This window comes from Alosa alosa, chromosome 1, assembly GCF_017589495.1.
Source record: "Alosa alosa isolate M-15738 ecotype Scorff River chromosome 1, AALO_Geno_1.1, whole genome shotgun sequence".
NCBI classification, from domain to species: Eukaryota; Metazoa; Chordata; class Actinopteri; order Clupeiformes; family Clupeidae; genus Alosa; species Alosa alosa.
Window position 1 is genome coordinate 4,545,396 of NC_063189.1, and position 72,089 is coordinate 4,617,484.

Below are 72,089 nucleotides of genomic sequence, written 5' to 3' on the forward strand. Positions count from 1 at the left end.
TGACAACGCCTGAAACAGCTGTGAAAGGTAAACAAACATGGCGGATGACATCGGTAATGGCTGCTGAATCTGTTTAAAATGTCATTTGTGTGATCTTATTTTGCTTAGATTTGCAGATTACAGATTAGAAATAAACGATTTACTATCTGATTATGCCATTGTTGTAACCATTAATAGCGTCTGGTCTGATATATCTGCCGGCCGTAAAACTAATTTATACCGTTAGCCTGCTAGCTTACGTAATCTAATTTAGTTTAACGTCAGGCCTTTGCTAACGTCATACCGTAGTGTTAACCAAAGATTCTAGAGTGCTACGCTCATTTTTAAAAGATGCATTTAATCCAAAGTCATGTCTAGTGAGACAGCTCTCTATGTAGGGAGGGAGGCAGTAGGCAGCTGTCTCCCGTTTGGAACACACCCAACATGTGGTAAATATTAGATTGAACTACAATAAGTATGGGAATACTAAATACATACTTGATTGTCTTTAAGGATTTTCCAACCAATCCACTCTAGTATTTTTTTTTAATATATTAAAGTATGCCTTTTTAAAATATATATATATATTTTTCACTTTATTAAGTAGTAAGTATTTTTAGAAATCTTAACTTGGTGTGGAATCTTGGATTTGAGTGTACCCACACTCTAAGATCAAATGTGTGTGTATAAGAACATTTTATAAATGAGGCCCCAGTATATTTGCTTATTTAAAACAAAATACAGCAATGAAAAATAGCACCATCACATGAGCATAATTGTTGTGTAATTTATTGAGTACATGCCAGAGAACACACATGTTAACTGCTTCATAACACTGTGTAGATGAATCAGCTTTGTGGCAGAAAAGTGACAAGATGGTGAGTTTTAAAAAAATAGTTCTTATGATAAATATTAAAGGTACACTATGCAGGTTTAGGTATTTTTGCCAATTGTAGAGCTCCCTCTAGAGTTGCAATATATTTATATTTTACACTGCTGTTGTAAATAGCTTTACAACAATTTAGCTGTAAATAGCTAAACTTTTTGTGACTTATCCCCCCTGTACACAATGTAAATGCTTTTATTGTGAAGGTGAAGGATTAACAACAGCCTAAAGAGCTATAGCAGGGCTCCAGAGTGCGACCAATTTGGTCGCATATGCAACCTAATTTTTCAAAAGTGCGGCTAAAAAAAATCGGAGGTCGCCTGTGTCATATTTTTCGACCACATAAAGACCTCGGGATACTTCGGTTTGGCTTTAGGGACCCTCTACTCACTACCACGTAAGTGCAATGTTGTTTGGAACTGTAGAAGAGGTATAAAAATAAGCGTTTTAGCGCGTAAATAATATGCCCTTCTCACTTCCACGCTAATGAGCTTTGACTAAAAACGGTAACATCGAACTTTCTCAAAACACATCCGAATGACATGATTTGGATGTCAACTCAACGTATGTACTCCCAATCATCCGTAAATTGATCTAAAGTGCATTTTACTCCGGATAATTCCTTTAATCATAGTGATGTTCTTATTGAAAATTTAAAAATACTAAAATTAAAAAGTAAATTGCATTGTGGGCCTGTCAAATGATTATTGCAATCATCATTGCAAAATCACATAAAAATCCCCCAGGCTACTTGGAACATCTCTTTAAATTGTGCTCAAATACATTTCTATGGAAGATGCTAGCATGGCGAGCTGGTTTAGCCAAGGCATAAAGATCATGAAGGATGGTATGTAAGACATTGAGCCATGAGATGTGCAGAAGCCCTTAAAAGACGTGCACTGTTAATTTACTCACTGTTATTTTTATTTAATTAATCTTGAGATGTTTTAAGTTTAAATTTCAGCTCAGTGAAGCACTTAAAGCACCAACACTTCATTAAGTTACTTTTCTTGTAGAATTGTAAATCATAAGTCATAAGACAACCTATATAGGACAGTAATTAAGCGAAAAAAGTGAACCTGCTGCGGTGTTAAATGCGATGTGGTTGAAAATTTGGGTGCACCTAACTTTTGTGCTGGTGCACCTAAGAAAAAAAGTTAGGCGCACCAGTGCAACCAGTGCAAAAAGTTAGTCTGGAGCCCTGCAAGGTAATGTTTCATGATTCTCGCAAGTTTTTTCAGGCCACCGTTCTTGAAGTGGCAAGGCTGGTTTTCTCAGTAGTGATTCGCTATGTCTATGCTGTATAGCTATGCTAGGTTAGCGATTCAACTATTACAAGTTCGATTACCATCAAATTGGCTTCGTAAAGGTGAAAATCTTGCATAGTGTACTTTTAAGTAACCCCTCATTTAGATGAAAAAAACCCTCATGATTAGTTCAACAGTACTCCTAAAGGCATATGCCAATCCCACAGCAAATCCCAAACACAACGAATAAAGAAATACATTTCCCACAGTAACCACCACATAGATGATATGCATAGGACGTGTCAGTTACACAAAGTGTATTCAATCAGGTTAACCCTCATGTTATCCTTGGGGTCAATTTGACCCCAAGCAACGCTTTTTTCATAAAATATATGGTTTTTTTTTTTTTTTTTGCTTCATGTTTCATGACTTTTCCTCAATTGAAGGGTACAACAGAGTTAGCATGAAATTTGTACAATAATTTGTTTTCAATGTCCTGTACAAATATTTTGTACATTGATGTTCCTTGGGGTCAGTTTGACCCCAGCTGTATGAAACATAGGATACATGAATATTTGACACATTATGAATATTATTATTTGAATAGTATGAGAACATATTGTTATTATCATTATTACATACACAAGTACATATTACATATAAGTCATTTTGGCAGGACTGTATAAGTCAAAAGGGGAAGCAACAGCAAGCCTTTGGGCTGCTGACACTGGATGGGCAATATTGCCAGACAGGGTTCCAAGGTTCATAAAGGGGTGTGGGGGGGCTGGGATTGTTTTGTAGGGCTTTTGATGGTGATTATTACACTCTTGTTAAGTACCCGTCACAAAAAAACTGGGTAGCAATATTAATTATAATCCTTTTCTGAGGGTTTATTTAGCTGGGGTCAAATTGACCCCAAGGATAAAGAGTGTCGGTAAGATTTGAGGATAACACAAGGGTTAAGTGAAGGCCATAGTTGTGTGATTAGCATACAGATTAACATAATGCATATGAGACTGACGTAAATATAAAGCTAACAAAAACATGATTCACATTACCAGGTAATTGGAGGTTATTGGAAACTGAAATTTCAGCAATATTCAATTTCTTTCAGATTCTACATAGAATGCTGCAAATGCAACACACTATAGCTTTAAAGAGTAAAAAGACAGAATGCTCAATTTATCATCAAACCTTACAGAGGAAGATGTCCCACAAATATTAAAATGTATTACTCACTTTGGACAAAAGCCTAACCATAACCATATCAACATTAAAAATTAATAATGATTTAAATGTCCAACAATATTCTTATATATATATATATATATATATAAACAATAATGATTTAAACAAACAAAAACATTTCTGATAATGATTTCAACATATTAGAATCTCCAGGGAAAATAAAAACCCTATGTAACAACAAACTCTATAATATATAATAATAAACCCTATATAATGACATTAGTTTAATCTACTCTGCTGTGCTTATTTTTGCAAAGCAGTTCCTTCGCCATGTTCACCCAGTTTGGTGAATACATAATCGCACCTATGCCATTTTTCCACCCATTTACACCACTTGTTTGATTTAACAATCATATCGAATATAATTTCCCCAATTCTGACTTAATTCGCCCATAGTTTGAATTTAAATCACATAATTTCTCATGTGTGATTATTCCTGATATATGGTGTCTTCTGATGTGAGACACACATCATTTCCACTATGATATAACGCTTATCCTCCAAGCTGTTTGCTGGTTAGTTTTTGTTGAATGCCTTTTCAAGGCTTTTCAGTGCATCCTCTGGTGTAAGTGTTTTCCAGTCACTTGGAATATCTGCAGGTTTTGCATTATAAGCTTCTGCAAATTTATCATTAAACCTCATCAGCACATACTTCCAGTAGTCTGAGGCCTCAAGACTGGAATCTGCTGCTATCTGCCACTCAAGGTAGAAATGTCGGTAATCCTTATAGGGATGAAACACATTATTTGTTTTCAAATTTTTAAATGACATGTCACTTTTCACCAAAGTTGTGCATATATCGGTAATTAATTTTCGGGTTGTGCTGTCTCGATACTCTCCGAATGCGCTGGGACGATGCAGACTGGAGAAGTGTTCTCTGTGGCCCGCACCTTTTGCCTCACAGGGTGTGTGGCAGAAGGGACAATGGTGTCCACATCCACACAGGGTAGTGAAGAGCAGCTCATGGGGCTTCGTGGGCAACTGATCAATTCTCTCAGTGATGTGCTCGATGCCTGTTTTGTTGTCATACTCCTGAGTTAGGGATTCTTCCATGTCCTTGATGAGGTCTATTAGGTTGGTGGCAAACTGGTCTGGTTTTGCATTGTTGAGGATCATAAAGATCTGCAAAGCATCTTTTTGAAAGATCAGTTTATTTTTCAGAGAATCACAAAATTGTTGTATAAACACACTTAAGTCTTCAGACTTTGAACAGTTGGTGATTGTGTTTTTGATATTCTGTAAAATTTTAGAGAGTAGGTGTTTCTCCAGCACAGTCATGTTTGCTTGTGCGGTGGATTTTTCAATGATTTGTTGCTTAATCCAGTCTTTCACAAATGTTTCATGTGATGATGTATAATCCTTGTACTTCTCAAATGTGTCGCTTTCAAGCAGGTGTTTTAAAAGGGCAAACTGGAAATTAGCCTGTGTGTTGAAGTCAGTTCCTCTATCTCCCTCCTTAATTTCTTTTTCAATTGCCTGCCCAAGCTCTTTAGACACGTAGTCCTGGACTGCTACCTTCACAAATGTCTCTATGAATTCTGTAGCTTTCTTCTTGCAATGATCTTCATCACTGAATGATTCTAATTTCACCTTGATTGTGAGTTTAAACTCTGTCAGACGTTTCTGCGGGTCATTGCGGACATTGAATTCCTTGTGTGCTGTCTGGAAGTTCTCTGCTGTTCGGACACCGACATGATGCTTCAGATAGAGTCCACATTCATCAGTAATTTTGTCTACCGTTTGGTCATCAATATTCTTGAGGATCTTTTTGATGTATGTCTCATTGTAATCTGCGTTGTTTCTGTTCATGGTGTCTATGAAATCTGATATCCGTTCTTCACAGCTGTTGATGATACTGTCACAGACATCTTGTATTTTAGCAATGAACTGTGTTTTATCCATATCTCTAATGGCACCAAACCCTCTCTTTGCCCAACTTTCCCAGTTAGAAAACCAATCAGATTTAACAATGAATTCCTCCTGTTCACTAGACTTCAGGTTGATTGTGCTGAGCATTTTGTCGACATCTCCACTCTTTGAACGTAGATTAGACTTGAGTTGATTGAGCACATCCTGATAAGCATCTCTCTTTGGCAGGCTAACTTTAGACAGCTCTGATGTTATTCCTTCCCACATCTTCTCAAATTCTACGGCCAGTTCATCATCGCATAACTTTTTATTTTGCAGCTCCTTGATGTTCCTCTCTATTGCTTTCACCTGTGCTTCCTTCACTTTATTCAACACCTCCGTTCCCTCTATTATTTCAACAGCCTTCTCTAAGGACTGTGTGATGACGCTTTCTGTCTGTTGTCTGAGAGAATTGGCATCTGACCAGAAATCCTGTTTGTATTTCTTTACCAAACAGACTTTGCGGTCCTTTTTCTCAAAGTATTTTTCAAGGTTTGCAAGGATCTTCTTTTCCTCTTCATCCAACTTATTCAATCCCTCATCTAACATCTCTTTGAGTATGCCACGTAAACCATCTCCCTGGACATTCTGTTCGGTCACTCCAAAATTGGATAATTCCGTTTCCTTAGTTTTAAGCCAGTTGTTCATCACATTCTGAAATGACCACTCCCAGGTGTTGTACTGAGTGCATAAATCTGAATATGCCTCTGCCATCAAACTGTTCCTGAAATTGAAGATAAAGTTCTCAAACTTCACAGCATTCCACAAACCTTCTGTCCACTTCAGGAATTCTGTTGCATCATTGCTCTTGATGTCATCCGACATTTTCACAGAGTTAATCAAACTCCTCTTGAGTTCATACACAGCTTCACTGTAGCCAGTGCTCACTGGGGCCATTGGGGGAGTTCCATGCCAAAGTCCAGGGATGTAGTAGTTGTGTTCATCAGGGTCATATTCCATTATATCAGAGAACTTTGTGTTGGCTTCCCTCTTCTCCATTTTGGCTACCTTTTGAGTCATCTTATCCAGCTGCTTCACCATCTCCCTCTCGTCTCTCATGTTGCTGTCATGAGCAGACATGTCTGACATGTTCTTATGCACAAACACACATCTGGGCTTCTTCCCAACCTCCTTCATCTTAAGAGAGGCATGGACCACAATCTGCAGAATGTCCTTCATCTCTGTGAAGTTCTCCATGGCAACATTAATGATTGTGATGTCACTGAGCCCTATGACCAGTGTTGCTAACTCGTTGTTGTGTTCATAGCTTGCAGGTGATTTCAAGCCCTCTGTGTCGATGACTATGACAAAGTCACAATCCAGCTCAGATCTGAATTCCTCAGAGACTTTAATCAGCAGCATGAAGGCTCCTCTGGTGCATCTTTCACTGCTGACTGCAAACTGCACCCCAAACATGGTGTTGAGGAGGGTGGACTTCCCGGTGCCCTGCACCCCCAGCACAGTCAACACCAGGATCCTACTCTTGGAGTCCACCAGCTGATGGAGCTGAGTCAGGACCGCTGATATCCACTTCATTGGGATGTTTGATGCGTCTCCATCCACCAGCTCAATTGGAAACCCATCCAGCAACATCTGGGCACACAGAGCAGGTAGGTGCTGGTATTTGTTCCGGTCTGGGTTGTTTTCTGGAAGGGAGCGAGCACACTCATAAAGCTGGCCCAGCTCACGGAAGAAGTGCTCAAGACCCAAAGAGCAGTTTGAGATTTGCTCTTTTAAGTGAGCGATCAGCTCCTTGTCCTGTGGTGTGTTTCCACTGCACTCTTTGCACTGCTGTCTCAGTGTGGACAGCTCACGCCTGCAAAGGGTGTCCAGCAGCATCTTCAGCCACTTCAGGAAGTACAGATGTTCTTTTCCTGATTGTGAGATTCCAGCAGTAAATTTGACCATAGCATCTGATATATTGAACTGAAGCTGCTTCTCCCTCAGTGCCTTTTCTTTGCTCTTCAGTTGACTCAGGTAGTGCTCGGTGTCTGTCCCTGCATTTCTCATTCTGCATCTCTCTTTCTCCAACTGGCTGATTTCCTTCCAGATGTCCCCATGCAAAGGTAACTGTTTCTTCTTGAATGTCACAACATCCTCGATAGCTTTAGTGATTCCTTCAGCATGAAGTCTGCCATTCCTGCACTCAGTAGAGTCCTCGTCCACTTGAATGCCTACATCGTGAGCAACACCAACCATGCTCTCCACTTTGAGTTTATAAGGGTTCTTTTCAATGAGGCCCCTCACATGGACACGTAAACTCTTCGCCAAATCGACATCATTCTGCCTGTTCTTGATGATCCTATTTTTGACGTTGATGTTGAGTCGTCTGCACGCGTCCTTGAGTGTCGCCATGTTGAAGTTCTCCCTCTGAGAGTTGGTGAGTAAGAACAGTTCTGCTTTGCTCTCTGTGTTGGTCAGAGTGCTGAGGTCTCCATCCAGGTCATCACTGAAGATGAACACTGCAGCTGAGGTCTGACACAGGAAGGACATCTGGCTCTTAAACAACCTGGCGTCTCCTCTCAGATTGGCAATGGCCATTGGCTGAGTGAACATGTCAATGTTTGGGTTCCCACATGGCAGATACCAGCTGACTTCAACCAGACCATCTGAAACTCTCCTGGGCACATTACCACAGTCCATGTCACGGTGGACAAACGTGTCATTGTGCTGATGAGGATTACTGATCAACTTGTTCAGAATCTGAGATTTGGGCAAACTGCTCTTTCCTAGTCTAATAAAAGACACCATGGGGATGTCCATTTCTACAACCATGCCCTCTACAAATGCCTTGTCTCCTGAATGAGGTTTGTACTTTTTCACCAGGTCCCTCATGGCCCACAACATCAGAGTGCACTGCTGTGTGTCACAGTTTGGAAGCAACAGTGGAACAGCAAACTGGCACATGGACATTTTGGAGACCATTTCCTGCTGGAGGAAAGGATCTGAACAATAGAATAGAGCTGTGATCAAATCTAGAGGATTCATGGCAATATAGTTACCAGTAGGTTCAGCAGAATTAAGGTTCTTCGCATGTTCTGAATGAGCATCTGCATAATTTATATTTCTGGCATTTAAATTGGACTTCATGAGCCTCTTCAAGAAGTTCCATGGCAGCTGCTCCAGACTCTGTGCTGGCTCATCAGACACTGTGTTCCTGTTGATCTCCAGGACGGAGCTGAGTGTGAGCTTCCCTCCATGAAGGTCTCTCAGGCCCAGAGCAGACAGCAGTTCAGGAAGTCCATTACCTGTGGGGGGGGATATTGTATTGCTGTCATCTCTTTCTGGAAAACTGTGGTTAGACTATTTATTGACATTTACATGTATTCATTTAGTAGACACTTTCATCCTAAGGGACTTGCAGCGAGGAATAACATTCAAGCTATAGAGAAGACCTTAGCTAGGAATTACTACATCGTCAATACTATTACTAGAGAATAAGAGAGTAGACCTTATTTAGTACTTATTATCAAATTGGGCTTTACGATGATGGACAGGTGAACAACAGTGCCTTGTCTATCACGTCATCTGAGCACGCTTAGGTTAATTTTGTTTGCGACAAAAACGCACAAAGGAGATAGATGGCTTCTAAGACCCCATATGGAAAAATGCATATTATTTCCATAAGGTTTCATCATCGAAAACGATTATTTCTGAAAACTTTGGCCAAAGTTGATGTGTGGGAAAACTCTGGTTTCACTTTCAAAAGCATGTTTCAATTGTGACATGTTGTTCTCTCGTTTGTTTGTAATATCTGACTGGCCACCTGTTTGCTTGAGGGGTTTGCGACACCAGTCCCCAGCTGTTTATAACATGTTTGTAGCATCGGTGTTCAACAGAGTTATTTTTAAAAACGAAAGAGGGGAAATATCCATTTTTTATAACAGCCTACCCTACTACGTATTTAGTTGTCTTAGATTTTGCCATCGGGTTGTAGGAGATATTGACAGCACAATAACTTTTACAAAAGACCAGAAAACAACGTTAAGGCATTTGTGGAGAAGAAGGATGGTTCGTGTGTTCTTCCTACAGCTCACGGTAAGCTATTTCGTTGCTTTGATTAGTTAAGGTCTATCCAATTGAGTGCAGAGGAATTCCCCCCCTGTATCGGTTGAAACACGCCCCATAATTACGTCCCAATGGAACAATATCAGACTCATATTCTGACTAGAATATGAGTATCACGCGTCAGGCTACAGTAATAATCGAATAACTGTAAAAATTCTAGATCCTAATTTGCCTTTTTTTCATAAATGGACCACAACTAGAAGTCACGTGACTTTACCCTTTGACTATTCACCATAGCATGGTTTATTTATTAGCCTTGTTAGCCTTGACACTTATAGGGCCTTCATGCCACATCGGATATTCAGAAATTCTGACATCCGATAGAGGAAAAATGACTTGAACGCAAAGTCGAACCGGATTTTTTGCTCGGAGACTCGTGTGGAAGTCTTGTGCCTCAAGGTATCCGACTTGACGTCACTATGATATTCTGCAACCACTGCGGCCTCCCTTGTAACAACAAAAGAGGTGAATTTCACTCTCATTACAAATAGGCAAGGTAATTTATCATTACATTTTTCACTAATTTATCATTCAATTAAGATAGAAACACTCACCCGAGACATTTCCGCTTGCTAAACCATAGTAAACTGTTTTAATAACTTATTTATAAATTTCCTGTATTTGTTTTCCGAGCCGATCTCATGAACACCCATTTCTCTGTCTTACCCCTTCCCCTATCTCGAAACCGAGTGGCAAGACATAGGGTTGAAAATATTCCCCTTGGAAATGAGACACCACTAGCCAACCATAAGGGAGAGCAGGATGATTGAAACACTTGAATTAAACGTAATATACAGAGAGATCGTACCACACTGAAAGCTAATATTTTGTCACTAGCAACCTACATCTGTCTTCTGCCAAATAGCCTTAATCTTCTACCATTGCATTTTCAGCTCTCAATAAAACTGTTCAGGAATTATATCAACAAAAGTGGAACGTGCCTATGTCCGTTCGTATATCCTAGTCCGGATGAATGAAACCAGGATGGGGGACAAAATAGACATGCAGTTTGCTATGTACACATCCCACAACTTTTTCGATATTTTACAACATATCCAAATGATCGTTACTTGACATCAGCTCTTTGTGTGAGTAGAAGCACAGCACAAGTTACCCTAATATAAAGGAAATCACCACCACACTGTTTATATCATTCTCCATCATTACACAAATGTTAAACCAGTCAAGCAAATTGCCCTTTTGATCAGTTGGAGCTGAAGTGCCCAAATCGGTGACGTCACATGCAACTGTAGTTCTTTATCACAATTCCACTAACTTACCGATGTGGGCCGAGATGTAGTTTTAAAAAAGGGGGAAAAAGAGCTATGGAGAATCCATTTCATTTCGCTAAGCTTTAGGAATGCAACCAGTAGGGGGCGATGAGGTTACTTTACTATAGTCATATTCATTGAGGAAGTGTTTCATCTCCTCTGTAACTTTGTAGAGGTAAAGATGAGACATGAGAATGGGCCTAAGTAAACCTTGATAACTTTGAAATTATTGGTCAAATTAAAAACAGCAGAATAACATCTTTAACCATCAAAATACTTACATAGTGGTGTGTCGCATATCAACCATGTGAACCATGACATCAACAAAGTCCACCAATATATCACCCATGACTTGGCAGCTATGGAAGTTGTCTCTATTGGGAGAAGAAATATTAGTCAAGTGAGAGTTGATTTTTTTTTCATTTTGATAGGAAAATTCTCTTTAAAATGATATGGTAAAACCCAGATAAGACCATGGAAAAAATATGGCTTCATTTTACAGTACAGTGTCTGCTTTCATATTGAGTAAGTTCTAAAAACATCAGCAAAAAGGACCCAGTATTTAAAAAGATGCAATTGTTCCTGCAGATGTTACCAGGTAGGTAAATGGAATAAAGCCATTATGAATGGGTGTGAACAACTATTACCAGAACAAGTGATTTACTGGAAAGTTATATCATAATTTATCACTAAAACATTATTAAACCTGGGCTCTTGCCAACATAAGCCTGTGATAACTAAAATTGTACCTAGAATTGATGGGTAAGACAGAAGGTGTTTCTAAGAAATGTTTGTTTACTTTCACTTGTTTACTTTGCATGTGTGTGCATGTATATTTATGTGTGTGTTTACGTGTGTGTGTGTGTGTGTGTGTGTGTGCCTGCATAGTGTACATATAAATGTACACATATATTAATTAATTGTACGGTCCCCCATGAACAGAATTCCACGAAACTTGGCATGCATTCAGAGGGTGCCAGAATGATCCTACATCTCTAATTTTGTGCAGTTTTGACCCTGTCAGCCAGATATACTGTACCTCCGATTACAACATCTCATTTTTGCTTTTTAATTTTTAACTAAGTGGCGCTATACATCAAATGAGTGGTTATGGGATGGGTTGACATGGCCTCTTGAGACAAACATACTAAAAAAAATGATGGTCCTCCTATGCCCTACAGTTCTCAATTAACTATTTTGGCCGCTAGATGGCAAAAACAAGAGTTCTGTCCCTAGCTAGTCACTTGTTACCCAATCCTCTTGTTATTCAATTAACCTGTTCCTCATTGTCTCTGGTCACATGTCTCATTTCCTCATTGTGTCAGTGTATTTAAACCCTGCTCTTTGTCTGTGTCTTTGCTAAGTCTTCGTGAAACCCTGTGTGTCTCAAGCTCTAAGCCTTTGTGGAAATTTGTGGAAGTTTTTGCCCTGTGGATTCTTTACCTCTGTGTTGACTCAGACTGTTTAAGGTATCTCTTTTGGATTCTCCTATTGGATTTGTTGTTTTTGGATTTAACTTTTTGGACTGTTTTTGACTTTTTCGGATCTTCTGAGCTTTTGTGTCTAAAACCTGAAATAAACTCAGTTAATCTTACTTTGTCTGCTCTGCACTTGAGTCATTAGTCTCAGTGGCCTAGTGGGTTAAAAGTCAGTTTGCCACTCCGACGGCCCGGGTTCTAGACCCGACCGTGACAGAAGATTTAGCCATGACAGACTCAACGTTCCTCAAGTCCCTCTTGATGTCCCTCTCTCTGTCACCGCCTTAGATGGCCAACCTCTTGGTCCAGGGGTGGTGACTTCTGTTACATCCTCTGTGCGTCTCATGATTGAGAATCACCAAGAAGAGATAGCGTTGCATCTAATAAGCTCCCCTGAATTCCCAGTGGTCTTAGGTTTCCCTTGGTTAAACCGCCACAATCCTCACATAGATTGGAGTCGAGGTGTTATCCTTGAATGGGGTCCTACGTGTCACGCTACATGCCTCTTTGCAAGCCCTTCCTTTCAGTCTATAGATCCCTCCGAGTTATCCCATGTCCCCGCTGAGTATCTGGACTTGAAAGAGGTGTTCAGCAAGAAAAGAGCATCTACTCTTCCACTCCATAGGCCTTATGACTGCGCCATTGAACTCCTGCCTGGCACCGCCCTCCACGCGGCCTTATCTTCTCTCTTTCATTACCTGAGCGTAAAGCAATGGATGCCTACATCAAGGATGCCCTGGCCTCTGGTTTTATTCGCCCCTCTACTTCTTCTAGGGGCAGGGTTCTTCTTTGTGGGTAAAAAAGATGGAGGTGTATGCCCATGTATTGACTACCGGGGTCTCAACAAGATCACCGTTCGTAATCGCTACCCTCTGCCTCTGATGTCTACTGCTTTTGACCTACTTCAGGGAGCCACCATCTTCTCAAAACTGGATCTGCGCAATGTGTATCATCTTGTCAGAATCTGCCAAGGAGACGAATGGAAGACTGAGTTTGACACCCCATCTGGTCATTATGAGTACCAAGTGATGCCCTTTGGACTAACCAACGCCCCTGCAGTCTTCCAGGCCCTCATCAATAATGTTTTTTAGGGACATGATTAAGCAATTTGTGTTTGTGTACCTGGACGATATTTTAATATTCTCCCTAATAAGTCCCTACACGAGCATCACCATCATGTGCGTCAGGTTCTCCAGAGGTTGCTCAAGAATTCTCTCTTTGTTAAACCAGAGAAGTGTGAATTCCACACCACTGAGGTCTCCTTCCTTGGATTCATCATCAGGGAAGGCAGTGTTGAAATGGATCCTAAGAAGACACGAACAGTGAGTAACTGGGCTACTCCTAGGTCTGTCAAGGAGATCCAAATATTTCTGGGGTTTGCAAATTTCTATCACAAATTTGTCCGAAATTTCAGTTCTGTGGCTGCTCCCATTACCAGGCTGACTAAGAAAAACAATGTGCCATTTTTTTGGACTCAGGAGGCAGATAAGGCATTCAAGGAGCTGAAGCAAAGCTTTTCCTCTGCCCCCATTCTGACGCTGCCCGATCCAACATTGCCATTCATTGTTGAGGTGGACGCATCAGATGTTGGGATAGGTGCTGTCCTGTCTCAACGCTCATCGGATGGAAAGCTGCATCCTTGTGCTTTCATTTCCCACCGTTTGACTGATACCGAGACCAGGTATGATGTTGGAGATAGAGAGCTATTGGCAGTTAAGCGTGCCCTAGAAGAATGGAGACACTGGCTAGAGGGGGCCCAGCATCCATTCTTGGTATGGACCGACCACAAGAACCTAGAATACCTCCAACAAGCCAAACGCCTGAACCCCCGTCAAGCCTGGTGGGCACTGTTCTTCACTCGTTTTGATTTCACGCTCTCATACCCCCCCTGAACCAAGGTGGGGTCGGGGTTTCCATGTTCCATATGTGTTGTGCATGCGCATTACTTGAAAAGAACTAGCTCCAGTTATGTATGAACAGTGAAGGTAACGATCTCTTAAACATGTGAAAAACGTGAACTTGAAGAAGTGAAAATTGAACAATATGAACTATGAATATTGAACAACTTGAAGCTACATCTATAAGTGTGAACATGCTTAACAAAAGATGGGAACAAACATGGGAACTAAACGTACATTACGAATATAATCAGTGGCCCTGTGCTTGTTTCCCTGCAACAAGAAGGTTCCATCTGGGGGTGATGAAAAACAGTGACCCTCAGTGTGTTTGAAATGTCCAGTCGATTGCGCAATTTGGTCTTAGTTGCAGTCATTGCCGAAAACCCGGCCTCGCATAGATACATGGAGGGAAATTGTAGCAACGTTTTCAGCGCTTTTACGGCTATCTCGGGATATTCTGCTTTGGTTTTGATCCAAAAACCCGCCAGAGAAGTTTCCTTATACACACTCTTAAGACCACCGTCATTTGCAATTTCGATCAACTGCTCTTCCTCCTGCACTGACAAGTTAGGACTATTCAATATTGACAAATGGGTTGCGGACCCACTCATTGGTTTGCCGTGGATCTTTGGAGGATGGGAAGTAACGCTCAAACTCATTTGAAAGCACAACAAGGTGATCGCGCACCAGCTGCGAGAGAAAGGGCCCTGCCTCAGTCTCTCCCAAAACCCCCACTACTGTTTGGAACATATCAAATACACCCTGGTCCACTCGTCGTCCCCACAAATCAAGCTTGGCTTTAAATTCAGCGACTTTATCTGCCAGTTTAAAGACAGTCGTCATTCTCCCCTGGAGTGACAGGTTGAGGTCATTAAGCAACCCGAATATGTCACACAGGTAAGCGAGTTTTGACACCCAGTCCTCATCACTAAAATGTGCAGCTAACGGTGACTTTTTTTCTGTAAGAAATCTCTGCAGCGGCTCTCGCAACTCAAACACTCTGGCCAGTGACCTGCTAAAGATGCTTGTTTTTTGTTGCTCATTCTAGTTTAGCTAACTTCGTGTGACACTACCGTTCGCTATAAAGGTGAAGTGAGCTAACCTGAGGCTGCGCAGCGCTGAAGGCAATATGTAGTTGAAGGCGGGACAGACAAACGTAAGAAAATAGACCTTGCAAAATGCAAACATGCGTGCAATCAAACAACTGCATATAGGCCTATGTCATGTAAAAACGTGACATTATTGCAAATTAAATTTAATTTAGTTTGCATGCATTTTTTTTAAACTCATGTGGTAGACTACGGCCCGGTTAGGAACCGGGCCGCGGCCCAGTGGTTGGGGACCGCTGGCCTAGTGGGTTTGTCAGGTGAGTCAGTTTGCCACTCCGACGGCCCAGGTTCTAGACCCGACCGTGACACTCGAGATATTCACAGAAAACTGTGTCCGGCCTACCCTCCTTTCGGGGGGTATGGTCCAGAAGGGGGGCGACGGATCAACAGGAAAAACAATTTGTTCCGTGTCATCCTTGCGGGGCTACATGCCCACCAAGTTTCGTGCAGCCTGGTCTTTCAGTGTCCTGGGAATCGTTGAAGAAAAAAAACTCTGACTAAACCTGTATGTGTGCTGCACCGCGGCCATAATAATCAGCTGTGAAAGTTTTGTGGGGACATCTATTAGTTAAGATTTTTAGGCTATTCACCGGTAAGTGTATAATAGACATATACAGGGTGATAGCACACAAAAAGCTACTACCAATGCAATGCTATCACTTATTTTCTAACTCTAGGGTGGTATACGTTGCCAAAAATCACTATTAACGTATACCCCTCAGATCACTATTAACGTATTGTAGCGTCGGTGGATGTACGTGTCTAACGTTGAATGAGTGTCTCCCAGAATGCAGTGCGAGTGAATGATATAAGGTGTAATGTCAATTATAATAGTTGTAGTTACGTTTAGCATGTTGTGTATTTGTTAGCGTGTTAGTCTCTTTGGTTGTACCTCATGTGTTTATCCCCGTGTTGATGTGTGTGGTGAACCCTTGTTGTGTGTTGCATGTGCGGCTGAGACTACCCCTGTGTTGCCCTATGTAGTTGTCTGACTGAGTCTGAGTCTTCCGGTTCCAATAAATGGCCGTCCTGGCCAAAGGTAAATCTTGTCTGAGGGTGAGATCGTTACAGTATACCCCTCAGATCACTATTAACGTATACCCCTCAGATCACTATTAACGTATACCCCTCAGATCACTATTAACGTACCCCTCAGTGGGGTAGCTAGTAGGCTACCCCTCAGATCACTATTAACGTATACCCCTCAGATCACTATTAACGTATACCCCTCAGATGGTACCGACCGACCCCTCTGGCTCAAGGACTATTTTGTGTCTAACAGAATATGCAGTTTAAACACCTCATAAAGACATGCTTTTCAGTTGGGATGAACTTTAGACAATTTTAACCTTTTTTGGAATATTTAAGACCTTATAGCGCAGAACTCAGTTGGATTGAGGCCAAAGTCTTAAGTGAAAACTATCACCTGTCTCTCCATCACCCAACAGTTTTGCTGACCTTGCCAACCCTTTGATAACAACTCAGTAGCCATATAGATGGAACACGTTGATGACATCAACAACTCGAAACACTCGTCTGCACAGGCTGAAATACAGACATTACCACCTCCCCCCCACATACACCTCAATAAACACTCACTAGCGTCTGACCAAATTTCAGAAGACTTATTACATTTTCTATTTTCTTATTTTTCATTTTAATTTATCTGATAAACACAGACTTCATATCTCACCTGTCTTTATCTGATCACTCTGAAGCTCAGTTTTGACTCTAATAGTGAGCTCAGTTCCTGGTTTCAGGCCTGTGATGTGTGCACTGCAGGGCTCAGTAGAAATGGACTCTGGGTCATTCCCTTCACTCTGGTAAGAGACCAGGAAGCTGTCTGGAGTCAGCAGCCAGCTGAGGCTAGGAGATGATGCAGTGATGGAGTTTCCCGTTAGATGCTCTGGGATTGGAATTGCTGAAGAGATAAAAAAGGTTGTTGTAAAATGGAGCCATGTAGTGTATACTATATGATAGAAATAAAAGCTGGTCCCTCAGCCTCCATTTGTGTGCACAGGGCCCTGCAGTATCATGCCCTTTTATGGGGACTGACAGGGTGTTTACCTTTGCTAATTAAGATCAGTTGGCACACCCTGTAAACTTGGGATGGGAAAATGGGATTCAGTATGAGAACAAAATTGCATGATTCTGAGGTTTAAGAACTTTGTGAATTTGCTTAAGAGTTTCTGTAGAACAGACCCCTGGTTTAGCCCTCAAAGAACAATATAGTACCTTAATAATATCAATTTGATAATTGACAAATGTATTACAGCCACTGATTTACATATTGCCTCATTTTTGATAGATAGATAGATAGATAGATAGATAGATAGATAGTGTAGTTATATTTATATCTCGGATTAGCGGATTAGGACTACACTGCTACATATTTTGGCTCCATTTTGTCAATACAGTCTATGCTCTGTGGGTTGTACTGTTTTCAGCCTTTTTCTTCTTTGAGTAAGCAGTATGATGGCATTAAAGCCTAATGATTTAGCCACTCTGATTAACATTGTTTTGATTCCTTGTGCGTCGGTCCAATGTCTCATGAAGCGCATGTTGACTCGAAATGTCACCTGTTGGTGTGTATAAAGATTTCTTTCTTAAGGGAGGAGCAATGTGCCAGTATTCTTAATAATGCCGCATCTCACCTGTTATTACTGATGCCTCCACGCATGTGCTCTGGCAGCCATCTTCTCTGAGGGTGGCAACAGTGAAGTAGTACTTCTCTCCTGGCTGAAGCCCCGTCACCTCCAGACCCAAATCCACCACCACAGCACTCTGCTGTTCTTGGCCTCCGGTCCAGTTGACTCTGTATCTGTAGGGCCTAGCACTGCGGGGTGGGGACCACTCCAATATCAGAGAGTCCGTCTGAACCGAGGAAAACCGTAGCAACCCAGGTGGAGGAACTGATCATAGTTTGCGGAAATACAAAACAATGAAATTTTAAGTACATAAGAAGGCGGATATACACACACACACACACACACACACACACACACACACCTGGAGAATTCTGCAGAAGTGGAGGACGTAAGCATCTTCTTACTCTTGAATGTTCCGAGAAATGTCTTTTAGAAAATGTTTTTCTGTAAGAAATTTGTTGAAACAAAACAGATGTTATTTATTGATGAATATGAGAGGCGTTTAATTCAACAGATTATTATACACACTAAAGCTCATAATTTATTTGGTGAGTCGTGTATCTTAAGTAAGTATGTATAAGTATAAGTATATATACTCTTTTGATCCCGTGAGGGAAATTTGGTCTCTGCATTTATCCCAATACGTGAATTAGTGAAACACACTCAGTAGACAGTGAACACACAGTGAGGTGAAGCACACACTAATTCCGACGCAGTGAGCTGCCTGCTACAACAGTGGCACTCGGGGAGCAGTGAGGGGTTAGGTGCCTTGCTCAAGGGCACTTCAGCCGTGGCCCACTGGTCAGGGGCTCGAACCGGCAATCCTCCGGTTACAAGTCCAGAGTGCTAACCAGTAGGCCACGGCTAAAGTGGCACATACTGTACTTACAGAATTGACAAGACAAAACAGTTTGATTATCTTGCCGTTATTAGGTTAGAATAGGTTAGGTTCACAGGATAGAGATAGCACTGACTTACAGGCGGGGCTTTAGTGATATCGCTACCTGTGGCTAATTGGTCAATGGAACACCTGTCCTTACCTTTGAAAATCGTTTTGGCAGCAATTAGGTTGCAAGGCTCAGCGGGACCCGAGGCGTGTTTGTCTCCTCATGTGGCCGCCAGTTATGGACTATGTTTGTTTTGGATTAACGTCAACCATCAACTAAAATAAAACCTAAACTTTACCAAAAACCAATGCTTGGGCTAGCCGTAGAGTCGGAGGAGCACCGGGTAGGGAGCGTGAGGATGCGACAGGTATGTTGCGTTCATTTCAGTGACTGACGCGAGAGAAGCGGAGTCTGTGTTGCGTTGCGTTAATTTATTTTCATTGGGCATGCCCTGCCATGCCGTCCACATCTCTTCAGCACAGCAACAGCAATGGCAACTCTTCGTTGAACTTTTAAGTGGTGTTCAATGGTGTTGCTAAGTAGGCCGAGTTAGGCCTATAGGCCTAAATCAACATTGAATTAGTTATTGGATGATATTAAAAAGAATCAAAATTATTTGTGGTTGAGCTGGAAATTTCAACTTGGTGATCAAAAAGTTTTGGATTTCATGTGACTTCAGAGCATTGTTACGTTGTGTCAGTGTAAAGTTAGCTAGCCTAGTCTAACCAAATATTTGTCTTACAAATCTAAACCACAGGCTCACGTTAATCTAATGGGCTTTGAGACATCTGTTGTCATGCTGTCAAAATTGCTCAAAAATGACGTTCGAATTTTCCCTCTAAAATAAACACCCTATTCGAATTAGGGCTGTCAAAATAACTGATTAATTTCGATTAATTAATTTGAGAAAAAATAACTGATTAAAAAAAATACCGCAGATTAATCGATTCCGTATGACCTTTGACCCCGAGCCGTTCTAGTTAGTAACCATTACTGTAAAATGAAGGAGTGAGAAGAAAATGTGCTGCCTAGATCATTGATTGGAACATTACTTTTAAAAAACGGCCTGATGGTGTCGACAAAAATAAAGTGTTGATTAAAATAAAGTCCTCTGCAATGTCTGCAGCAAGGAATTTGTATATCACCGGAGTTTGTCAACTCTAAAGTCGCACATCAATGGAAAGAAATAGTGTTGACATTGAGGGAAGTGTTCATTTATTTTCATTGTGTCCCCTAGGTTATATCTGTGGCCTGAAATGCCTTGTATGTGAAAAAAACTTCTTCCCGAAGCCTACAATGCCAGTTCCGACAAAGCCGAAATTACTCCTTTTGAAACAATGAGTGCAGGCCGCGCGTTTGTATGGTTATATTGCTTGACAGGGGGGGATCCCAAGCAGCTTTCAGCCATAAGGCTACTTTGAGAACATTTCCTAATTCACCTGACACTAATATTCAAAATCCTTTCGGCATAGCCTATAAGCAGTTTAATTAAATGTAATGTTAGTTGTAAACAAACAGGCTACTTGGTGAGGCTTGGCCTCACAGATGAGCTCTTAGCTCAGATGGCAAGAAAAATCTTCACGATATAGGCCTATTAACTGACCGCCCGATTCACGTTGGCTGGGGGGCAGGGGGGCCATCAGACATTTGTGCCCAGGGGTCTATGAATTGTTAATCCGGCCCTGCCCCCAACAAATCACACCTTTCCACCTCTGTGACAGCTTAAAAGAAGTCGAGAGGACTCCTAACTCACAGACCTATTCACAAACCGGTTTTTGTGGCATTTCGCCATGTTTTGAAATCCTATATGCTACAGGAGCTTCCAATCGTGAGGAAGCAATTTTGCATTGTAGGCATAACTAACATGCAATAACGCCACCAACAACAACCAAAACTAGGCTACTCATTGTCATCATGTAAATTAAATGTAACGTTATTGTGAATCAAATTAAAATGTTCTCCTCTTTGCAAACGTAGGCATAGGCATAGTAACAGATTCATTTAATAATGTTACAAAGATACTACATCAATCCGTATGTTTCATTAGGCTACTAGGCTATTTGCTTTGCCTTACTCTTGATTCGTTTAGGCTAGGCCTTTTTATTCAGTTATTCATCATCTTCCGTCCTTGTGTAGCGCACGCATTCTCAGACCTGTCACGTTTGGAATCATTCCCGCGTTACAATCATCAGCCAATCAAGGTGGTCACTTCAGTCAAGCTCGTGCATGAGTAATAACGTCATCCATAGCAACGAAGACTCACTCTTAGTTTAGGAGTTGTCATTTTTCCTTACTAAGAGTAGGTCTGAGAGGCTTTGTGAATAACTTAATAAGAGAAACTCCTAGCTAAAATCTTTTATTGCTATTTAGGAGTACTCCTAGTGGTAAGATAAAAGGCTTTGTGAATATGGCCCCTGGTGCCTAACCCAATGCATAGCCCATTTACACAAAATAATGGTCGAATATTACTGATGATCATTATAATTTAAGAACATGCAGTGCGCGTAGGGCACCAAAAACCTCTTGCTCATAAAAAATCATCATACAGCACATTGTGGCGGGTCTGTTATTTAGCCTACTTACTGTAGGCTGCGCAAACCACAGGCCTTTATTTTGAGCAAGCCTGCATTCGAGGCAGGCCTTCTGTTGAAGAATTTTATATAAAGCCTACGCTAACAGTAATCCTCCTGCCCCCGCTACCACAGCTGTGGATAGTGTGGCATGCTCACACCTTATGTCTGTAAGAAGCCTTTCAGAAGAGGTATATCTATAAAGCCTCGGAAACATATAGACGTCGAGCTATATCCTCACTTGAAAGAGCTTGTGTGGACAAATAGGGTGAAGAGTTAAATGGCAATGATATTATTACATACTCGTTAATCTGACTCCATTTGATTAATAATTTGTATCACCAATCAATTACCAAGTAACTAGTTTATCAGCTATGGAGGAGAATGGCATGGCACACTACGAGAATTGAAGTTATCCGATTGGTAGGCAAATGAACCATTTAATAGGCATTAAGTCTTAAAGGTAAATGTAACCAATATCACTTCAGTTGAATGTCCAAGTAAACTCACATGGTCTACTGTAACAAAGTAGCAAATGGTAACAAAGGGAACTTAACCAATTCACAGAGGTAAACTTGACAAGTTAAAGATAACAGATACACCAGATAAAACAATACAAACCCAGAGATAGAGAAAGGGGAGAGAGAGAGAGAGAGAGAGAGAGAGAGAGAGAGAGAGAGAGAGAGAGAGAGAGAAAGAAAGACAAAGGGAGACAGAGAGAGAGAGAGGGGGAAAAGAGAGAGACCCAGAGAAGAGGTCCAAGGTGGAAAAGAAGAGAAGATGGGAAAAGAAGCCCCAAGATGGGAAAGAAGACAGAAGGCAGAAAGCAGAAGAGCCCCGGAGGACCAGAGCCTCCACTTTTATCATTCACTTGGGCCACCCCCGACTCATCAGAGCCTTTGTTGTCTGAGGTGGATGGGTGTGGCCCAGGTGGATATCATAACTTTATGCTGCAGTTTAATTCTTAATCTACAACTATGCACAGATTAATTCAATTGTATCAAAACCATAATCAGACTGTTGCCCACATTACAAGTATTAATTCAAGACCTAACATGAATGTATTATTCACAACACATATTTACAGAGCAATACTGTATGATAATGAGGTTGGCCTATTTCACCAAGACATCAAGAAGGCCCAGGACTGAGTTATCTCTCAGTAGAGGGGTCAGAACAAGGAGCAAATGGTCACTTTATGCATGAGCGGGTGTTGGGGATCTTTGGCCATGGCCAGCTAAGACAATACAGATCAAACACAGGCATCCACACATGTAAATTGACTGCAAAAGGCATTCTTTAGAAATGCATAAGGTTTGGGCAAAAGACGGGCCTTACATGTCTCTTCTTGCAAACTTGACTAGGCCTATAGCGTAACCATTTACGTCTTCATAAAATAACAACTTGCCAGATATGCCTCCATAGCTTTGGGCTTCATTCAGCATTTTGTTCTTTCACTGGAAATGACTCTTCTACATTTGCTGCCTGCTGCATCCTTTCTGTTTTTATTGTTTAGAAAACGTTTGACGTCTTGAGTTAATGCATTAAACATTGTTTGCTGGTAACCCGCCACAAATAGCCTACAGATTCTTGCATGCGTATTCTCTGTTCCCTCCAAAATGTGCCCGTTCTAGGCTGGCCAAGTGCGTAATTCTGCGGCATAAAGCAGATGTATTTGTTTATTGTACAGAAAAAAAATAACCTGGCAAGCAGTCAATTGATTACATTGCAGTTAAGAAGTAGGGCAAATTAATTTACGAAACCAAAACGTGGGTCATAGTTGTCTAAGCCTCTATTGCGTAGCCTGTTAAAAACGTTGCTAGATTTGCGTACTTGTAATGAGGATTTTGTGTTGGCGTAAGTGTTTACTTGTACTTGTCTCTCCCCACACATTTTTTTTTCCATACACAGGTGTGTGAATGTCTTTTGCACCAACTGCGCTGCAACGATTGTAGCAAAAGTGTTGCATGCATGACTCTTGGAAATCGTGATGCGCAGGATAGGATTTGTGTATCTGCAACAAGGATTTGTGAACTCGTAGCCCCTATTTTGTGTTTACAAGGTATAAAAAAAATATGTACGACCTCAAATTTAGTTACAGATTTGTGACTTTAGTGTGCGCATGCAAAATCTGCAGTTAAATGTGCTCGCCACTTTTGCACCAAGTATATCTTCATAAGTTTGACTCCACATATCTCAGTCACAGTGAGAGTTCAGAAAGCGTTTTGCACCAAATATACATCCATAATATTACCTGTGATAGGTGTCAAGAAAGGGAAGAGGTCCTGCCAGTAAGTCCTCTTGATACGGGGGCTCGCCGTCAGCCATTTTTCATCTCCTCACAACTTGTCAGATGAGATTAGAAGTTCCTGTGACATAATAAATAAGTGAAAACCATTCATTGTCAACATTTTAACTAAATGTAACATTTCATTGTACAATTCTAAATTGCTTCTCTTCTTTGTAAATGAGTCTTCATACAGATTCATTTAAGAAATGAAGATACTGCATCAAAATACTGCATCAATCTGTAGTGTATTCCATTACTGAGCTATATTTGCTTTGTCTTTTGTTTATTAATTTATGTATTCATCTCCTGCCCTTGCAGCAGGCCTACTAGAGTAGCATTCTCACCAGCGAAGACCTGTCACTCATTATCGCAGGGGAGGGCTCTGCCATCATTCCCACAACCAATGCTGTGTGAGTAATCACAATAATAATTCAAATAAGGTTCCAGCAGCTTTGGTAGCCTACCTTACCTTACATATGTGTGCAGGGGTGTCCTTCCACCTTCTGACTCAAGAGTAGTGGTGTGGTGCCTTTATATACACAACCGAGTATCATATAGTTCCTGGGGAATTCATATTAGTGTCATGGCATGAGGAGGTGTGGTTTTGATGTTGACAGAGGAGGAGTAAGTGCTGTTCACTCAGTAGTCTGCCGATCTGTACAACATTATCTATAATCAATATAAAGGACAGGATTTAAGTCAGAAGTTTTTCTTTTTGCGTACGTGTACTGAATGTTTGTGAAACTTTAACACTGACTACCCTTGAGCAATTAAAAGAAAACACCTCCCTGCCTCACTCAGCCCTCGGTCTTCAGCAACATGGAAATTGGTTAAAAACAAGAGGTAGCCTAATAAGACCCGCTGTCTAAGGACATTGAATAATGTTATGTTAAAGTTAAGACCCTCATATTTAGGAAACCATTTGATTATTAGCAATAAAAACATAATATCTGAAAAACAATCACTGAGTACTTGTCGGAAAATGCTGTCTGCCATTTTGATAAGAACGTTTGTGTGCTCAGTTGTATGCACAATTTAGAAAATGATGTGCTTGTTTTACTACATAGTGCTCTTGTTTTACTAAATTGGGGTTTCAATTTATTAGATTGTGCGCTCAGTTTAGTAAATTGTGAACCCAGCATGGGCGTAGATTTAGGGTGGGACGCTAAGGACTAGTCCTAATCAAAATTTTAAGATGACAAAATTGTCCCCACCAATATTTTAGCGAACTTATTTGTACTGCTGATCATTCCGACAGCCAGCACGACAATACAAGAAACGTCAGGGTTATCTGACACGCAGGCTACACGCATGGAGAATGCCAATGCACAGGTAGGCTACTTTGCAGTGGCAGTCAAGCGAGCAGGTGTGTCAACGACAACGGTAAGTTACCAGGGCTGTCTGCCAATACATACCCCATAAAAGGCCAAAGTAAAACATTTTGATATTGAATCTGACCGACAGAGCTTTCAATTCGGCAGCCGTGGCCTAGGCTATACTGGTTAGCGCTTCGGACTTGTAACCGGAGGGTTGCCGATTCGAACCCCGACCCCTCATTGCTACCCAAGCGCTGCTGTTGTTGCAGGCAGCTCACTGCAGATTAGTTTGAGGATTAGTGTGTGCTTCACCTCACTGTGTGCTGAGTGTTTCACTAATTCACGGATTGGGATACATGCAGAGATTAAAATATACTTATACTTACAATTAACCACATTATAATCAATAGGCCAAAATCATAATTGTGTATCTGTGCCGAATTTCGTAATTCAAGTCCAGTGTAGAACTGAATAAGAAAATCATAAGGCTGTATATCTTGAACTTCCAGTATGTGAGAAACTTCACTTGCCTTAATATCTCCAACCTCAAGTATGCAGCTAATAAGGAAATATAATTGTTATTTAATTAAACAAGGTGAACTTCTCCCCACTGTGCAATGCAGAAAAGGATGCTACAAGGAAGGGAATTCAAACACACTCAACACCTTACCATCTATTGATGTCCTTGTGGTTCATTGAGATATCTGACATTTTTTCTGTTAATTGGCTTGGATACAAAAGGACATTGTTGCCTTTGTCGGTGTCCTTATGTGAACTTGCACAGGTAACCTTGCTCATCTTTACTTGCGTACGACTTCACACCTGTGCTTCAGGGCAGCCGTGGCCTACTGGTTAGCGCTTCGGACTTGCGACCGGAGGGTTGCCGGTTCAAACCCCGATCAGTAGGCACGGCTGAAGTGCCCTTGAGCAAGGCACCTAACCCCTCACTGCTCCCTGAGCGCCGCTGTTGTTGCAGGCAGCTTACTGCGCCGTGATTAGTGGGTACCTATGCTGAGTGTGTTTCACTAATTCACAGATTGGGATAAATGCAGAGACCAAATTTCCCTCACGGGATCAAAAGAGTATTTATACTTATACTTATACTTCAGACCAGAGCTGATGCTTCAGCAAAGGCCATCACTGAAAAGCTGTGAATGTCGTTGAACACAGCTGTTCTCACATTAGCTGATTGATAAACATTAACCATTGTTGCCTAATTACCAATTATTCATCAAGTAGTAACTTTTTTTTTAGTGTTTTTCACATAGTATTTTGCAGTATTTTTTTAAAATACAAAAATACACACCAATAAAGTATTTTGATACAAAATACAGAGCCATTTCCTTCAACCCAATAAAATAAAAATTACAAAATACTATTTTGTATTTGAAATACATATTACATGTTTCAGAAATCTTGACATGTCTAAGTTTTGGGTTGCAATATACAGGTAGTGGGCTCTCTGTTAATTTTAATGAGTAGGCCTAAGCCTAAAGTTACAGCATTTCTATCACAATTGACCAGACTTTGACCTTTGGTCTGCTTTTAACAAAATTCTGGCTATGATTGTTCCTTGTATTGCATCATGAGCCATCACTGTGCCTATTGCATTCTACTGTTGTTAGCCTTAAGCCTAGCTCAGTCATTATGTTATACCACATCACCCTCCATTAGAAGTGCAATGAGCTGCATTGAGCATAATAAACTGCATTTAGAATTCCAAATTCATATTTCTAGATATTTTGGTGAAAGTAACTCAAAAGTAATACAATAGTAGTGCAATGCCTTACAATTCAGATACATATTATAATGTAACAAATTATTTTGAAATGACAGTAATGAGTAATACATAATACGATTTTGAAGTAACTTGCCCAACACTGATGACAACCATCACTTTCTATGTATGTCTGTGTTTGTGTGTGTGTGTGTGTGTGTGTGTGTGTGTGTGTGTGTGTGTGGAGGGTTAAATTAAATTCTATGATTGCCACTGATGTGAATGATCTCACAAATCACACAAACCAAATCAAGTTTTACAAAAATCGCAAAAGTATCGAAATTGAGATTCTTCACTTAGTATTGGTATTGAAACACTAATGTTGGTATTGTGACAACAGGAGTTGGGGATGTGTCCCCACCAAAGCTGAGACCAAACCTACGCCCTTGGAACCCAGTTTACTAAATCATACAGACATTTTTATAAATTGTGCGCTCATTTTAAAACTAGATGTACCGCATAGTGGTACAAAATATGACCGCCGCTCAGTCCTGTACATCCGTTCCGTGAAAATAAATCACACTTCAATTTGTCTCCATATTTTACTCCATCCCCCACTCTTGAAACTTTTTTGTGTATGCTTGTTTGGCATGCCTGAGTGTGTGTGTGTCTTGGCTGCACAGAGAGTAGCCTACTGGTGCTGAAAAGGTGAATAGATTGTAGAATAGCCAAAGAAGATGTAGCATTGTTATAAAACCTTTAACATCTCTAAACAATCACAAGTAGGGCAGTTCATCACAGTTCATCCATTGCAACTGGATTGATGAAAGGTCACTTACACCTGTAGGCTACATTGTATTTGGGAAAAGCAAAAGGTATCAGCATAATGTTATTTATTTATTTATTTATAAACAAAAACATCTCTGTCAGTTCCGTGCCGTTTTCAACAGCTATCAAAAACAAAGGTCATTTTTGGATGGATGGATTTTTTGTGAATGTTTCTTCTTCTGGATGGATTTTAGTCATCTTTAGTTCATGTAATACTTTATTGTTAATGCACAAATTAAGTAACAGTAGTCTGAAACGTTATTGTTAATGCACAAATTAAGTAGTAGTCTGAAACGAAATGCTGTTTTACATCTAGTGGTGCAAATAACTGACATGTCCAAATGGGCCTTGATGAAATGCGTCACTAGACTGTTCATACACATTTTAACGGGCCAAAGTTGAAGAGCTGTTGTCCGTTATTGTTCGTGCAAATATAGGCTGATTCATGTTCCCTTGCATTGTGTAACTGAGGTCCATGGCTAGTCTGGCTTTCACCAGACCAACCTCAATCTTTTAAGAAATCAAAAAATAAATAGCGGGCAGATCAGGCTGGGTTCACCAAGCCTAGTCCATAGGCACCGATATTGTTCACGCCTGGCTATTCTAAATGCAAAAATGCATCAGGGAGTTATGACAAAACTGTAACTAACACACTAGATCCTAATAGAAAGCTGTTAGCTTCCCTAAGCTACAGGTAGGCTTATAAAGTGGGCCTATTTACAACATAAATTGTCAATAGGCTATGCTGGCGACACAAATAAAATCTCCTTTGGAAACCAATGGCTTACGCCTTACAGTATCAAGCGGACTTAAACTGCCATATCGTGGCGAAAAGTTGTAATAAAATTCACGCAGCTCCATGAGTCAAGGAAAGCGCGAATGAAGTAGCCACTTCTTAATGGGACCCACTAGCCTACACAGTAGCTTAAGGTGTGTTGCTAAAGCAGCCATAATGAAATGAAGGTGTCATTGTTTGGATACTTCACACACACGTGCTTTTTAATTTCACAAACTCAGTCTCAGTCTCACGCATGTAGGCCTATAGGCAAAACTGTATCAGACCGGTGTAACGTTGGTAAATCTTCCATTGCACAGAATGATTTTTGTAGCACATGCAACAAATGACAGTCGAAAGATACAATTACAGTGCTGCTATCAATTTGCTTGGTATAACCGCATTTTCTACACATTTTTCCGTAAAAGTCTAGTGGGGCTACATACCCACCAAATTTCATGTGTCCCGGTGGTTCGGTGTCCCGGGTATCGTTGACCAAAAATTCAGGAAGTAGATGACTAAAAAAAAACTTTCAAAAAAAAAAACCCTATATGATCGCTTATGCTAGCTTTGCTTTGCTAGCGGCGGTCATAATAAGAGCACAATTCAGTAAAACATGCCCATGATTTAGTCACTTGTGCTCACAAATTAGTCAAATGAGCACACAATTTAGTGTATATAGTGCATAATATATTGCAATGACCCCTCCAGGGTTCTGTAGCATGTCATGGTACATAATCTAATAGATTCTTCAGCTACATTAAACTCTTACATGTGTAAACTTCAGATTACATTTCATCCCACAGATTCCATTACAGTACTATTTGGTGTTTGGTGTTTTAAGCCCTCAACATTGTCTTCCAGGCAGCGCTGCATGGACGGCACTAGGGTTAGGGTTAGGTGCCTTGAAGTCGACGGTCGCAGCGCTGCCTTGAAGTCAAAGGTGGGGGCTTAAAACACCATCGAGCGTACTATTTCACGTGTCATAGATGGGGACATTATTAGTCACTATCAACATTGTTCATGCTGTTGTGTTTTTAACATTAAGCAGGAGAGCTACAAACCTCTACCTGTGTGTTTCTTTTTCTAATGTGTGTTTATTTTTTGTGTTTTGTTTTTCTAATGGATTTTAACAGTTGTCAATAGTTGTCTATGTAACCTTGTCCATGTACCGTGTGTGTTGCTTGTATGTATGCCCCCTTTGCTCAAGTATACTGCTAATGAGGAAATAGAATTAAGACAAGGACTGTGGAATGTAGAAGGGGATGCTACAAGGAAGGGAATTCAAACATACCTGAATACTCAAGTTCAAGTAACCACACCAACAGCAGGAAGACTGAAGTCACACACACATGTGCACAAGCACACACACACACACAGGCATGCACACAAACACAAGTCTTCATATTATCTCCCTTACATTACATTTCATGTGTAATAGATGATGGACATTATTTGTGACTATACTTGTGTTTTCAACATCTTAAAAAAAATAACGGAAGGAAAAACTCTGACTAAACCTATATGACCGCTGCTTATAATCCTTTATATGCTGCTTATAACCCTATATGACCGCTGCTTATAACCCTATATGACCGCTGCTTATAATCCTTTATATGCTGCTTATAACCCTATATGACCGCTGCTTATAATCCTTTATATGCTGCTTATAACCCTATATGACCGCTGCTTATAATCCTTTATATGCTGCTTATAAACCTATATGACCGCTGCTTATAATCCTTTCAGCAAAGTTGTGACACTAATTGTTTTTTTTAAAAGGCAGACATCTACACTGCATTTTGACCATTTTTTTTAAAAATGGTTTGAAATCTGACACTATAAAATTTGCATTGAACAAGATGCCAGTGCAGCTTTGCTGTTTGTCTCTGCATCTGGGCCCACCCCTGACATTTTGAAAATATAAGATTGTTCTTCTATAGGTAAAATCTTCTCTTAACGAACAAGACCACTGGAATCTGGAAAAAACACTTTCATGGGGCTTAGTCTTTCCTTGTTCAGATCCAACATTGAAAAAGTCTCTGAATATAACATCTTGGTATCTGGCTAGATGAGAAATGTAATCACCATATAGCTAACCTTGTTAAGAAACTGCATCAAAAAATGGTTTCTGCTACAGAAACAAAACTATCTTCAGGTTCCTCATATTCATTCTGAGCTATCTGTAGTATACGGAATGACTTAGTTATGGGATAAGTATGGTTATGGTTATTGATACGGTCATGTGATTTAGCAGATACTTGTCCAAGTACCCACAAAGGGCCCAATAACCCAATGATTGAAGATCATGCAAAATCAATTTATATTCCTTAGACAGGATGTTGTAGTAATGAGGGCAATTTTAAAAAATAAGGTTACTCATGTATGCGCATGGTTTGGGCATTGACAGGCCATTTCTTATTGACATTATTACGCACTGTACTTATGCAAGAAGTATGTTGTATTCGGGTGGGTGGTTACTTGTTTTGTGTGCATGTGTGTGTGTGTGACTTCAGTCTTCTTGCTGTTGGTGTGACTGACAGGTATGTTTGAATTCCCTTCCTTGTAGCATCCCCTTCTACATTCCACAGCCCTCGTCTTAATTCTATTTCCTCATTAGCAGTATACTTGAGCAAAGGGGGCATAAATACAAGCAACACACACGGTACATGGACAAGGTTACATAGACAGCTATTGACAACTGTTAAAATACATTAAAAACAAAACAACATTAGAAAAATAAACACACAGGTACAAAGAAGTTAAAACTAGAGGTGAGTAATGGGAAGGGAAGTGCTAGGAAAGTGCTATACAGCATGAAAGATGTTGATAGCATAAGTGTAGTGCGTAACAATGTAAATTAACAACATGTTGATAGCATAAGTGTAGTGCGTAATAATGTCGATTAACAACATGTTGATAGCATAAGTGTAGTGCGTAATAATGTCAATTAACAACATGTTGATAGCATAAGTGTAGTGCATAATAATGTCAATTAACAACATATTGATAGCATAAGTATAGTGCGTAATAATGTCAATTAACAACATGTTGATAGCATAAGTATAGTGCGTAATAATGTCAATTAACAACATGTTGATAGCGTAATAATGTCAATTAACAACATGTTGATAGCATAAGTATAGTGCATAATAATGTCAATTAACAACATGTTGATAGCATAAGTATAGTGCATAATAATGCCAATAACAAATGCCCTGTCAATGCCCAAACCATGCGCATACATGAGTAACCTTATTTTACCAAAATGGCCCTCATTACTATAACATCCTGTCTAAGGAATATAAATTGATTTTGCAGGATTTCTTCGATCATTGGGTTATTGGGCTTTTGTGGGTACTTGGACAAGTATCTGCTAAATCACATGACCGTATCAATAACCATAACCATACTTATCCCATAACTAAGTTGTTCCATACATACCACAGATAGCTCAGAATGAATATGAGGAACCTGAAGATCTGTAGCAGAAACCATTTTTTGATGCAGTTTCTTAACAAGGTTAGCTATATGGTGATTACATTTCTCATCTAGCCAGATGCCAAGATGTTATATTCAGAGACTTTTTCAATGTTGGAACCATTTACAGTGGTTACTTGCACACCATTAACCTCAATGTTCCTAGCAATACATAGCATACGATTCAATTTTAGCATTCAGCACTAATTTTACCATTCATGAGAACTTCTTCAAGAACATGAAATGAAAGATGCCGATTCTCAATGGCAAGTTGGACTTGACTACCATTCAAATAAGAGACAATACCATTAATAAAGATTCTGGATTTGAAGTAGATTTCATTATTGCACACAAGTCAGCAACAACGTCTTTGTTCCTGACACCCTCATGATGAGGTACGAGGGAAAAGGAACTAGGTGTGAGGTCTGGTGGACATACCTGAGGGACAGGTGTAGGGTGAGAAGGGTAAAAACAATGCAGTGTTCCAAATTCCAAATGTTCTGATCTGAACAAGGAAAGACTAAGTGCCATGAAAGTGTTTTTTCCAGATTCCAGTGGTCTTGTTCGTTAAGAGAAGATTTTACCTATAGGAGAACAATCTTATATTTTCAAAATGTCAGGGGTGGGCCCAGATGCAGAGACAAACAGGAAAGCTGCACTGGCATCTTGTTCAATGCAAATTTTATAGTGTCAGATTTTAAACGAGGTAAAAAAAAATGTCAAAATGCAGTGTATGCCTGCCTTTTAAAAAAACTCAATTAGTGTCACAACTTTGCTGAAAGGATTATTAATTGTTTTTTGATAGGCTACTCTCAACTAAGTAAGGTCTTGAGTATGAATCTTAGCAACAACAACCAAACAAATGCCCCGACTTGCTCAGCTCCTTGACCACTATGCTCACACTTCCCCATATTGTTTGGTGCTAAGAGTACAACAGCATGAAAGTATAGTGACTAATAATGTCCCCATCTATGACAATGAAATGTAGTAATGTAATGGAGAAAATATGAAGACAAGGCTTATGCATGTCAGAGTTTCATGTAGCTGAAAAATGTATTAGATTTTATACCATGTCAATGAAATTAGTCTATAATTACATGAACAATTAACATAAATGAGTTACTTTATGTTACCAAAATGGACCTCACTGTAATTTCCTGTCTGTTAACCAAGGAATTATAAATTGATCATACATTTAGTCAATTTTGGTAAAATAAGGTTACTCATGTATGTGCATGGTTTGGGCATTGACAGGGCATTTGTTATTGACATTATTACGCACTACTTATGCTATCAACATGTTGTTAATTGACATTATTACGCACTATACTTATGCTATCAACATGTTGTTAATTGACATTATTACGCACTACACTTATGCTATCAACATGTTGTTAATTGACATTATTACGCACTACACTTATGCTATCAACATGTTGTTAATTGACATTATTACGCACTACACTTATGCTATCAACATGTTGTTAATTGACATTATTACGCACTATACTTATGCTATCAACATGTTGTTAATTGACATTATTACGCACTACACTTATGCTATCAACATGTTGTTAATTGACATTATTACGCACTATACTTATCCTCTCAACATCTTTCATGCTGTATAGCACTTTCCTAGCACTTCCCTTCCCATTACTCACCTCTAGTTTTAACTTATTTGTACCTGTGTGTTTATTTTTCTAATGTGTGTTTTGTTTTTAATGTATTTTAACAGTTGTCAATAGCTGTCTATGTAGCCTTGTCCATGTACCGTGTGTTGCTTGTATGTATGCCCCCTTTGCTCAAGTATTCTGCTAATGAGGAAATAGAATTAAGACGAGGGCTGTGGAATGTAGAAGGGGATGCTACAAGGAAGGGAATTCAAACATACCTGAATACTCAAGTTCAAGTAACCACACTAACAGCAGGAAGACTGAAGTCACACACACCCCACACACACACACACACACACAAGAACCCCAACCACCCACCTGAACACAACATGCTTCTTGCTGCGCAACCTCATATTCAACCCATTCAATCATTGGGTGTATACTGCTAATGAGGAAATTAAAAAATTAAGACCAGAATGTAGAAGGGGATGCTACAAACATAGGAGGCTACAAACATAGGCTACCTGACAGGGTTGCCAACTTTCAGATATGAAAATAAGGAGGTCATCATTTTACAAAAATGTGGGCCGGTTTACTAAATTGTGTCAAATGAATGCACTAAAATGAGTGCACTATTTACTAAAAATGAGATCATAATTGTGTAAAACAAGTGCAAAATTTTGTCAAATTAGCGCACATTCTCATGATATACAAAAATAATTCTTGCAAGGATGCCTTCTCCAGGGCTCCGTATTGAACTAATGTAGTCTGGTTGGTAGCCTACTAGTACTAATTTCTATCTGTTTTCTATTTAATTCATTGAACCAAAAGGGGCAGAAATCGCCTTAACCTCCAGGAACTTAAACGGTCCTCACCGACAGAAACCTCCTTCTCCATGGGCTTGTGGAACTGTCAATTCGCAGTCAACAAAACGGACTTCATAGCTGGCTATGCCAACCACCTTTCATTGGAACTCCTTGCTCTCACTGAGACTTGGATCAAACCAGAGAACACTGCCACCCCGGCTGCACTCTCCACTAACCTTACACTATCCCACACCCCTCGCCTATCTGGACCGAGGAGGCGGACGGGCCTGCTGATCTCCAACAAATGGAAATTCACCCCGCCACTGCCTTCAAACAAATATGTCTCATTCGAATTCCATGCCATCACAGTGATCGCCCCAGCAAAACTCTACGTGCTGGTCATCTACGCCCTCCAGGCCAACTAGGCTGACTTTATTGACGAACTTGACACTCTGCTATCCTCCATCCCTGAGCATGACTGTCCGCTTCTTGTTCTCGGTGATATGAACATCCACTTAGATGCCCCAGGCTCAGCGGACTTTTTGGCCCTGGTCCACTCCTTTGACCTCGAACTGGTTCAAAGCCCACCGACTCACAAAGCTGGCAAAGAGCTTGACTTGATTTTCACTCGGAACTGCAGCACAGACACCCTCATGGTGACGCCTCTCCATCTTTCTGACCACTTCTTCATCCAGTTCTGTCAGCCTGACAGAACAGCCTCCGGCTCCTCAGCCGATGGTCACGTTCCGCCACAACATCCGGAACCTGTCTCCAACGCACTTCTCCTCTGTGGTTGCCTCCGGTCTACCTCCACTCAACACCTTCTCCTCTCTGGAGGTTAATGAAGCCACTGACTCGCTCTGCTCCACACTGACCTCGTGTCTAGACGAGCTGTGCCCTCTTACCACAAGGCCAGCTCGATCCAAACATTCTCATCCATGGCTAAATGATACCCTCCGATCGCAGCGCACCAAACTCAGAGCCGTGGAGAGGAAATGGCACAAATCCTAACCTGACCTCCTTCTCAGCCAGCATCACTGCTGCTAAGACTGCTTTCTACAATGACAAAATCAACAGCGCTACAGACACTCGAAAACTTTTCTCAACCTTCAAATCGCTACTCAACCCTCAGCTGCCTCCTCCTCCATCCAGCCTTACTGCAGATACCCTCGCCTCATTTTTTACAAACAAAGTGGCGGCAATCAGCAGTCAATTCTCTACATGCCCACTCAACAGCATCTGACTCAGATACCGCACTCCTACAACCTCTAGGGACTGCTGGAACATCTTTTTCAGCATTCACGCCTCTCTCCGAGAGTGAAGTGTCCAGACTCCTGACATGCAGCCGTCCTACCACATGCTCGCTGGACCCTATACCTACGAGCCTACTTCAGTCCATCAGCCCGACCATCACTCCAGCTATCACACATGTGATCAATGCCTCGCTAACCTCCGGCACATTTCCAACAGCGTTCAAAATGGCCCGGGTAACACCGTTACTTAAGAAAGCTTCTCTCAACCCTGCTCAAGTCGAGAACTACCGCCCTGTCTCACTACTGCCTTTCCTATCCAAAGGCATGGAACGAGCAGTCTCCAAACAGGTCTCTGACTTCCTTTCACAGAACAACCTTCTGGATCCAAATCAGTCTGGGTTCAAAAGCGCCCACTCTACCGAAACGGCTCTGCTGTCTGTAACAGAAGCCTTAAAGAAGCCAGGGCGACCGCTCGATCATCAGTACTCATTCTGCTTGACTTATCGGCTGCCTTTGACCACGGTTAATCACCGTATCCTTCTCTCTATACTGCTGACATGGGAATCTCCGGAGCTGCTCTCTCCTGGTTTGAATCCTACCTCACAGGACCTTCGTTTAACGTATCATGGCTTGGTCAGCTATCTGCACCTCACCATCTCACCACAGGGGTCCCCAGGGCTCAGTGCTGGGCCCCCCTCCTCTTTGCTATCTACACCACCTCCTTGGGACAGATTATCCGTTAATGGCTTCTCATACCACTGCTATGCAGCCGACACACAGCTCTATCTGTCCTTTCCACCTGACGACCCCTGGTTTCAGCACGGATCTCAGATTGCCTTTCAGACATAGCTACATGGATGAAGGCACACCACCTCCAGCTGAACCTCTCAAAGACTGAACTGCTGGTCATCCCAGCTAAACCTACCATACACCACGACATCAACATCAAATTTGACTCCCTGTCTGTTTCACCGACCAGGACTGCAAGAAATCTAGGAGTTGTTCTCGACAACCAACTAAACTTCTCAGATCATGTTGCCTCAGTCGCCCGGTCATGCCGTTTCGCACTCTACAACATACGAAAAATCAGGACTTACTTGACTCAAGATGCTACGCAACTTCTGGTTCAGGCAATAGTCATCTCACGACTCGACTACTGCACTGCCCTCCTGACAGGTCTCCCAGCCTGTGCAGTGAAACCACTTCAGATGATCCAGAACGCGGCGGCGCGCCTGGTCTACAACCAACCGAAAAGGGCACATGTTACCCCGCTGCTCATCCAGCTACACTGGCTACCTATGGCGGACCGCATCAAATTCAAGTCTCTAACGCTTGCCTACAAAGTAGTCTCCGGTTCTGCTCCCACCTACTTGAATGCCCTCATACAGACTTACACTACCTCCAGACCGCTGCGCCTCCTGATCGAACGACGCCTAGCTCTACCCACCGCACGCTCAAGCCAATCCAAACTTTTCTCATCTGTTGTTCCTCGTTGGTGGAACACACTGCCAGTTCCTACAAGGGCAGGGACATCCTTTTCCACTTTCAAAAAACTCCTGAAGACCCATCTCTTTAGAGAACATCTACTCTCATAGCAACACTTACAACAAGTCTTACTGATCCTAGCACTCACCAGCCGTTAAACTGACAAGTAACTGTTAAAATACAGCACTCACCGACGCACTTATTCTTACTGTACTCTAATGTGTTTTTTTTAAACTGTCCTAAAATTGTGAGAATTGTTCTAAAACTTACTGTTTACCATGTTGTTAGTCGCTTTGGTTAAAAAAGCGTCAGCCAAATGTAATGTAATGTAATGTAATGAACTTACTGTTCCTTGGGAAGACAGAGTGGAAGAGGCCAATGAGCTGAAGAGAGCAAAATACACTGAAATAGCAGAGGAGCCAGCCAAGCGAGGTTGCACGACTAAGGCCTATTAAAAATTGGCGCACAAGGGTTTGTGGCCAGATCTGCTATTGGCTTGCTGTCTGAAATGAATTGGGCATTTGTGGACAAAGTCTAAGGCAGGTGGTTATTAACATGTCCTTGGCAGCAGAACGAGCAAGTGAATGGTTGTGGGTAAGGAGAAGTTACACTTCTTGGGGCGCAAAGGCTCATTTGTTTTATGTTTGTGACGGACCGTGTGTAGGTCGATGGTGGTTGGTTAGGGTTTTTAGGGTTATGGTTCAGTCCACATCAACGGGACGGGCCAACCTAACCAACCCAGACCATGCCTAGGCTGGTTAAGAGTATTTGGATATTTTATTGTGGTAATATGGTGGCAACATGGGCACAAGCTAAGGTACGCTAACTGGCTCATTTGTTTTGTGTTTGTGACGGACTGTGCCTAGGTTGATGGCGGTAGGTTAGGGTTTTTAGGGTTATGGTTCAGTCCACATCAACGGGACGGACCAACCTAGACCATGCCTAGGCTGGTAAAGAGTATGTTGGGTATTGGATATTTCATTGTGGTAAAATGGTGGCAGCATAGAGGGGAGTGTCTTCAGGACGCTGGTTTCACTGTCAAGCCTTCATATGGTGTTGTGGGCCTAACTTAACGAATCATCGGTGAATGAGGGTGCCCACTTGATAACCCCAATGACATGCTGCATACTGTATGCTGCTGTTAGATGGGCCATTTGTCTTGTGTTTGTGACCATTGGTTGGCAGATTGGTGGTTAGCGTGCTTTTTTAAGTTAATTTGTGCAGGGACTTCTGAATGTTAAGTTTGTGTAGCTTATTTCTGAAATGACATTAAACCCAACAGTAGGCCTAAATGAACTATTCCATAGCCTAGGCTAGCAACATAAACATGGCATTGTGTTGCCGTTGGACGTGACGAGTTGCGTGGAATTGCCCTTTACCAAAGATGAGTTATGGAATTCGTTGAGATGGCCCCTTGAGACCAACATCCAAAAAACTTCCTAGGTCATCCCAGGTCTTACGGTTCTCGAGATATTCACAGAACACTGTCCGCATTACCCTCCTTTTGGGGGGACCGGTGGGATGGATCCATCATCCTTGTGAGGCTGCCTGCCCACCAACTCTCATGCAGCCTGGTCTCTGTGTCCCGGGAAACGTTGACACAAAATTACTGTAGAAAAAAAAAATCCTGAAGAAAAAATCTCTAAAAAGACTAAAACCTATATGAACGCTACGCTAAGTGCGCTAGCTAACATCACGGCATGAACTGCTTGAATGGCAATGGAGATTCATTCATCAGTGTTACATAAACACCCGTATTATGAACCTACCCCAGACTGATTGTTGTGGGTTGTGAGCAAAGGCCTGACTTGGACTGATCAGAGGCAAGAGTCTGCGAATAGCCATCAAAGCCCTGTCAGAAGCAGCAGATAGAGGCAGCCAGTGGCTGTGGACGAAAATGCCAGGCCCCTGCTGGGCACCCAACCGTTACAAAATTTGTATGTAGGCAAGAAACTCCTTCCTGATTCCCATTACATAATTAAAGATAAGACTGCTTTTACACGCAACATGTAATATTTTATTCAGTTTCTTGAAGACCAAACCTTAAAACCTTAAGTGCCGCATGTTTCAGATACAGAGGATTCTATAAAAAACTGGTCATTGCATAACATACATAACACACTTCAAATTCAACTCATAAATACAAAAAATTCTGTACAATTACAAAAATAATACTTTATACAAAACTAAATTTCACACATGAAATTCAAACAAAATCACCCCAAAACTGAAAACCCATTTACCAAACACCCCCAATTCTGACATGCACGCGTATACATGCAAACACACACACACACACAGAGAAATACATGTACACGTACATGCACCCCTCCACACACATTTGTACACATACGCACACACACGCCCATACACACACAAACACGCATACACACATACACAAGCCCAAATACACACACACACACATGCAGGCACAAACACACGCACGCATCGCACACACAGGTACACACACACACAGTTACACTCACGCATGCACACACACACACACGCGCACACACTCACACTTTTCAAGTTTGATAGGACAGGACAATTTCCTGGATCACTATTCTGATCCAGTGGAAGACGTAAACCCTGAACTGAACGCTTGAGGTTTTGGTGGTCTTAGTGAGGACTTGGGCTAAAAGTACTGATCTGGATCCACTGACCCATATACACACTCCATACTGGCCATTCACATTTACTGGACACAGTGTTTTACAATCCATCATTGATCACATACGGACAACAATAAGTCTTGTGAGTGACTTTTCCAATTTGAGGAAGATCAAGAAATCCCAAAAACAGTTAAAAACTTAAATGTCTGTCAGGAGAGGTTCTTAGCAACCTCATGAGCAGTGTTCAATTCTCAATGGGATAAAGGCCTCCGAGCTTTAAAACATTTCCAAACAAATGAAAAAAAAAAAAAAAAAAAAACTCAAGTTTATGGTGGCTTCTATGCCAATGCCAGAAAAAGGTAACTCAATACTAGAGACTCCTACAATGTCTGCTGGTAGCAAACAAAACATGCCAACAAGCTTAACATGGAAATCTAGCTGCCAGTTTCATAAAGCTGAACGCTGCCGGATGCCTGCGCTGGTCGGACTACACATTATTATACAAGAGCCAGTAGCTCTGGGCTCAGCCTGGCAAGGCCACCAGCATACAGTCACTGCAGCCTGGTCTGGACCCACAGAGGATCCGGGTTCCTCCCGTTAGAACCTCCTCTTAGAACACCTGGTGCCAGGTTCCCCAGAACAGAACATGGGGGTTCCATTTCAGATCACCGGAGACCTTCCCTGGCTGAAACGTGACATCACATTAGCTGTGCACGTCGCAAAAACAAGCACTTTGTTTGGTGATCTCACAGAGTGTAAAGCTTGACTAACTTTTAAATAAAAAAAGCCTCTGCTGCCACCTGCTGGTAGAGAGTTGTACAGACGCCTAGCTTTGGAGAGACTCGAGACATTTCCTGAGACTGTGAACCCCTCCCTCCCTCCTTCACACAAATGCCCACCAGCTCTACTCACTTCAGCACACTCTCCATAGGTCAGCCTGCAGGGGCTGAAACGTGACCCAAGTAAAATACCAGCTCTACTCACTTCAGCACACTCTCCATAGGTCAGCCTGCAGGGGCTGAAACGTGACCCAAGTAAAATACCAGCTCTATTCACTTCAGCACACTCTCCATAGGTCAGCCTACAGGGGCTGAAACGTGACCCAAGTAAAATACAAATGTACAAATTAGAAACAAAAAAATAAAAAACTCTAAAAAATCAAATTACAATTTCTTAAAATCTTTACAAACTAAAAAAAATAATTGCAAAACATAACTCTAAACACAAAATCCAATCCATTAATCAATATCCAATAAAATTAACATCCACTATCTCTAGTTACTTATGGCTAAAAGCAAGAAATCATGGCTTCATTGTATAGCAGTGCTCCTCCCCTTGCTGACCAGTGGAGGGCGCTCTTCTCACACCCTCTCTCTCTGCCCACTCCCTCCACACCGCCTTCAGCTCCTGAGCAGGTCTCCCAAGTCGTACGTGTCAAAGAAGTCCGTGACGCCGTCGCCCTCGTCCAGCCCCCACAGGTAGTCGTCGTGGTCGAGCGGGGGCGCAGAGGCTGACGAACGGGACCAAGGGGTCGGGGACGAAGGTGGCGCAGGGGAGCTGGTCCTCGGTCATCTGCAGCAGGCACGGCGGCAGGCCCAGGATCCCCTCCACGTCCAGCAGGGACGAGCCAACGCTGCTGCTGCTGGGGGCTGCACCGGGGGTCTGGGGCTTGGGGAGGTCTGGGATCGAGAGAGAGAGAGAGAGAGAGAGAGAGAGAGAGAGAGAGAGAGAGAGAGAGAGAGAGGAGAGAGAGAGAGAGAGAGGAGAGAGAGAGAGAGAGCGATGAGAAAGAGAGTGGAGAGAGAGAGGGAGTGTGTGTGAGAGAGAGAGAGAGAGAGAGAGAGAGGAGGGAGATGAGAAAGGGGTTTAGAGAACAGAACACATCATAGCAGTATATGGTACAGAGTGTGGTCCAGCGTGCATGTCTGCATGAGGATGAAGAGGATGGCAGGCCATCAGTACTGACACTGGTGCATTAAGGTTTGTCATGTGACATATTACTGACACTGGTGCATTAAGGTTTGTCATGTGACATATTACTGCCACTGGTGCATTACGGTTTGTCATGTGACATATTACTGCCACTGGTGCATTACGGTTTGTCATGTGACATAATACTGCCACTGGTGCATTAAGGTTTGTCATGCGACATATTACTGACACTGGTGCATTAAGGTTTGTCATGTGACATATTACTGCCACTGGTGCATTAAGGTTTGTCATGTGACATATTACTGACACTGGTGTATTGACATTTAACTGCCACTGGTGCATTAAGGTTTGTCATGTGACATTACTGCCACTGGTGCATTAAGGTTTGTCATGTGACATATTACTGCCACTGGTGCATTAAAGTTTGTCATGTGACATTACTGCCACTGGTGCATTAAGGTTTGTCATGTGACATATTACTGCCACTGGTGTATTAAGGTTTGTCATGTGACATATTACTCCCACTGGTGTATTAAGGTTTGTCATGTGACATATTACTGCCACTGGTGCATTAAGGTTTGTCATGTGACATATTACTGCCACTGGTGTATTAAGGTTTGTCATGTGACATATTAGGTTCTAGAACGCTCTGTTTACCGCCACTTGGTAGGCAAGGGACGCGTTGTACCTATTGAACGTCATTGTCTGCAGCTGCCTCTCAGTAGGCTACATCTCTGTATTTCAGCAATGTCAACATATCAGGCATCAATAAAGGTAATGATGAAACGTTATCCCATTGTTCAATATTTAGTAGTCTGTCACAGGAACGTTATTTCGCTAAAATTGCCCTGATTTGGGGTGTCGATCTGTACGGGAAACCCGGCAAAGATAAAAAAAAGCCTAAAGTTCACTTTGTTCTCTGTTCAAATCTTAACACGAAGACGATAGACTTTCTTAGAAACTTTGAAATTTGGCCAGAAAGGAGTCATACATGTCTTCCCTCTGAAAGTTGACACAGAATTAAACAAGTTATGGTTTATTAATAATTTAACTTAACAGGGACAGGTGTTGGTAGGCAGTAGACTCAGTAGACGTTTAAACGTAGTAGGAGCTATAGTTATATTCAGCGTCAGTCAGCATCATGTAACACTAATGGTGTTAAGGTCATGAACCTTGTAACATATTATAACAAAAAAACACTGATGGCTCAATCGAAGACCCAACCAGAAAAACTCAGAATGTGAGATTGTTAAAGCTCATTAATTGTATGAAACGATTAGCCATTGCAGCATCAGCTAGCTCACAACCGCCTTTAAATATGCTATTATTTTGGTCATATGGATTTGATTAAACGGGTAAGGATAATTCACAAACTGCTTATTTCTTACATGACTGAAGCATTGGGTTCAACAGTGGTGTTTGAGGTTGCAGGAGAATATATTCTTGCCATGTTTAAATGTTGCACTTTTTTCCTTATTAGCCCATCTCTGGCAATTCATTTTTGGATGACTGTAGAGAGTTGTATGATGTGTATGTATTTAGTATACGTTTCCATAGATGTTAGGCTACACTATGGGCCATCTTGAGAATAAAATACTTCACAGCTGCTAACCATCCCCATCCTCCACAACCATGAGGATCTAATGGCAAACAATCTATCGTCGCCTTTTTGCTTCTTATTGTAAAACCAACTGTAAGGGCCTACACAAGTGGTCGGCATAACTCGGTCAATGTTTGATATTAAAATGTCAATTTTGAAGCTATTTGTAGCTATTGTAACTATGTGTAGCCTGTGCAACCCAACTGTTGAAGGCTAGCCTACTCTGCCTTGCCTACCACTCTAGTTGTAAACAAACGGTGAAGTGACATTATGACGTAGGAGCAAAACCGTAATATATTCATTTAGTAGAGTACCACAGAACAGCAGTGCCAAGCACATGAGGCAGCAGGGCTGAATAAAAAGAGAACACACCCAAACCAAACCCACACAGACTATATTTCTGTAGGAAGAGGTCACCGATGTGACATGATGGCATATGGGACGTGCTCATGACACAGAGTATAATTGTGCATGTGTGTCATACACCGGACGCCATCTGTCATATTTAAGGTCTAAACTCCTACACAGTGTCTAAAATGGCTTTGGGAATGGAGTTTTACATTGAAGTACGTCTTCCTGGAGGTTTACAAGGGTGGTGCGTTGTCTTTGTCCAAACATAAGTGTGTCTAGACAACCAACAATGATGTCATTCTGCTGACATGTTAACACATGTAGGGTGTGATTATAGTATTTAATGACTAGAGTATTTAACGACTGCTTCTAATTCATACATTTGATTAGACTAGTACACATATGGTTGGCCAAGTAGACTGTAGACACATACACAAAACACCTACTAAAATACAGTATAGCCTACATATATAGAAACACCTACTAAAATACAGTATAGCCTTAATATATATAAAAAACCTACTAAAATACAGTATAGCCTACATATATAGAAACACCTACTAAAATACAGTATAGCCTACATGGACTGCCCACTGGTTAGCACTTGGAGGGTTGCCGGTTCGACCCCCGACCAGTGGGAACGGCTGAAGTGCCCTCGAGCAAGGCACCTAACCCCTCACTGCTCCCCGAGCGCTGCTGTTGTAGCAGGCAGCTCACTGCGCCGGGATTAGTGTGTGCTTCACCTCACTGTGTGTTCACTGTGTGCAGAGTGTGTTTCACTAATTCACAGATAGGGATAAATGCAGAGACCAAATTTCCCTCACGGGATCAAAAGAGTATATATACTATACTATACTACTATACTATACTTCCCTACTCTCAGGCACATATGCACTAATGGTCGCACACTCCCATCTCAGCTGGGAGGCCAAGGCTGATACACCAGCACAGAGCATTGGGGAACATTACATTGCAGGGCTTAAAGCAGATCATTTTGTGCCTGAAGTTTTCAGAAATGTCAGACACTATTTGTAATTTGTTTTAAACATCCCTGTCCATGCCTGAATAAAATGCCCCTGCCTGAGATATTTTAAGTCCTGACCCTGTCACTACTCTTTTGGAAATGCTGTATTATTGTTAGTCTTTAAACACAAACACAAACATAAACATATCATGTTGTTGACAACAATATATCAGATATTGTTCCTGACCCTGTCACTGCTCATTTGGACATGCATTATTACTGTTTATTAATGTTCATAAATGTTGTTGATAACAACACATTAGATGTGTACCTGCTCATTTGGACATGCATTATTACTGTTTATTAATGTTTAAAAAATGTTGTTGATAACAACACATTAGATGTGTACCTGTGATTGGCTCCTGTTTGACGGGCATCTGAGAGGGCAGTGGCGTGGTGGTGCCCATGGCGGGCACGATGCCCTGCAGTGGCAGGTCCTTCCTGGGGGTGGCGCTCTTCACTGGGCTGGCGTCCTCCAGGAGCTCCTCTGGGCACAGGTACACCTCGATGGGCCCGTTCTTACTCTTCAGGTAGATCTGCAGAGAGCCCTGGTTCACCACAGAGGGAGGAGGAAAGGGGGGTCAGCGTTTACTTTGAACGTGTTCCAACAACGTAAACAACCGCGCCGCACCAGCCCAGAGCATAGTCTGCCTTCACAGCACACTAGGCTAGTAGTGTATTACAAGACTCTGTCACACCGACATCATGTACATGAGTAAGGAATCTGCCTTCACAGGACACTAGGCTAGTAGTGTATTACAAGACTTGGGCACACCGACATCATGCACATGAGTAAGGAGATACAGATGTGAACGCAGCCCATCTACAGATTCAGATTACAGATGTGAAACAGCCATTTAACACAGATTAGTTAAATCAAATATCGGAGGTTCCTAATTTAGGGAATTCTTAAGAAGGGGGAATTTTAAGATTCCTCCGGTCTGCGACAATGCCTATTGTGCAAACACTTTCCGATTAAGCCAGACTTGGAAACCAAATAGTACTGTCTGATTGTGTCAGTCTGGGAGTGCAATGGTAACATTACTGTCCAAAAAATGATCCCCAAAGTCAGAAGCAGAATCTGAATACACAGAGTGGCATCCCTTTAGGCATCCTTATCCAGAGCAGACAGGGAAATGAGCTACATGTGTCTACACACACATCTACTTCCTGTTCCAGGGATGCATTTCCTGCGGTGCGCACCTCTGAGGGTTCTGGCAGGTCCAGTTTGGTTTCTGTCGGCGCTTTCACCGCAATGACCGTCTGGTCCCGCCAACTGCCGATGGATCGGATGTCCTGATAGGTCAAGTAGCCTAACGTGTGATGGAGTTAAGGTGCAACTTTAACGTGCATGTGCATTACATACCTTAAGAGTTTGATAGCAATAGTGTTAGTACCAGGTTGTAACACTAAATTGAGCTCACACTCATAGCTGTTTCCTTCATTTTTAGACAGTTCTTACATAAAGGAAAAGATGGGATGTTTAAATGAATATCTGCCTCGGTGTACAAGGCTAGTGTCATGCCAGGTGGTGGCACCACCCTCCTACAGATACACTGAGTCCCTTCAAACAACATTTACTCATGTGTCAACTCAGAGGGCTAGAACAATGAACAGTGCAGAGCAGCAACAATTTGGCTGTAATTATCTACATTATCCGTGTGTGTGTGTGTGAGACAGTGCCCGTTGCTAATAAAATCTAAACTTTGGGGTGATCAAATAAACTTTATTTGATCACCCCACCCTTAACAGACAGAGTCTAACCGTGTTGCCCGAGGAGAGTGACTCTAGAAAGGAAGCGTATGGATGGCACCCTTATCTTCTATCTTCCTTCCTTTCCCCTGATCCCTCCCTCCCTCCATCTCTCGCACACACCCATGCACGCCTCAGCAGACGGCAACTCAGAGCAACATTACGTCTGTTGGTGCTATTTTTTGAGGGGAACCGGCGATGCTTCCCCCTGCTACACCATGGCCCCATGTTTACTGAAGGGCTATTTCTAGCCGGATCTTTAAAACATCTCATCTTATAACACCTCAGTTCATGCCAATGGCCCAGTCATGAGTGAGGCCATGCCATGACCTCTAGCTGCCTGTCCAATTCACTATGCCGTTCTATTGACCTTAAAATCATTATTGGTGGAGAACAAGAAATGCTAATTAGCAAGTTGGCTAGCTTTTTCCAGTGGCAGCTGAGATGGTGCTAGTGTGTGCAGGACCAATGTGTTGGCTGTTAGCAGTAAGCTGGTTAGCACAATGAAGGATATCTCTGGTGCTATTTTGTGCAGGACCAATGTGTTGGCTGTTAGCAGTAAGCTGGTTAGCACGATGAGGAATATCTCTGGTGCTAGTGTGTACAGGACCAATATACTGACTGTTAGCTGGTAAGCACGATGAGGGATATCTCTGGTGCTAGTTTGTGGAGGGTCAGTGTATTGGCTGTTAGCAGTTAGCTGCTTAGCACAATGAGGGATATCTCTGGTGCTAGTGTGTGCAGGACCAATGTGTTGGCTGTTAGCAGTTAGCTGGTTAGCACAATGAGGGATATCTCTGGTGCTAGTTTGTGGAGGGTCAGTGTGTTGGCTGTTAGCAGTTAGCTGGTTAGCACAATGAGGGATATCTCTGGTGCTAGTTTGTGGAGGGTCAGTGTGTTGGCTGTTAGCAGTTAGCTGGTTAGCACAATAAGGGATATATCTGGTGCTAGTTTTTGGAGGGTCAGTGTGTTGGCTGTTAGCAGTTAGCTTGTTAGCACAATGAGGGATATCTCTGGTGCTAGTTTGTGGAGGGTCAGTGTGTTGGCAGTTAACTGGTTAGCACAATGAGGGATATCTCTGTTGTTAGTGTGTGCAGGGCCAATGTGTTAGCATGTTGGCTGTTAGCACTAGCAGGTTAGCGCTCTGAAAGGATATCTCTGGTTGTCCTTGTCCTCGGTCAGCTCACGGAGCTGGTTGGTGCTGGACTGGATCAGCTCGTCCAGAATCTTCTCCTCCCGCTCGAGCGCGCTCAGTTCCCTCCGCAAGGAGCGCGTCTTCTCTCCGCCAGCAGAGCCCTCAAACACACCCCCAACCCTGGGAGAGAAAACACACACACACAAACACACACACACATACACAAACACACATACAGTTAGATAGAAACCATGGCTGGCTGGCTGAGCATTGTGATGCATGGTCTATACAAATGTCTGCAAGTGCCATTTCAAAAGTTCAAATGGTTCAGTTGTGTACCAATATTGTCATGACTGTAGTAAGCTACCTAGTAAACTAAACTCTGAATTAAAGTTGACTGATATTTAGCTGACGCTTTCTTCAAAAGCACCACAGACTAACACTTACAGCCACTGGATGTTGTTCTTGGACTTTTTGCGGATGAGCTGGACCCCCTCGAGAACGTTTGTGATGTCGTAGATCCGACGCTTCTGGACTTCCAGAACCTCAGTGGCCCAGTTGAGGTCCAGGACGCCATCGGCCGACTCGCTGAGGAGACCCACAAACTTCTTGGTGAGCAAGCCCAGGGACGTGTCGTACCGGGTCCGTTCTCCAGGGGACTTGGGAGCTGGTGACACACACACACACACACACACACACACACACACACACACACACACACACAGAAATACTTTTAATTTTAGTCTCAGTGTTGAAACAGGAAGCAGTAAAAAAAGAGAACAACAACAGGAATCATGTTTTCCTTTGTGATGTCAGCATGCTTCTGTGTGGTTGTGGTTGCCGTGGTGATACTCACTTTTAGGACTCGGGAGACGTGCAGCGGCCACGTTTCCTTTCCCCTTCGGGGTACGGAAGCCTGGAAGGTACAAAGGATCTTCGAGGTCCAGCTTCCGCTTGGCCTGCAAAAGTCAAAATAAGAACTGTGATTTGGGGCATTCTACTTCTGTCAGCTGGTTCCATTTTTATGTGTAAGGAGGAATGACTACAAGATGCCTTTGTGCGTCTGTCAAGCCTCCACCTGAACACATAATACATGGGCCTAGTGTGAAGCCTGCACCTGAACACATAATACATGGGCCTAGTGTGAAAACATAATACATGGGCCTAGTGTGAAGCCTCCACCTGAACACATAATACATGGGCCTAGTGTGAAGCTTCAGCTCTTGAATAAGCCAATAATCTCAAGTACTTGCCATTACAGCTTCCCCTGCACCACACACACACACACACACACACACACACACACACACACACACACACACACACACACACTCCTACTCAGTGTCTTAGCTTTTGAAAGCCTTTTGCTAGACCTACTGGCACACAAAGAAACAGGAAGTCCCCCCACCCTCCCCGTTGGCCCGCTCCAGCATTCTACAGCCCCGCCCCCTTGTCTTACCACTTGTTGCACCAGAGCCGACTCCATCTCCTGTAGTCACCTGACCATGACACTCACTCCACTCCCACCCCCCTCTTTAGAGTGCCAGAGTGAATAGTCTATTACACACACAAAAGGGCACACACACACACCACACACACACACCACCCCTCTCTAATAAGCCCAACAACAGCCAGGGCCGTAATCAGCCTCAATACTTCAGGCCTCTCACAGGGGTTTCTCACACACACACACACACACACACACACACACACACACACACACACACACACACAGTGCTATAAATTAAATCCCTGGTAGAGTAAGAGTGGGAACATATTTATGGCTTATTGCATGTGCCTACTCCAGACAAGAAACAAAACCAGCACACACACACACACACTGAAAAGTGTAGACTGCATGGGACTAGTAATCCAGCTGTAGGTCTTAAGTCAGGCAAGGCAGAACTGGGGCAATTAGTGCCCGCTGGGTATGGGCCTCTCACAGTACAGATCACACACACACACACACAGCACCAGACAGGGAACCTCACTTCACCTCAGAAGTATTTAATTGGATTTACACACACACACACACACACACTCTAGCACCCTGCTATTCACAGACCGACACACATATGACCCAGGCAAAGCTCCTCTATCCACTGACATACACACACACAATCACTCACTCAATGCAAGTGACAGAAACACTCCTACATGCACTTTCCAACACTGGAGTGTGTGTGTGTGTGTGTGTGTGTATGTGTATGTGTACGCGTGTGTGTGTGTGTTTGTGTGTGTGCGCGCATGGTGTGTGCATGCGTGTGTGTGTGTATGTGTGTGCGTGCATGTGTTTGTGTGTGTGTATGTGTGTGTGTGCGCGTATGCACTTGTGTGTGCATGTATGTGTGTGTGTGTGTGTATGTGCGTGTGTGTGCATGTATGTGTCCCTTCATTACTGACCTCCACGACATCTGACCTCGGCGACACCTACTACACCTGTCCATGGCATCTGAGCTGCCGCAGCAGGTGGGAGAGCGGCATGAGTGCCAGAGTGAAACTAGTCAAACAGCTCTCGCGTTCTGCTCTCTCTATCTCGCTTTCATACAGTCAGCGACACACACACACACACACACACACACATATCTGGGAGGATGACATCCATGCCTTGTCACTCATGCATGAGTCCTAAACAACCTACACAGTCCAGCATGGTTGGCAAATGGCCTCACACACGGCAGAATGACGCATGATAAGGAACGTTCAACTCCCAACTCTGAGTGCCTTACAGTAAAAGATCTGACTAGTGACACGGAACTGGAGAACCTAACGGCTGCTTAAGGGACTAGTGACACGGAACTGGAGAACCTAACGGCTGCTTAGGAGACACAATCTATAGTCACAGAGCTAATATGGAATCGGATAATATGGAGAGTAGAACTACAAGTGAGTGCCACACACACACACACATACATACATACATACACACACACACACACAGGTAACACAGGTAATGCGAGGTTCTCAAGCAGGAGTCCCAACTCCAGGATTACTTCCCTCTACAAACCTTCAATCAACACCTGGTAAAAACATCCCCATGCCAGAGTTCAATCTGCCTACACAGTCCTAGCTAAAACTGGACAGACTAGTCATCTCCCGCCCACACATAGGCAAAGCACTCCCTTCAGAGAGAGAGAGAGAGAGAGAGAGAGGGAGAGAGGGGGGAGAGAGAGAGAGAAGGGGGTGTTTACAGTGATGTTTGGCAACTTATATGTTCTGAGTTCTTACCCTGTAATTAATGTTCTTATCCTGCAATATAGTGACTACTTTACAAGAGACTACATGCTGGTGGCTAAGGAGCTGGGCTAGCATGCAATAGTCCACCGTTGTGCCCTTGAGCAAGGCACTTAACCCCGGGAACGCTGCTCTGGGGGCAATGGAATCCCTTGTAATGTAGTTGACATATGTAAGTCACTTGGACAACAGTGAGTTGAGTACATGCACATGCTAATGAAACACTTGTGAAATGAACTGAATTCAGATTGAGTTGAATGTAGGGGGCTGGGCTGCTGTTAGAAGGTGCCAGATTCCACAGGAGAAGTGTGTGTTGTGTTGGTTGTGTGTGTTGTGTTGGGTGTGGTGCCTTTGTTGTTGAGATGTAAAACTCTGCAAGTGCCTGCATGCGTGGAGGAGGCAGGGGCACCACAAAGGGGGTTGCAGGCAAGAGAAGTGAGGGCTATAGGGTGGGGGTATGAGTGGGGCTGGGGTGGGGGTATGGCTGCGGCTGGAGGGGGGGGGGGTTCTGTGACTGCTGCGTAAATATCCTATAATGTGGGTCAATCGAACAGCCTCAGTGACCTGCGCCCTACTGAATGGGGGTTCACCGACCGGGGGAGGGGAGGGGGGTTGAGGGAGGTTAAGCTGGGATGACACCAGGCTGAGGTGGTGGTGTGTGTGGGGGAGGGGGGCATGGGGGGTGTATGTCTGAAGCAATGGGGCATGTCAACCACTGTGAATATTAGACACAAGCATCAGCTCACACTACGCTGGATAAAACTGTCCGGCTTCTCCTCGGCTTTCACTTCGCTGCACATGAGTGGCATGCTCATCGCTCATTCTAGCAGACATGTAATCTAGCTGTGACACACTTTTGAAAGCAATTTAAATCATTACTTATCTTTAATGATTGCTTAAGCAATCAAGGCAAACCCCATAAATCTCCTGCTCAAGTTAATGTTTGAAGTTCTTCCGTAGAGAAACTGAAAGGAGAGCAAAGCCTGGTGTCCCGTTTGGCGGCTCTCCAGACCACACGCACGTGAGAATTCCTCTCAGTGGTGCCACAGCAATCACTGACCTTTGACTTCCTTGTTTTTTAAAAATTGCACACAGAGTCAACCGTAAAGCATTTCCGAGAAGAACTGTTGTAACATCGTCACCGAAGTGGGCCGACAGCGTCAGAGGCAACACTACCTTAGCCAGCATGGGGTAAAGGAGAGCAGGACGATCTTGTGTTGAATGGTAAAGCAAGAGCTCGCCTATTCTGAGAGGAAGCACTTGGCTCCTCACACGTGCCTGTGGAAACCCTGTGTGCTGGACGACAAGGGAACGGCCCTCCTATCCTCTCACACCCTCTCCTCTCCCCTCCCCTCCTCGCCTCTCCTCTCCCCTCTCCCTCTCAGATCCTACTCTTTAGACCAGATACTACTCTTTAGATCAGATACTACTCGATGACCAGATACTACTCTTTAGACCAGATACTACTCTTTAGACCAGATACAAGATACTACTTTTATAGACTAGATCCTACTTTTCTAGACCAGATATTCAGGATGTGTTATGCAGCTGAGGGACAACCACTGGTGGCCTACAAATGGGATGACAGAAGAACCTAGCAGTAGTGCAACAGGCATAATGTACAGTGCATGTCCAATCCTCAAGCTAACCAGTCTTTCATCCATTCTTTCATTCAATTTTCTAATAGGGCATTATTCAAATGGTGGTTTTCCTGGTGCTGAACTCACAGTAGTCATAGCATTTGCATTCACATGGCTGGGTGAGGATGTGGCGGACACGCAGAGAGTGCTTATCTATCAACCAGCACATTGTGCGGCGCTAATTTAATCGGTCCAAATTGCTTTATCATCCTTCGCGCTGGGGCCGTCGCCCTCTCTCCTGTTTGGGGTTTCTGTGCACGGGAGCTCTGGCCCTCCGAAGCAGCTGCGACCGGGAGCCACGCCGGACAGGCGCAAACAAGTCTGGCAGGTTCAGCGGTGAGGCGAACAGACAGGTGACAGACCGAACGAGGGAAAACACGAGAGGGGGAGCATGCCATGGTGTTCAACAGCTGGTAGCAATCCACACACCTGATATCTAGAAATTGCGTAAAAACATCTAGGTTACCCAACTGTTAAACGCTATTGGGACCATAGACTAGTTTATGTTCAAATGGCAGGAAATTACATGTTATAGCAGAGGACAGCTTTATCCTGTTGCACCAAAGATAGCTGAGGGAGAGGAGACAAGACACCCCCACCCTGAACAAGACAAAACTGAACTATTAGCTATAGCGCCATGGAGCATAAAGGATATTGTTCGGGCCACACGCACTCTCCTCCCTCGAGCATAACTAGGCCCGAAGCACACAATGATCATTCTCTCATTGACATCCATAATTAATTTGTTCTCTAAGTTATAGACCTGCTGTGTAACTTATGTCTGTGTAACAGATATGGATTATGGAGAAAGGGACACACATTATAGAACACTCACAAAAACAACGACTTCTTTTGCACCAGTTAATGTTCCTTATGTATGTCACTTTGGCTAAATCTCAAACCATAATGTTGTAACATTAACAACAGAGTAATACCATAATAACAGCCTTTACCCAGGACATTAAGTTAGCCTTTCATTCAATCATCGGTCACTGATGACGACGCACATACCATTCGAGAAAATGACGGCTTCCAAAAGAATACCACTCAAATCGAAATAACGTTAGTCTTTAACAATGTTGGGGGTTCCCCGTGGTCTATGGCTAAATACGAATTAAAGCCATAATGTTTGTCATAGCCTTACCGGGAGTCTGCCGGAGGATACTCTGACGGGTTTAGCTTGGGGGCCATGGGGGGTTGCGTACAAGCAGTTAGCTCTCTGTTCCGCAGCTGTCGTGTTGCAGATCTGGGTGAAATATCCCGCCGGCACAGAGTTCATCAATGGACTTGATATCCCCGAACCGAAAAAATCGGATTTAACTGCGGGCAAAACTTTCTTCTGCTGGCACTGAATGCCCACTGCCCCTCTGCCCGATGCAGGAGAGACTCCTTTGGGCATCCGTATCATCTTCAGTGCGAATGCGTTTGTACGTTCGTAAAATGTTAAATTAAAGGCTTTGATGACAGCAAATAAACTACGTTTAGTAGTGTTTTGCGCAATATTTCAATTTTGCTATTAAGAAGTCAGTTAGCAAGCTAGCCAAGCTACTTTGGCAAACGTTACGTCAACGTTAATTGTAAACTAAGCTTAGTAGAGGTAATTGCAGTCGGTAGAATTGTTTTCCAACAAATTCAATGTGTGCAAACTGCATAGATTAAATATACACTTAAAATACTTAGCTAATAATCGTGTACAAATGCTTAAATAACACAGAGTGCTACTGCAAGCTAACGTTCTTTGTCCAAAGTGCAAATGGAAGTTTTCAATAACGTTAACGTTATATTTACGTTAGCCAAGTCAGTTCAATAAATAAAAGCAAATTTGCAATACTCCAGAGTTGTTCTGTAGAAATCCTCAAGCAAATCAACTGTGCCAAAAAGATGTGTTTGTCCTTGGTAGATGAAAGACAGCTGTACAAGTCTCCGTCTCTCTTGTCCTTCTGTCGTCACTCCAACAATAAGGTTGGCTTTTGGCAGCAGAGTACTGAACTGCTTTTTTAGCGCCAAATTGCGTCCCGCGAAATTTGGATCTCCCGCGGTTTGAGCTAGCATTTGATTGGTCCATGGCACGCTGTACGCGTTCCATTCTGCATAAATTAATATGTAACAGTGTGAGCGCTGGGCGAGGAAGCAACGATAACAAAGACAGGCAGCCTACATTCTGTCATTCAAACATTTCATTAAAGCGATTTCTTATTTCTTATCAATTCTACTATACTCATGATGAAGGAAAATGAATTCAAGCAGCAGAATTGAACAACGTATGAACAACTTAAATATTTGGTTCTTATAGGCTAATCTAAACCTATTTTGTTATAAGCGTGGGTGTTATTACATAAAAATAAAACATTAGCCTAAACAAAATGCCTACGTTACATGCTGATGCGTATCACATTATAATAAAACACTTCATGAATCATTGTATTGTGTACATTAATTATTGTAGGCTACTTTGGCGACCATTGCAATACATTGCAAGCATAACATATTCTGGTCAACATAAATATGCAAGCCTGACCCTTACACACATTTCTGATGCCATAATCAAGCAGCCAAAGAACAACGACAGAACTGTCTTTTGAGCATGCCCCCCTAACCCCTGCATTCTTGCATACTGTTGCACAATGAGGCTTGTTTCCTTAGGGTATTTCTCTATGGGGTGTCCCAGCCACCGGTGTGGTTCTCTGGAGATTGATGAGTCCAAGAGGGAACCACTGATCTACAATAGAAGTAAAGGTGTTTTATTTTAGATCAGAGGGTAAAACGGTGGTGTGGAGAAATAAAATGGGCCACTAGCTTCTAATCTTCCTGACATTTTTTTACAGAGATCTTTGGGGATCTCAAAGTGTTTGTGGTTTTGTCCTCAGCCCCCTACCCCCTGCTATTGTTAGAGTACTTGTCTAAAGTATTCTCTCGTAATTGCATAATGTCACTGCATACCACTGGCTAGTCAAAGGTGCAAATTTGAGAGACATTGGGGCAATTTTGAGTAAAATGGGCCATTAACATTCTTTGGCAATTGTAAAATGAACAGTTAGACTACTGCAATCTAAAGACACCATGCAACATCAGTTTGGCAGTATTGTGGGAAAATAGTTTGTCACAGTTTTCTGTCATAGCTTTTTGTCTCAGCTTCAGAAGCCTTGGGTTGATGAATATAAAACCTGAGACATAACATTCACTCATTTTTTATTCATGACAAAGACTGAAGACTAGTTTTATTTAGTGCATGTGCATGCTATTTTAGTTAACAGTGTCATCAGAGAACTACTGTTTTGTGTTTTTTACATTGATCAGGAACACTGTGTCCTAACACTGTGTTTGGAGCCTAAATGTTGAGTATGTCATCACAAATGTGCAAGGCATTGTCAGGGGGTGCCCCCTACCTGTCACCGCTGTCCATAACAACCAGCTCAGCTAAAATCTAAAACATCTGTTAAAATGATCTGACTTAAAGCTCCAGGATACAAGACCTGTCAATCAGGGCTGATTCTGTGAATTTTGAAAAGACCTGTCCGTGGCCTGGTCGCTTCGCTTTGCGTCCACACACTTCGCTTCGCGTCCACATACTTCTACACAAATTTCTTCTAAAAGTACCAAATTTGGCACAGATGCAGCTCAAGTTATACTGAAATGATTTAGCTAGGGCGCCGGAGCCAGAGACCCTCGGAGCCAAGATGGCAGCCAATCCAATATGGCCGCTGCCCGAAAAGGGTTCCGACTAGCTTTTAACCACATGAGTTACAAATACAAACTTGATGTCTTTTTCAACTTAATTGATCATGGAAAACACATAGGAATGTTTATATTTATGACCCAGTATATCTGGACAGCTTAATCCTCCAATTCCACATGGCCCCCTATACTAGGGCCCCATTGTTTGAGCCAAGATGGCAAATTTATCTACAAGCACCAAATTTGTCTTTTTTTCACAGAGCACATAGGAATGTTTATATTTATGACCCAGTATATCTGGACAGCTTAATCCTCCAATTCCAATATGGCCCCTGTCCAAAAAAGCAGTTTTGACTGTAGTTATACCCCATTGTTTGCGCCAATTTATCTACAAGCACCAAATTTGGCACAGAGCTCAGGTCATACTCAAATGATTTAGCTAGGGCGCTGCAGCCAGTGACCTTTGGGGCAGCCAAATCCAATATGGTCGCTGTCCGAAAAGGGTTCTGACTATAACTTTTGAACCACATGAGCTGCAAATACAAACTTGATGTCTTTTTCAGCTTAATTGGTCATGGGAAACACATATAAATGTTTATATTTATGACCCAGTATATCTGGACCCCTTAATCCTCCAATTCCAATATGGCCTTACACCCCATTGTTTTCGCCAATTTATCTACAAGCACCAAATTTGGCATGGATGCAGCTGAGGGCATTCTGAAATGATTTAGCGAGGATGCCGGAGCCAGTGGCCCCTGGGACCAAGATGGCTGCCAAATCCAATATGGCCGCCACCTGAATAGGGATTACTGTAGGCTGCATATTTGGAACCAGATGAGATACAAATGTAAAATTTATAAATATTTCACCTTTTCTGGCTATGGAAACACAAAATATATATATTTATGATTGGATATGTGGACCCTTAAAGTCCCCAAATGCAATCTGGTGACTGTCCGAAAAAGGGTTTTGACTACAACTTTTGAACCGAATAAGCTACAGATCAAAACTATTTTTTTTTTTTTACCATGACCACACATTAAATAACCCAAGCTTTCTCAAAAAATAGAGTCTGCTCTGCAGCTGTGGCCTACTGGTTAGCGCTTCAGACTTGTGCCGGTTGTGCCGGTTCAAACACCGACCAGTAGGAACAGCTGAAGTGTCCTTGAGCAAGGCACCTAACCCCTCACTGCTCCCCTTGAGCAAGGCACCTAACCCCTCACTGCTCCCCTTGAGCAAGGCACCTAACCCCTCACTGCTCCCCTTGAGCAAGGCACCTAACCCCTCACTGCTCCCCTTGAGCAAGGCACCTAACCCCTCACTGCTCCCCGAGCGCCGCTGTAGCAGGCAGCTCACTGCGTTGGGATTAGTGTGTGCTTCACCTTACTGTGTGTTCACTTTGTGCTGAGTGTGTTTCACTAATTCACGGATTGGGTTAAATGCAGAGTCAATTTTCCCTTACGGGATCAAAAGAGTATATATACTTATGTATACAGCCTCAGTGTTGTTCCTCCAATCCAGTTTATTGTCTATAATAACCCGCACATATTTGTAGTTCTCAACAACTTCCTCACCCAGTATTGAAATGGTATTTAGCTCAGGCCTGGCTCTCCACCACCATTTCCCTTGTCTTAGCCACATTCAAGACAAGGTGGTTGTTTCTGCACCATGTCACAAAGTGGTCCACCAGTTGCCTGACTCCGTCTCCTCACCATCACTGACACACCCCACGACTGCAGTCTGTGAACTGTCTGAGAACTTCTGCAGGTGACATGACTCAGAGTTGTATACTGGAAGTCTGAGGTGTACAGTGTGAAAAGAAAAGGAGACAACACAGTCCCTTGTGGTGCTCCTATGCGACTGACTACCTGTTCAGACACACACCCTTTCATTCTCACAACCTGTGGTCTGTCAGTCAGGTAATCAGTAATCCATGAAGTTGTGGAGGTGTCTACTTGCATCCTTCAACGCTTGTCATGTAGCAGCATAGGCTGTATGGTGTTAAAAGCACTTGAGAAATCAAAGAACATGATCCTCACAATACTGCCAGCCCCTGTCCAGGTGAGAGTGTGTTCTATGAAGCAGGTAGATTAAGGCATCCTCCACACCCACCTCTGGACGGTATGCAAATTGTAATGGGTCCATGTAGTGGTCACCTGTGCCCTCTCAGAAGATGACCAACAACAGCGTTTAGCTAACTACTTCCTTTTCTACCAACTTCCTTCCTAATCAGGTGTACTTTTTTGTTTTGTTCTTATGACTACAATTGTGAGAGAGACCATGAGAATGAGAATTCATGAGAGAGCAAACAGTTACACGTCCCACCTTCTGGCAGGTGCAGTACAAATTAAAACTTACTCAATTGAAAAAATATAATGTCCGCAACAATGCTTTTGACTCCCATATATTTAATGCACAACAGGCAACGTTTCGACCCTGCTGGGTCTTCTTCAGGCAAAAATTCATGAGAGAGACCATGAGAATTCACTGTTGTTATTTTTATGTTATTGCTGTTTTTTGATATGCTAAGCAAACCTTTGAAGAGTTTTGGACAAATTGATTATATTATTCTTTTAACAATTTGACATACTATAAATATTGCCTTGCAATAATAATTATGTCTTATTCTTTCTTATACACTCTTAAAAATGCTGGGTTGGAAACAACCCAAATTGGGTTATTCCTAGCCCAGGTACCTGGGTCACTATTGGACCGACCTCATGTTGGGTTAAAATAACATAATCCATTGGGTTGGTGACTTTAACTCTAAATTGGGTTACTTTTATCAAACCAACTATGGGTCATTCTTACTAACATGATGGGTCAAAATAACCCAGAAAAATGGATATGACCTACCAGCCCATTACTGGTTCATATTTACCTCTGTTGGGTTATATATTTGACCCACTATTGGGTGTTCTGTTTTTTTGCTTATGGATTTCCAAAAACATTTTTCTTTACTTTATTTTACTTATGTACATCAAGGTGAAATAGTGCTGAAAAAAATCAGCTGAAATAGACATAGGAGAATACATTATATTAATTTTTATATTTTTTATTGATTGCCACAAATGGGCTACAGTACAAAAGTAAAAAACACTGTTTCATTTCATTCAAACACTGTTTTATTTCATTTTGAACAACAATTTTTTGAACAACAAAACTAAAAAAAAAAAAAAACAATTAACTAGCAATGCTCATAATACAGTAGTGTAGTGACAACAGTAGAGAGAACTTGTCCAAAATACCTGTGCATCCTGCAGGAGCTGATCTGAGAAATCTTTGACCTGGAAAACAAAAAATATAGGTGTTAACAAAAATACAATGGATGAAATGTGTCTTGTCCGAAACAGGCAGCCAGCTACTCTAGTGACTACTCTCTCTCAGCCTCTAGCCTACCATAACACAGAGTAAAAAGTATAGACACATGAAACACATCATACACTAAAATATGTCTTACTTTGAGGGATCCTGTGTGGAAGGTCTGGACGGGATAGATGGGACACTTGAAACACAAAGATTAAAAAGGTTAAAACAAAGATTAATGATTCTTTTAGGTAATCAGTGTCAGATCATATCGGATTCAGTCAGAATGACGTATGAATGAGGGCAGCCTTTTTGGACTCTGCACAGCCTAGCCTATGAGAGAGAGAGATAGAGAGAGATAGAGACTTTTCTTCCTACCTAAAATTAAAACCGAAACAGGCAGCCAGCTACTCTAGTGACTACCAAGTGGAATCTCTATCAGCCTAGTAGTAGAAACATTGTCTTTAATATAAAGATACCTGCTAGCTAGCCACCATGCTCTCAGGTCAAACTAACTTGACTGTATGTAGTTTTAGACTTAGACAGCTAGTTTGATTGCAGGAGAACAGACTAGACTGTACAGGTAATGTAACCGAAATGAGTGTCTGTGAGTGACACAGCTTTAATTGCTTACAAAGTTGCTTTACAGACTCTGTTCTGTGTCTGCGTGTTAATTAACTTACATTCAGGAGAGCTCTTGTTGCCAATCATCTTGTGCCACTAGGAAATACAGAAAAAGGGCCCGTCACACAAATAACAGCATCACCCAGGTCCAACTAACAGAGCTAAACGAGTGACCCCACACCTGTGGTTCTCAAACTTTTTCTGTAATTTTTGTCATTCTCCATTTTGAATAGGACTGTGCTGTGTATTTTGTGTGTGTGTGCCTGTGTCAGTGTGTTCTCCATCTGCATGCTAAATAGCTTACGTTCAGGAGAGCCCAGCCCTTCATATTTGGCTTCCTTCTGCCAATTAACAGTTGTCACTCTGAAATGATAACATACATTACATGTAAAATATCTTACTATCGTTAGTCTTCTGAAGGAGCTCTGGAAGAGGGTGGTGTGGAGGTCGCTGTAACAGTCCTTCGTCATTATCCGGTGTCATTAGAAAATAAAGAAAAACTAAATTATTGGAGTGAACAGTACGTCAAGTTTATCACAATTAGATAAACCAAAGTCAGTGGGCTGAGTAATTGCCACACATGCAACTCATCTTAACCCAGGTCAATATAAGAGGCTAACATTCACATACAGTATGTTAACAATAGGCTATTTACCAGGCCCTGTTTTGTTACAAGTATGTCTAGGTGGGCCATGGGATAAAAAATGTTGAGAACTCCTGGTTTAGGCTAAATAATTGTGATTTCAATTTTGACCTAAATTATGGTTATTATTCCATTATTGAGCAGCACAGCAACGAAAACGGCAACAGCACAGCTGAGCTGTACAATACATCCAGTAAAAAACAATTGCTGCTGTTGGGAGTAACTGTACATGGCTATGAAACAGACACACATAGTAAATGTAGGGAACAAACAGGGATATATTTGATTAAATAAGGGACTGATGAAGCAGTGGATTTCAGTATGTAAGGCAATGTTTGAATAGTAGGCTAGTTAGATCTATCTGCTCATATATTGTGTTCCTGATGACAAACTTCACATGACTGAAACCAAAGTGAACTTCAGCTAAGAACCAAATTACCACAATGGCAGGGGTACAAGACTGTTGTCTTCATGTCTTTGTCAATCCAACTGGTAGACTATATTATAATGACCAATGACTGGGTTTAAATTACCCAGGCACTGGGCGCATTACATGATTTTTTGTGCTCTCAGCCACTAACCCAGCACCTGGGTCTTAACAATAACCCAGCATGGGTTATGATAACCCAATAAAAAGTAAAAATGTCATTAACCCAGTGCTTTAGTTAAAATAATAACCCAGCACTTTTAAGAGTGTATGATTACATTTCGAAATGTATTCACCTGTGGTACCCTAAAAGCATTCCACTTTTATAAGGAAATTAATCCACATTGAGAATAACCTTCAAAGTTGTGGTAAAAAATGATTTTCAACCAAAGTCTTGAAAAGAATACAGGTTCCAGACTTACACAAGCGTACATATAAATGCCAATGGACTTCCTGTGGTCAATAAACTAAAAAAATAGACACAACTTCCTCATTTGTAGCGCATTTGGTTCAAAATTTGAAGCCAAAACCCTTTTTCGGACAGCAGCCATATTGAATTTAGGGAATCTGGGGGGTCCTGATATACCCAATCATAAATGTGGGTTTCCCATCATCAGAAAAGGTCAAATAGACATCAAGTTTGTATTTAATAATAATAATAATAATAATAATAATAATAATAATACATTTTATTTGTTACATAGCGCCTTTCAAAGCACCCAAGGTCGCTTTACACACTAGACATTTACGCGTAAGACAAAAGATGCCTGATAGAGCAGCGTAATCGCCAGCGTACCCGAGACACCTAACGGTAGACATACAAGACAGACAACAAACAAAAATTAACAAGTAATAAAATAAATAAATAAATAAAGAAGAAATTAAAATAAAGAAAAGTCCGTGTTAACTTAACATTAGTCCCACTCAGTCCAATGACAATGATATGGCGTAGCTACAGCTGTGTCTTCAGACCAACCCGGAGGATTTAACGTTAACAGGCCTTCAATAAGTGATGTTAGTAGGCCCTACTTGTAACAGTTAGACTGCAGTCTAGCTAGATCACTGGAAGCATAACCAAAGTTCCTTGATGCTCCACTTTAACCCTCTCTGGCATAACCGTCTGAAGTCGTGGGCGATCTTGCAGATCAGAAACTCGGTGGATTTCTGACACCGACAGTTTGATGCTCCGAGAGATTGCAGTTCTTCAACGTAGTTTCAAACGTTAGCAGCTGAGCTAGTCTGCACAATCCAGATGGATGGATGGAAGAATGTCAGTCCAAGGCAAAAGCTAACATAGCATATGGCTAACGTTATATATATTGGATTTGGCCGCCATCTTGGCCCCAAGGGCCGCGGACTCCGGCACTTGTGTCCTGTGAGATAGGCATCTGGGGAATTCACCACACACACACACACACACACACACACACACACACACACACACACACACACACACACACACACACACACACACACACACAAACACACACATCACAGCCTGGGAACCCAGTTCCATGCCTCATGTCTTGCATGCACGTATACGTATACTGTATTCACAACACTGAAAACAAAAACAAAGAGAGCAGCTTGTAGTTGACCAGCAGACAGTACAGGTGTAACATTCATCTCTTCACCTGACCAGTAGACAGTACAGGTGTAACATTCATCTCTTCACCTGACCAGCAGACAGTACAGGTGTAACATTCATCTCTTCACCTGACCAGCAGACAGTACAGGTGTAACATTCATCTCTTCACCTGACCAGCAGACAGTACAGGTGTAACATCTCTTCACCTAACCAGCAGACAGTACAGGTTTAACATTCATCTCTTCACCTGACCAGTAGAGTACAGGTGTAACATTAATCTCTTCACCTGACCAGCAGACAGTACAGGTGTAACATTCATCTCTTCACCTGACCAGCAGAAAGTACAATTCATCTCTTCACCTGACCAGCAGAAAGTACAATTCATCTCTTCACCTGACCAGTAGAGTACAGGTGTAACATTCATCTCTTCACCTGAACTTGTCATGCATTGGAGTCGAGGTGTCTGTATTGAGGAGCAGCATCTCTGTCAGACTGACCACAGGGCTAGGTCATATTTAGAGGTACAGCAACATTTCCAAAAAAGGTTGAAACTGATAATATGCAAATCTCGTAAACCCATATTTAGTTGCAAAAAGGACATAGTCAACATATCAAATGTTGAAACTGACTAATTTGACTAATTTCATGGAATATAAGATCCTTTTGAATTTCTTGCAGCAACACATTTAAATAAAGTAGGGATGGGAGCAACACATGGGGCCAACAGAAGGCTGGAAAACTGCACTGCTGAAGAAAACACAAGGAGGAACACTATTTTCTATTTCAAAACTACAAAGTTAGACATTATTGTGTGTGGAGGGGGTTGACTACAAAACAGTGAATATGTTTCAAAGTTTTTACGGTTGACAGACACTGTGACTAAAGAAAACCAAGGCTTTTATAGCATTGTACAAAAAATACCAATATACAAACAGCCTATTTCTATACATCCTGACATTCCTGTCTGTCAGGGCAAATGCTCTGGAAGAAATCTACTCATTCGAATGTCACTCAGCAACTGCAGGATGAGCAAAATGAGCAGTGGTCTCCTACAGTTTTTATAAGTCGCTTTGGTGCATTTCTCGAATCATAACGAACATTTGCACAACAGTTAGTATTTCTCAGAACAATTAGTGCAAACTGCACTAGTGGATTAGTGGATTCCTGCAAAAGCATAAGTGTATCTTGCTCAAAATGCTTAGTTTAGGCCTCAAAAGCAAATATTTATGCCAATGAAATGGTCAGTGCAATCAAAATAACAAGATAGTCAAACTGTTTTGTCTTGTTGTCAATGTGACAGTTTACTCTAATTATTTTCTAAAGAACAATGTGCAAGGCAGCACTATTTTCTATTTTAAAACTACAAAGTTACACTTGTAGTGGTTTGATTGCAAGACAATGGATATGTTTCAAAGTTTACAAAGAAATCAAAGGCTTTTACAGCGTTGTGCAAATGACAAATGGCCAATATACAGTAAAACACCCCTTGGTCAGGGCTGTGCACCACTGTACATCTTTCTATACATCCTGACATTCCTCTCTGTCAGGTCACATACATTTATATATGCTAGATAGACTATGACAGTTATAACATCTAGTTCAACACATTTGCATGTAATGACAAGCAATACAATAAGGCCAATTTCTTTTATGGCGTGGGACTATTCAGCAGTTAACCAGTATAGTGCATTTTGACCAACATCACATTTGCATTGAAAATTAAAAATGGATGTACGAAAGCATCGCTTGTTCAAAATGAGGAGAAACTGCTTCAATGATGTGCACAAGTGAGCAAATGGCACTGGAGTTTGAACAAACAATTTTGCGAATTAATTCTGATCCGAGAAATGCACCAAAGCAACTGAGAAAAACTGTAATTTCCCATTCTTTTTGGAAACCATGGACTCTGCATCCTCCAGGCTAAAGAGGAGCGGGATTATCCAACTTGTTATTAGTGCACAGTTCAAACGCATCACTGATGGGATACAGGCTCTTTTTTGCAGCTTGCACATCTGGAAAGGCACAATTAATGCTGAATGATTTATACAGGTTTTGAGCTAAATATGCTGACATCCAGACAGCGTCTTTTAAGGAAGACCTTGAATATTTCAGGAAAACAATACAATTCTTCTGCATACACATATCACAACCGGACGGCCCCATAGAAGAGCCCAGGTGCTGAAATGGCCTGTCTGCAGCCCACCTGGTACATTGCATCATGAAATGAAAAACATGACTAAGACCCCAGACTGTTGGGCAGGAATGGAATAACATTTCATTATTAAACCTCCTGCAACTGGTCTCTCTGATGGCCAATATAGCTGTCGCTATAGCTATAGTGGGGGAGAATGCAGTGGTGGAGACCATTGTGTGATGGTTAGTTGTTGCAGCCATTGCCTAAACCTCATTTGAATGTGACTTCAAGTGATGTGTACATTATCATACATTAATGTTTGTGTATTGATGCGTCTTTTGAATGTGTGTAAGTGTTTCCCCTGCAGAGGTGTGAATGGGGGAACAATACAGGCTCCATGCACTTGGTGGGAATGATCAGATAGGAATGTCTCACCTCTAAAAACAGGTGTGTTTGCGCACAAAGGTGCTAATAGGCCATTGGAAACACAAACACACACTGCCCTTGGCAAATGGGCCTGACCCTAGAAGCAATTGATGTTATGATGTAACATATATATCTATACGATATTTACACAATTGGACCATGCTGTATGACAACTAGCACCTGATATCCACTATGGCTGAAACTAAAGAATTGGGAACTGGAACAGTGGGAAATATAGGATAGGGGCGATTACACCTGATAAGCACCTACCATTCCCCACACCTGGCTAGTACCTACCATTACCCACACCTGGTTACCCGACTTTGTTTTCATTAAACCCCAAGGAATGACGATACCCTCAGCTCTGTTTTTTTTTTTTTTTTTTTTTTGGGGGGCTTTAAGAACAGTCAGAGTGAATCTGAAATATTTGTGTATGGTCCATCAGGGATCAAAAACTATGTAGACATCTCCCAATGTCTTTGCCATTAAGAATGTGTTGCTTTGGCTCAATGGCAATAGAAAGTCATTGGTCATTGGTTTTAGTCATTGGCTATTTGAGTCTAAAGGTTGCATTTCACAATATAACCACCAGATGGCGCAAACTTGCACTCAACTCGTCATCGTTGTGAATGCCTTTGCCCAGCAGTCAGTGTCAAGTTTCATTATACACATTATTTTTGCCTTTTTCTTGATTTATTTGTAGTGTTGGAATCAATTTTGTCTTACAGGACCTCTTTTTCTATGTGACCTTGGTGTTTCTTATTGTTGATGTTCCTCTCGGTTAATTTACGTAGGCTACCACTAGGTGTCGCCACATATCTGCTGGTAATTTCCAAACTCTCCAACGCCTTCAGTCACTAGCTGGCAGTGGAGCAGTCACCTCTGGCTTGGCAGTCACTGAACCATTATTCACCATTGTTTTCCATTTGTTACACACAATTAATCCAATGGAGTTTGGAGTCTTTGTACGAGAACTGTGTTAAATGTTTTGAAAAAGGATGTGAAACATGAGTTAAACCAATAAAAAAGTTAAATCATTTGCAAGAGATGACTTCTGCTCTGCTAAGAAGGTGAAGATCAAGATCAAGTGGATCCAAGTTTCATTAAGTGCATCAAAGCAATCACAAAAAACTGTATTATGTAGTACATACACTTCAGAGCATCATCTACATTTGCCCTCTTCATGAGTTCTGCAGGCCTACACATAGTGCTGGTGCTGAATGTGATGTACAAGCCTACAGCATGACATGGGACAGGTGATACGTTTGTTATTGTTATTTGCCATCTCAATTCCCACATTATAATTTAAAACCAAGGAACAGACATTAAATGAACCTTTGGGGAACATCCCATAACTAAACTATGGGGCAGGGGGGCATCTCTTGAGGAGCAGACTGATGGTGCAAGACACCTCATGTGACTCTTCCATCACAGCACACTCTGAGGAGCTGCTGCCAGTGTAGCCTAGATCACACACACAGCTAAGAGATCAGAGATATATTCATCTGGATCAGCCTTGACCTGACGGACCTCTCACAGAACCAGCTGTGGCAGGAACCCACATGGACCCACCTGGGACGCTACAGGCAGCCCCATGGACCCACCTGGGACGCGTGGGACTGACCCCCCCCCCCCCATGCCTCCGAGCTGGAGCGGTTTTTACTGGGGTGGGCATGACAGAAAACCCCTGATGCCTAGACAGACATTTATACGATAACTCTAACACGGGTAAAAGATCCTCTAAAAAGGTCAGACTATACAGGTCATTTCAGACATTGTGTAGGCTGCCCAGATGTGCACTGATGTATGCAGGCCTGTTGAAAGGGAAAGTTACAAATGTAAATCTGAACAGTGTAACTGTATTATGAGCAAGAACGCATAAACCAGAACACAAGTTTCTAAGAAAAGGTACATTGTGGCTTTGTTTTGTGTGATTTATTTTTTGTTGTGTAAAAAAACATGATACATACAAAGCACACTTTTATAAAAAGTTTATAAAACTCAGCGATTTGACAGTCTGTAGAAAGAACCATCCCTACAAACACTTACAAATAACTCTGTAATGTTGAGTTTAAATCATTTCCTTGAGCCCTCCCAGAAACAGAAAGAATCCCTCCCAAACCCATTGCCAGCTAATAACAAATGTACACAGGACCATATGCTACCTTCATTAACAAAGAGGTTCAGGGAGATGAAGTTTTTGTTTGTTCTGAAAGTAGAAAGCAAAACAGCAAGTCCTGTCATATTTGATTGGAATGTAACGAGACGAGCTCGTGTCTGATTGTTATGGGCTACAATCAGTCAAAGGATCCCCGGTAACATTAATGCACTGCGCTTTGGTGTCCTCTGGGGTCCAGTTAGTGAGCAAAGAGGTGACGACAGGGAGAAACTTCCATCCGCCATTCTGTTTTTCTACACAGCTCCCCGCCGTAGTCGGCCCTCGAGACCAAAATAGAGGCACAGCCAGTCACACCTGCAGTGGGGTAAAAAAAGAGAGAAAAAAAGAACGGTCCATGAGTTCGGTACGAGCGCACACTGACACACATCTGCACATTCCCCACCAGCGCCGCGGAGGCTCGCAGACAGGATGGCGCCAACGTAAGAACGTTTATTAACCTCGGGCCAAGAGAGAAATCCCAGCTCATGCGAGCTGGTTAATGCTAATTGGCAACACTGGCAGACATGGGGGTTTAGAATAGCCTTACTAATTTGCCAGACAACAAAACCATCTTTACTGACAAAAATAAAAAATAAAAACCCAAATCGTTAATACTATTAATAATTAGCCTAGCACAAAATGGTTCAAGCCTTACGTTAAGAATGCGATGCCAGACGCCTCCTCTAGTGGCACACTCCCCCATCTTCTTTGGAAAATTTGCAGGCGATTTCTGACGACTGTAAGAAACAAGGCACATAAATGAATAACATGTTCAGATGCGGTATTAGGCCTCAAGGAGTAGCCTCCTAGACGCACACATACAACTGATGTGCCACTGGATGCTGGAGACAGTCTAAACGCATAGCACACACCGAATACTCTCGGTAAAACATTTCACTCAAGATTAAATGATAGGCTTACAATATAAAATGAGCCCATAACGCACTTCTACCTTCAATGAAAGGATCATGTCGGGAGCATCTTTCGCTGAACTCTCCTCTTGAAGAGCGATCTGTAGGTCAAAGATGTAGTCAATGACGTGCTGCAAAATCTCCACTTGACTGACGGACTTGTTCTGTGGTATACTCGGTACCAGCTCCTTCAGCTTGGAATAGCAGTCATTCATATCACACAAGGGAGCCACAGGGTCCTCCGTGGGCGTTTTACTCCTGGAGATGGTCAGACTTTGCTCCGAGATGCAACAGACAGCCTCGTAACAGCTCCGCACAGACCGAATAGGACTGATGGCCTTCATCTCTACGGCGTTCAGAATTACACGATATTGTAGTAAAAAAAAAGAATGATGGCGATCTGCGACAAATGTAAGTCCAATAAGCGAGTCTGCTTCCAAATTCACCACGGTTTGACTGTTTGAGCGTTCCTTTCAACAACAGCGAATTCAAGTGTATCTCGTGGGGCGCTGAGCGGCTGGTTTTATACAGAGCTGTCAGTGAAGCACCGCCCACAAAGACACACAAACAAACCCTCATGCTCTGATGAACCAATATCAAACCATGAGGTGTGACATATGCAAATATTTAGGTTATCATTGGTGGTTTTATCTGTCAACTGGGAGCTCGTTTGTGGAATGAGGAAGTATGCTATCTCGGAGTGTGGTTGTAACTTAGGGTGAGAAAAAACGGATTAATCAAAAACCCTATAGGCTGTCGAAGGCTGTTTTGCCATAAGACACTGAGAAATATGTAGTCTATCTCTCCTGTCGCAGGGTAAAACTGAGTTTAGGTTATTTCCCCAAGTAGCCTATAATAGAACACAATTCGGCTACTCCAATTCTCAGTTAGGCAAAATTGTAGGCCTATCTTTTCATATCACATCACAAGCTGTTTCAGTGGTCAGAGTCATTGGCATGGCGCATGATCCGAGGCCTATTTTAATATTTCATAATATCTCCATTATGCTTTCACATTGCCTAACTTTGCACACTAGGCCAATTTGTCCGTTTGGTGCAAGCTTAACTTCAGCCTATATAGCCTAGCTCCCAGTAGTAGTCGGTGAGGACTAGGCCTATTATGTTTATCCAGGTCCTGTATCCATTCAGTTCTGAACGCTATAGTGTCTGTTCAATTAGGCTTGTTAAATTAACGACAGGGGCAAGCTATTGAAAAGCTCATTTGGAACAACCCAGATGGGGACTTGTTGCTGCTCATGAATTATAATTCTGCTTCATTAAGATCCCATTCAAGTGTAGCGTCATATCTCATTTAGAGTTCACATTTCCCAAAGCCTATCTGTTTTTACCTTCTTCATTTTTAGTTTACATCAAAGCATGTCCCCTCTGTTCCTTTTTGGTCTTATTTTCCCTTTCTCACAATCCTGTTTTTGTGAAGGAATGCAGCCTTTAGCCAGCTGTATGTCCTATTCCTCTCCAGCTGTGTTGATCTAACGCGCCAGTCCCAGACAGACTGGCGCCAGTGTCCCGACGTCATCCATTCACCCCCTCCAGGACGGCCCACTGGCCGACGGCCCGCTCTGACCAACGAGGAATCCCATTGGTTACTTTACTAGTCGGTCAGGATGTATGCGCCCGCCTCTGTTCTTGCACAAATGACCGAGACTGCCAGCCAGATTTATCGGCGAACACCTGGAATCTTTTTGGGGAACAGGACAATCTGGTTCAAAGGAAGACGCAACTTTTACTGAACTCCCTCACGCATTCTCCAAAGCACTTATAAGAGTCAGATCTAAAAATTGCATTCTCACCCAAGTTTTGACTCATTGATGAAGAGCCTTACATGAATAGCTTACAAGTTGTCCTATGTTTATATGAACCGTGTGAACTCCTGATAGGCTATAGATATTGTTATTTGCCTACGGTTTAAAACATTTTCCTTTCTTCAATCGTTCTCATTAGTTATGTTCTATTGCACAATAAATGTAGCCTACAGCATTTATTAAAAATGCATAATCATGCACAATTGAATTATGACAGTTGCCGAAATTTGAACTGGCCTATTTAAAAGTGAATAGCTTATTTATCATTGAATCGTCCACATTTTATAGGCTGTGATAGGCCTGTTTCACGGCCGCATTGAGTTAATGTTCAGTAAGATGTCACGGCCACCTTGATATAATGTCGAAGTAAGAGAAGAGAAGATGTCGAAGTAAGAGAAGAGATTTGACATTAAGATAAGACATTTTCATGTAACTATATGGTAATTACAGATAGCCTATTCGTTCGTAAAATAATTACTAGCTTAGCACTTGTACACAAGGCTATTAAGTTACGTGTGCTGTTTACACTCCCGTATAGACAGGCAAATTAATTAGCAAAAGCCTTAATTGGCTTAAGTAGTCAGTCATTTGGATAGGCCTCCTTGAATAAAACCTCATATCTTTCGTTTGTCACATGCAGTTTGGGTCCACAGTGACAAATGACTCACACCTCTTTGCCAAAACAATCGGGAGTGGTCTCGGTTGGCCAGCTTGTTCTCATATCACTCTTCTGATTGTTTATTTGCAGATTCCAAAGCCCGCGAGCCGCGTGACACCGGAGTGGCTGCGCGCGGATCAGGTGCTGTGCACCCGGCGCGCGCGGAAAGAGCCCGACACAATCGACTCTCTCTTTTCAATGGATGGGAGAATTTCTAGACTGGCGTCAGCGAGTCTGCTCGGCTCTGCATCCCCGCCTCTCCACTCCTCCTCCTCCTCCTGAGCCCAGCCCGGACGGTGCTCGGTGCAGCTGTACGCAGACAATCAAGCCATCAACAATCGCCATGCATAATTAGCTGCGCCCTCCGCCTCCTCCCACAGCCGCGGTCCCGACTCTCCATTCCCAAAGAAAACCTTTCAAAGCGCTTGTCTGCCGGGAAACAAAGTCTCTCTTTTTTCGACAGCCACAAACGGACTGAAGAATATGATATGGCGAATTCCAGCATGCTAAGAAGTGGCAGACAGTGTAACAATTATTTAAAAGACCAATCAGAAACGTCCAGGCACACAGGGTGGTGTGGATAAGCCACCTTTCTGTCCGCGGCTCTGTGCTGCCTGACAGCTCTCGATAAGCCACTAGTAAATTCACACCGTCTCCTGCCAAAAGTGTTTATGTGAAATGATGATGCGTTTATTTATATTGCACGACCATAATATAGCTTTGGGCTACATGTATCAGATCCAGATGGCTTGTTCTCAGACAAATGGATCCAACAGCAATAGGCAATCATGTGTGCGGCTGCAGTCTCCCCAAGGGAACCATTTTATCAGCAGACAATTGCTTTTACAGAGAGGGTGAACGAGAGAGAGATGGCTCCATGGAGGAATACTTTAACTTTGGTTACTGGGAGAACAGGAGGATAGGTGGCATAGAGAGAGAGAGATAAAGAGAGGGAGAGAAAGAAAAGGGATAGAGGGAAAGAAGCAGAGAGAAAGAGGGAGAGACAGATGAAGGGAAAGAGAGAGAAAGAAAAAGAGAAAGGGAGGAAGTGGGAGGGAGAGAATGAAGGGGGGAAAGAGAGAGAGGCAGGGAAGTATAGAAAGAGATGGCTCAGCAGAAAGTGTGTGAGTGTGTGTGTCCATCCCACAAACTGGTTCCCACTGGCCGTGTGAGTCGGGGGGCACTACCTGTTTACTGGTGTCTTTGGACAAAGAACAAACCGTCTTGTGTGTCACACACACTGCAGTGCTGCTGACCTCCACTTATTCTCCTCCTACACACACACACACATGACCACATACTGTAACACACACACACACACACACACACACACACACACACACACACACACACATGACCACATACTGTAACACACACGCATATACACACACACATACACACACACATGGCCACATACTGTAACATACACACACACACACACATGACCACATACTGTAACACACACACACACACACACATACACACACACACACACACATGGCCACATACTGTAACACAAACACACATACACACACACACACACATGGCAACATACTGTAACATACATACACACACACACACATATGGCCACACACTGTAACACACACACACACACACATGGCCACACACTGTAACACACACACACACATGGCCACATACTCTAACACACAC

The 72,089-nt window shown here is 42.3% G+C and overlaps 3 protein-coding genes across 5 annotated transcripts; all 3 read right to left on the bottom strand.

Moving 5' to 3' along the window:
* Positions 1–3,876: 3,876 nt before the first annotated feature.
* On the bottom strand, positions 3,877–23,525 carry LOC125301564 (interferon-induced very large GTPase 1-like). The gene is made up of 4 exons (XM_048254148.1): positions 23,452–23,525; positions 17,747–17,928; positions 16,786–17,013; positions 3,877–8,516 (listed from the first exon to the last, which is right to left on the bottom strand). Exons 1-4 carry the CDS (start codon positions 23,523–23,525, stop codon positions 3,877–3,879), a joined length of 5,124 nt encoding a protein of 1,707 aa, XP_048110105.1.
* Positions 23,526–39,184: 15,659 nt separating this feature from the next.
* Positions 39,185–53,975, bottom strand: e2f2 (E2F transcription factor 2). Of its 2 annotated transcripts, none has more exons than XM_048264143.1 (7): positions 53,188–53,975; positions 48,026–48,128; positions 47,617–47,836; positions 47,191–47,349; positions 45,486–45,600; positions 44,632–44,830; positions 39,185–41,054 (listed from the first exon to the last, which is right to left on the bottom strand). In XM_048264143.1, exons 1-7 carry the CDS (start codon positions 53,449–53,451, stop codon positions 40,810–40,812), a joined length of 1,305 nt encoding a protein of 434 aa, XP_048120100.1. In that variant the 5' UTR covers positions 53,452–53,975; the 3' UTR covers positions 39,185–40,809. The 2 variants fall into 2 exon arrangements, with proteins under 2 accessions (XP_048120100.1, XP_048120110.1); XM_048264153.1 differs by lacking the exon at positions 53,188–53,975 and adding an exon at positions 51,580–51,638.
* Positions 53,976–66,785: 12,810 nt separating this feature from the next.
* On the bottom strand, positions 66,786–68,427 carry id3 (inhibitor of DNA binding 3). Of its 2 annotated transcripts, none has more exons than XM_048252420.1 (3): positions 67,980–68,427; positions 67,683–67,764; positions 66,786–67,342 (listed from the first exon to the last, which is right to left on the bottom strand). In XM_048252420.1, the coding sequence occupies exons 1-2, from the start codon at positions 68,280–68,282 to the stop codon at positions 67,711–67,713; spliced, it is 357 nt and encodes a 118-aa protein (XP_048108377.1). In that variant the 5' UTR covers positions 68,283–68,427; the 3' UTR covers positions 66,786–67,342; positions 67,683–67,710. The 2 variants fall into 2 exon arrangements, with proteins under 2 accessions (XP_048108377.1, XP_048108370.1); XM_048252413.1 differs by having other exon boundaries at positions 67,974–68,427.
* Between the last annotated feature and the right edge of the window lie 3,662 nt (positions 68,428–72,089).

Bases quoted from the DNA above. Each gene is read 5' to 3' on its own strand.
- LOC125301564 (XM_048254148.1), bottom strand. From the start codon at position 23,525: ATGGCTGACGGCGAGCCCCCGTATCAAGAGGACTTACTGGCAGGACCT. The intron at 17,929-23,451 runs GTAATATTATGG...CCCACCCCGCAG, and splicing joins TTTCTTGACACCTATCACAG to TGCTAGGCCCTACAGATACA. The intron at 17,014-17,746 runs GTGAGATGCGGC...TTATCTCTTCAG, and splicing joins GGAGGCATCAGTAATAACAG to CAATTCCAATCCCAGAGCAT.
- e2f2 (XM_048264143.1), bottom strand. From the start codon at position 53,451: ATGATACGGATGCCCAAAGGAGTCTCTCCTGCATCGGGCAGAGGGGCA. The intron at 48,129-53,187 runs GTAAGGCTATGA...TGACTTTTGCAG, and splicing joins TATCCTCCGGCAGACTCCCG to GCCAAGCGGAAGCTGGACCT. The intron at 47,837-48,025 runs GTGAGTATCACC...GTGTGTCACCAG, and splicing joins ACGTCTCCCGAGTCCTAAAA to CTCCCAAGTCCCCTGGAGAA.
- id3 (XM_048252413.1), bottom strand. From the start codon at position 68,282: ATGAAGGCCATCAGTCCTATTCGGTCTGTGCGGAGCTGTTACGAGGCT. The intron at 67,765-67,973 runs GTGCGTTATGGG...TGTTTCTTACAG, and splicing joins TCCTTTCATTGAAGGTAGAA to TCGTCAGAAATCGCCTGCAA.